This window comes from Vigna umbellata, chromosome 8 (assembly GCF_029865625.1).
Source record: "Vigna umbellata cultivar VRB3 chromosome 8, Vumbellata_1.0, whole genome shotgun sequence".
NCBI lineage: Eukaryota > Viridiplantae > Streptophyta > Magnoliopsida > Fabales > Fabaceae > Vigna > Vigna umbellata.
In genome coordinates this window covers 4,792,594-4,864,682 of record NC_142172.1, presented here as the reverse complement: position 1 = coordinate 4,864,682, position 72,089 = coordinate 4,792,594, and the positions used below count along the sequence as shown (strand labels likewise).

The window sequence follows — 72,089 nt, the reverse complement described above, 5'->3', positions numbered from 1 at the left end:
GTTTAGTGATTGTCCCTGCTCTTTGACATTTATCACAATTTCTAGCATGATTATGGGCATCTTTAAATAAAGTTGGCCAATAAAACCCTGATTGAAGGACTTTTGCTCCTGTTCTTTCTCCATTAAAATGTCCTCCATAAGGTGAATCATGACAATGCCAGAGAATTCCTTCTGCTTCTTCATTTGTAACACATCTCCTCAGAAGATTATCTGCTCCAATTTTAAGCATGAAAATAACAGTTTTTCAACTGTTATCAAATATCCACTCATGGCTTTTATGAAGCAACAATAGTCATTCCTTTCCTTGGAGGTCTTGGTTCACAAACCAAATTGATGCTAGATGCCTCAACTGGAGGTAATATCAAGTGTAAAAATCCAGAGGAAGCTTTTGAATTGATAGACAACATGGCTACTAATGATAACAAGATGCATAGTGAAAGAGGAGCTCCACCTCAACAGAAGGGAGTCCTACAATTGCAATCTCAAGATGCCTTGCTTGGACAAAATAAAATCATAACTCAACAGTTGGAGAATTTGACAAAGACACTTGCTCAGTTGCCAAAGGAGTTGAAGAACGTTTCACAGGTTCATCAACAACTCTATCAATTGTGTGGTGGTGACCATATCAATGGTCAGTGTGCTTTTCCAGTGGAGGCCCTAGAAGATGTCAATTTTATGGGCAATCAATTCTAATGCCGCCAAGGGAACTTTAACCAAGGGTGGAAACCTCACCCAAGCATGGGTCAAGGTCAAAATGGACAAGCTGGACAAGTAGGACAAGCTAATAGACCACATCAGCAACCATCACTATGGCAACAAGTATTTGCATTAAATGAGAGATCAACAAAGTTAGAAGACACTCTTCAACAATTTATGCAGGTGACTATCTCCAATCACGAGCATTGAAGCTGCTATAAGAAATTTGGAGATGCAGGTTGGCCAACTGGCCAAGAAGATGGAAGATAAGTCAGAAAAGCAATTTGGGGCTAACACTGAGGTTACCCTAAAGAAGAGTGTAAAGCTATTGTGAGCATGGATGATGAGAGGGTGGAAGAGAGCAAAGAAAAAGTTGAGTTAGAAAAGAAAGAAGAAGGAGAAGAGAGAATATGTGAGGGTGAGACGAGAGAAAAAGAAAAGAAGAGGGGAGAGAAAATTTGTGAGAAAAGATAAAAAGTTCTTCCTTATCCTAAGGAGAGAGAAAAATTTGATAAAGAGAGGCAATATGAGAGTTTTAAAGATATCTTCAAGCAATTGGAGGTTAAAACACCTTTGACCGAAGCACTACAGCAAATTCCTGCTTATGCTAAGCACATGAAGTGATTCCTCACAAAAAAGAGATATTTAGATGAGGAGACTATGGATGAACAGGGAGATTGTAGTGTTATTTTGGAGAAACCACTTCCTCCAAAAGTGAAAGATCAAGGAAGTTTTACTATTCCTTGCGTCATTGGGAAGGTGAAGATAAGGAAAGCCTTAATTGATTTAGGGTCAAGTATTAATTTGATGCCTTTATCCATGCTTGAAAGAATTGGTGATCTTGAAGTCAAGCCAACAAAGGTGACTTTGTTCATGGCGGATGGGTCATCCAAGAAACCCTATGGTGTAGCGGAAGATGTTGTGGTTTGTATGGAGAAACTTAAATTCCTGGTGGACTTTGTGGTGATGGAGATGGAGGAAGATGAGAAGATTCCAATTATTCTTGGAAGACCGTTTATGAAAACGACAAAGGTCATCATCAATGTGGATGATGGGATGATACTGCTTCAAGACCGAGGGAAAAAGGTTACCTTTAATGTCTTCAAAGCTAAGCAGCAGATTCAAGAGAAGAAGACTAATCATAAAACTGCATGTAAGGATGCACCAGTGATTAGCCCTAAAGTTGTCAAGCCAGTCATCAAAGGTAAAAATTGTTTCTTGTCATAGGTTAGGGAAGAAGAAAAAGATAATAAAGGAAGATGGTTCATGATGACTTGATGGATGCACAATTCAAACTTGGCACATGATGACAAATTTATGAACACCGAAAAACGGCGCCACAAACTTGTTTAACAATCGGCAAGTGTGACCGAATCGTATCAAGTAATAAAACTTGGTAAGACCAAGTATCGTTCTCCCAAAGGACTCATGGCCTAGTTTAGCTATGTGATTTGTTGATTATTTGAGACTTGTGAACAATTGATTGTAGGTTTAAATGCAAGAGACAGTAATTAAATATGTATGCATGAATGTTGATCAATGGAAAAGAACAAAACAAACACTTCAATGAATTATATGGATGAGTATGTTGTTGGGGTTATCAATTTCATCTTATCCACTCTCATATATTTCAGGAATTCATCATTCTTATCATCAATGCTAATGCCACTCTCTAAATTACCTTGCAAGAAGGCCTATCCCTAATTACAAGTTCATACAATTCCTAGCATTCCTAGTAATTAGTTCTTAAAGCTCAGGAGCTTAAAGGCAACCAATGTGCTATTGGGAGAAATTCCCCGGATCTAGACTTCCCCGTACGTTCCCGTATCGACAAAATCGATAATCATACCAATGAATGAGTTAAACAAAGCAAGCAATAAGCAAAGAGGAAAAACCCTAGCTAAAGATGAAAGAAAGCATATATCTTAATATAAGACATTAAATCAAATTCCATATATGAGAGTTTCACAAGACTACATTGATTCCCCAACAACAATACAAGGTTTAGTTCACCATATTCATGGTGAAACTAGATGAACAATAATGAAAGAATGAAAGATAAAACCCTAGAAAGAGGAGGAGGTAGCCTGAGCATCCAAGATCTTCCTTCAAGGGGTGGAAAAGAGAGTGTTTGCTTCGTCTCTGCCAAAAGATACAAACCCTAGGACGTCCTAAAGCTTATATACTATTCTAAAATTACAGAAAATTAGGCCCAAGCCCAAAATAGTGCCGCTCAGCGGTAAACTACTGCTCAGCGCTAAGTGTGTGAGTTGTTTTCTTCCCCTCAGCGGCCAAATCACCCCTCAGCGGATCTAACGTGACTGTCTAAGTGCCGCTCAGCAGTAAACTGCTGCTGAGCGGCAGTTGCGGCTTCTCCTTTTGCACTTTTTGATGTCTTTTCTGATTCCATCTCTATCCTTCTTCAGTTCTTTCACCAAATTCACCTTAAAACCTGCACAAAAACACTGAAATCAAGCTTAAACCTGTCTAGCTCTCTTATTTCTAAAAATATGACCAAAAGCATGATTTCAAGCTAGTTTCTAAGTGTTAAAGGTTGCTTTTAGTATCAATTTTAAGCATGAAAATAACAGTTTTTCAACTGTTATCACAACCCCAAACTTAGAACTTTGCTTGTCCTCAAGCAAACAAGATGTAACTCAATCTTCTACCAATCCTTATAATGGTTCACTCATTCAAAAATCCTCTTTTCAAGGTAAGTAAAACTTCAATCAAACTCATGACAAAGATTTCAATCAAGATGTACACATGCTTTGGTGTTCACAAAGTCACTTAATATCCAACAAATGCTATTTTTCATGAATGATCAATCAACTAAACATGGATGTTCATGTGCTCAATGAATATTTCCTCACTAGGTAAAGTGTTTCACTCAAACACAAGTGTATAAGAGGTAATCACTCATTCACTCTACTATCACAATGTCACATGAATTGTCTTTGCCTTTCATTTAACCACAATCAAATAAATTCACAAGCATGCATCATCACAAGGACTTTTTCAATGGCTTATAATGTGGCTGGGCTAACAAGAAAATTGGTTTTTCTGGATCACAAAACCCTTGAGTTAAGAGAATCATATCAACACAATCATTCTTATTTTTCCCAACTTTCCTTTGCATTGAGCTTTGCTTTTTCTTTTCTTTTCTTTCTCTTTTACATTCTTATTCTTAGCTCTCAGCTCAATGCTTTCAATTTCCCTTTCTATTTTCCAACAACCCCAAACTTGAACATTTATCAATACCACAAAATTTTTTCTACTTAACTCAAGGTAAAGCTTTTCAACAAGGGTTTCCAAATCATGTTCAAGGCTAAGGGTTCAAAGGATAGAACACACAGTGTTCTCTTTTAGTGGTTAATGAAATTGACTAATATAAGGGTTACCAACAAATGGCCTTGATCATATGATGCAAACAAGCAAGTAATTCAATCATAGAAAACCTGGGCAAAGTCATTCATGCTTTCACAGTAATAGTATTCAACACAAAAATTCTGAAGCTCAAAACCTCACATATAAGCTCATTCATATTTGACATAAACATCCTGCTTAATATCACAATCAAAATCATAATATCATGCATTTGTTCTCAAAGCTTGTGAATCACCTGTACAAGCATGTAATGTGCACAGCTCAATATCAATCCATATCAAAGTATCATCAAGCATCACTTATCAAACAATCACAATTATAAGCAAACCATCACACCAGACAAAGTTTCCAATTGAGTACATCAAACCCTATTCTAAAACAAAAGTAAATAAGTTCAGAACACAAAACCAAATAAAACATAAGTCCTGCTCTAATTATGATAGCATTCATCAGTAAATGCTATCTCAGCTCCTCATCAATCTAAGCTGTCATCTGTATCATTCTCTTCTTCCTCATCTTCCGCATCCTCAAATGCATCATCATCATCAGCTTCATCATCTTCTTCCATCTCCATAGCTGAAGCTTCAGCTGCTTCAGCTCTGCCTCCTTGTACCTGCTCTTCTGGCCAAGCTACCACATTATGAAATTCCTTCATAGTCCACTTGTGTGCTGGAGGTGTATCATACATTCCAACAATCATCTCTGCAGTAGCCACCTGCCCTCTATGGATAGACTGTAACTGTGCACCTAAAAGAGACATGTACATGTCCCTCATTTGGAATGGTTATGCTTCATGTGTCTCAGCAGATGCCCTACTCTGTGCTTGCCCTCTTTCTCTGCGAGTACGACGTGGTGGAACTGGTTGAGCTGCTTCATCGCCTCCACAATATTGTCTATAATAAGCCTCATCAATTGCTTTCCTTGGCCGGATGTCCTAAGGGTGCTTTGTTGTTTGTTGTGTTAGCACACACCCTTATCTCATCAGCTATTACCTGTCCAATATTGACATTCAAGTTCCTGATTGCACAATAAAGGAGGAGTGCCCTGCTAAGAGTAATGTCTAACACATGAGAACATGGTTGAATGTTGGCATGAGAAAATGCCATCCAATACTTTGCAAGAGGAGTCAAGTCAGTTCTCCTAATGTTTACCACATCGCCAGTTCTATTCCTTTGAAAATGTCCTCCAGGCACACATAAAACTCTCTCTACATCCTCAAAATCAGCTCCTTCTTCCATACAGAGAGCAAATTGGCACTGCTCACCAGCCTACACAGTATCCAAGAAGTTGTTGATGGAATCAGGATCATACCTGATAGCATGGCCTCTGACATGAACCAAGTAATTCTCAGCTGGATAATCATCAATCTTTCTTGCATTAGTGTAGAGTTCTTTTACCACAGCTATATTGGCAGGTGAAGGGTAGGTGGCTAGCTTTCCCCAATCATTCCCTAACAATTGCTCTCCAAATTGAGGAGCAAAGTTAGGTATCATTCCCACCTTTCTCTCCATCAGTAACCTCCTATCTTGGACCACCTTGAAGTGCTTCTCATGTTTACGAGATAGGAACCTACTAGAATGGGGTTGTTCTGGTTCCTTTTCTTTTCTTTTGGATGCCATGGTCTTAAATCTTTTGCCTGAAGAGGATGTCATTCCTACATCAAACACAGATACCAAACCACAAAACATGTTGTTAATCATTAGTAAAAACACAGAAAACACCTAATTTCGAGGCTAAACCACCACTGAGGGTCAAAATCACCCCTCGGCGTTACCGGTGCAACAATCCAGATCACAACTTAACAAAAACAACCTGTTTGTCAGAGTGCCGCTCAGCGGCAGTTTACCGCTGAGCGGTAACTTTGCAGATTTTTGAAAAATTCATTTTTATTTGCCCTAACTCCACCCATATGCAATTTTCAGTCTTTCAGATCAAAATCATTCAGTTTAATCGGTTCAAACTTCAATTAAATCATCAAATCATGCATAGAAATCAAAACCCCTAAAGATTCATGGTTTAACAATCAAATTCAAATTCAAGAACCCTAGAATGAAAAATGCTTGACTTACTTGGGTGGAGATGCTAGATGAACTGAGAATGCTTTCAAGCTATGATGCTCTCTCTTCCTACCCCAAACTTGAATGGAATTAGTGATAAAATGAGTGAAAGAGAGATTTTCTCAAGAAGGATGAAAGACAAGTTGTAGAGAACCTTTGAAAAAGTATGTAGGAGTGTGTGTGCAAAGAAAAATCTGAAAAGAGACACTAATGCGCAGCTTAGGGTATAAAAATACCCTAATGGGCTCGGGTCCCGCTTAGAGGCAACCTAAGCCCAGTCTGCGACACTACCGCTCAGCGGCACTTTCGGGAAGTGCTCTTCTTCTTCCTAGTTTAACCTAGGTGCCTCCTACCCATGCCTCTCACTTACTCCATGCAATAATATGCTCAGATTAATCATGCAAAATCCTATTATGCAACTACAGCAGAACAAACAAAAATATAGTCAATCAACTGGGTTGCCTCCCACGTAGCGCTTGTTTAACGTCACGAGCCTGACCCAACATCCACCAGCACCCATCAGTAGGTGCAAAATTTTCTTACCAACACCCATCAGTAGGTATACAAACCTAGTATCCTTCATTGGATACTTAACAAACCTAGCATCCTTCAGTAGATGCTATATCCCAACAAAATATTTATAGAAATAATGTCCAAAAATTCAAAATTACATCACCAAAACAAAAATTAAAAATCCTTAAATCACTGGGTTGCCTCCCAGCAAGCGCTCTTTTAACGTCATTAGCTTGACCCAATAAAGTTCAAGTTCCTTCTTCCTGGTTGATGTCCATATTCCACCAACTCCTCAACTGCTTCCGGTGTACTATTTTGACTCTTCTAGAATATGGAGACTCTATCTCTATCATCTCCTTTTCTTTATAGCCTTTCACAATCCACAATTTGTTTTTGACTCTCACAGGTGTACCCAGTTGGAGTTGTTCTTTCATCCAGCGATCAGGAACTTTCCTTCCTCTTCCAATCTTCTCTTTTTTCGTTACCTGAAACAATAAACAATGCTTACCTTTAACCTTTGGCTTTTCATCTTGAGAGCTAGTCATGAGTACATCTTGAAATGCAGCTTTATGACTAGCTTCTTCCTCCTGCATCTGCCTCTCATCCTTGAAGACATCTACAACAACTATCTCTTCTTTGTCTTGGAGCACTACTATACCTTCGTTCACATCAATGATGGCTTTGGCAGTTTTCATAAACGGTCTTCCAAGAATAATGGGTATCTTTTCAGTCTCCATCTTCATCACCACAAAGTCTACCAAGAACTGGAGTTTGCCCACACAAACTATAATATCTTCTGCTATTCCATAGGGTTCCTTTGAAGATCCATCTGCCATTACTAAATTAACCTTTATAGGTTTCAAATCAACATCACCGATCTGCTCCAGTAAAGAATAAGGTATCAAGTTAACACTTGATCCTAAGTCGAGTAAGGCTTTGTTTATCCTCTTCTTCCCTATTGTACATGGAATGGAGAAACCTCCTGGATCTTTTGCCTTTAGAGGGAATGACTCCTTTTTCACAGCTTTATACTTTTTGGTATCATCCTCTCTATGTCTTTTTCTTGTGGAGACTTCTTCTTCAGGTTTAGTATAAACTGCAATTTGTTGTAGTATATGATTCCAAGGTACATCATTGTCCACCATCTTGAATAATTCTGTAAAATCAAATTGCACCTTTTGATTCATTGGAAAAGGAAAAATATCATTACTCTCTATCTCTCTTCTCTCTCCTTTCTCTTTTCTCTCTTTTTCTTTTTCTCTCTCTTCTTTTTCTTTTTCTTTCTTTTCTCTCTTTTCTTTTAACTCAACTCTCTCATCATTTGTACTCTCCACCACTTTGCATTCCTCCCTGGGGTTAATGATGGACAAATTTATGAACACCAAATTATGATGTCACAAACTTGTTTTTCAATCGGCAAGTGTGACCGAATCGTTCAAGTAATAAACTTGGTAAGACCAAGTATCGTTCTTCCCAAAGGACTCACGGCCTAGTTTAGTTGTGTGGTTTCTTGATTAGTTAAGACTTAAAGACAAAATATTTGGATTTTTATATATGCAAAAGACGAAAATTAAATATGTATGCATGAAGTTTTTGATCAATGGCAAAAAGTAAAAGATAAACACTTTCAATGAAATAAATGTATGAATATGTTGTTGGGGGTCAATTTCATCTTATCCACTCTCATATATTTTAGGAATTCAACATTCAAATCATCATTGTTAATGCCACTCTCTAAAGTACCTTTCAAGAAGGCTTCTCCCTAATCACGAGTTCATACAATTCCTAGCATTCCTAATGATCAATTCATAAGTGCAGGAGCTTAACGATAACCAATATAATATTGGGAGAAATTCCCCGGATCTAGACTTCCCCGTACGCGCCCGTATCGACAAAACCAATAATCATGCATCGAATGAGTTAAACAATGCAAGCATTACGCAAAGAGGAAAAACCCTAACTAATGATGAAAGAAAGCATAGATCTTAAATAAAAGATGTAAAAACAGATTCCATATATGAGAGCTTCAAAAGATTACATTGATTCCCCAACAAACATACAGAGTTTAGTTCACCATATTCATGGTGAACCTAGATGAATTACAATGAAAGAATGAAAGATAAAACCCTAAAAAGGTGAAGAGGAAGCCTCAGCATCCAAGATCCTCCTTCAAAGGGGTGGAAGAGAGAGTGTTTACTTCGTTCCAGCCAAAGATACCTAACCCTAGGAAACCCTAAAGCTTATATAGTATTCGTAAATTACAGAAAATTAGGTCCAAGCCCATTAAAGTGCCGCTCAGCGGTTAAATACCGCTCAGCGGTAAGTGCGTGTCACGTTTCTTCCCCTCAGCGGCCATTTTGCCCCTCAGCGGTCCTCCCGTGAGCTCCTGAGTGCCGCTCAGCGGTAAACTGCCGTTGAGCGGTGACTTCAGCTTCTCCTTTTGCACTTTTTGATGTCTTTTCTGATTCCATATCTCTCCTTCTTCACTTATTTCACCAAATTCACCTTAAAACCTGCACAAAAACACTGAAATCAAGCATAAACCTGTCCAGCTCTCTTATTTCTGAAAATATGAAGAAAAGCATGATTTCAAGCTAGTTTCTAAGTATAAAGATTGCTTTTAATATCAATTTTAAGCATGAAAATAACAGTTTTTCAACTGTTATCAGTTAACCTCAGTATTAGCCCCAAAAATTTTTGTTTGGCCTCTCTTCCAATTGCTTGGTAATCTGACCCATTTGAGTCTACCAATACTTAATAGAAGCCTTAGTGCTCTTTTGAGTAGACTCCGTTTTCTGTATGAACTGATTAAGAGTCTCTTCCATCCTTATTGACCTTTCATTTAATATAGCCATCTGGTGCCATAACGTTGGTTGTTGTTGTTGCTTATTGAATTGCCCAGTTTGTCCAGCTTGCCCAGTTTGTCCGTGACCAATGCTTGGGTGTGGTTTCCACCCTTGATTAAAATTCCCCTGACGGTATTGATTGGCCATGAAATTTACATCTTCTAATGCTTCTACTGGAAAAGCGCATTGACCGTTGATATGGTCTCCTCCACATACTTCACACAACTGTGATTGAGCCTGTGCAACAGTCTTTAACTCTTTTGGTAGTTGTGCAAGAGTTTTCGTAAGAGTCTCTAGTTGTTGAGTTAGTATCTTATTTTGTGCTAGCAAGGCATCATGGGTTTGTAATTGTAGAACTCCTTTTTGTTGTATAAGGGCTCCTCTTTCACTGTTGAGCTCATTGTCACTAGTAGCCATATTATCAATGATTTCCGTAGCTTCCTCTGGAGTTTTCCATTTGATATTACCTCCAGCTGAGGCGTCAAGCATCATCTTGGTTTGTGGACCAAGACCTCCAAGGAAGGTTAGGACGACTTGCACATCATCAAAGCCATGCGTGGGTGTCTTTCTTAATAAGCTTTTATACATGTCCCATGCATGCCCCAGTGATTCTTCCATGCCTTGCCTGAATGATGAAATCTCTTGCTTCCCTTTATTAACTTTTGATTGTGGAAAGTATTTATTTAGGAATTTGGTCACCACTGTTTCCCACTCTGTAAAGCTTTCTTCTGGAAAAGAATTTAACCAAAGCTTAGCATTGCCTCCTAGTGAGAATGGAAACAAGTTAAGTTTGATTGCTTCATCCGGCACCCCATTTATTTTCACCGTGTTGCAGATCTCATTAAAAGTTGTGAGGTGCTCATATGGGCTTTCGTGAGACAACCCATTAAATTGATTACTCTTCACCAGTTGAATTAATGCTGGCTTAACCTCCATGTTGACTGCATTGACCCTTGGTCTTGCTATGCTGTTAAAGTGTTGAGGTCCAGCTATATTTGTGTAATCTGCAAGAGTTCTTCTGGCATTATTATTCTCCATATTTTTTGTGCTCTGGTTAGAACCTTGTGGTGATGGTTGTGACAGAGTTTCTGGAGGAGGAAAAAGTTCTCTAGATGTACAGATTCTTCTCCTCCGTCTACTCTCGTCTAAACCTTCAAGAAGAGGTTCTGCAGTTTTCTTGCTTCTAGTTCGGATTGCTTCCTGCATACACAAGAAAACAAAACCCTAGAAAAATTGGTTAGCACAAAAAGATATAAGAGAAGATATAAGATCAGAGATAAGGAGATAAAAACAGAAAACAGAAAATAAAATAAAATAAAATAAAAACAGAAAAAATAAAAACAGAAATTCAAAATTCAAAATTCAAAAACAAGTCAAAGATAATCAATAATCACACAAATGAACTAGTTAAACCACGAGTCCCCGGCAACGGCGCCAAAAACTTGATGACAAATTTATGAACACCGAAAAACGGCGCCACAAACTTGTTTAACAATCAACAAGTGTGACCGAATCGTATCAAGTAATAAAACTCGGTAAGACCAAGTATCGTTCTCCCAAAGGACTCATGGCCTAGTTTAGCTATGTGATTTGTTGATTATTTGAGACTTGTGAACAATTGATTGTAGGTTTAAATGCAAGAGACAGTAATTAAATATGTATGCATGAATGTTGATCAATGGAAAAGAACAAAACAAACACTTCAATGAATTATATGGATGAGTATGTTGTTGGGGTTATCAATTTCATCTTATCCACTCTCATATATTTTCAGGAATTCATCATTCTTATCATCAATGCTAATGCCACTCTCTAAATTACCTTGCAAGAAGGCCTATCCCTAATTACAAGTTCATACAATTCCTAGCATTCCTAGTAATTAGTTCTTAAAGTTCAGGAGCTTAAAGGCAACCAATGTGCTATTGGGAGAAATTCCCCGGATCTAGACTTCCCCGTACGTTCCCGTATCGACAAAATCAATAATCATACCAATGAATGAGTTAAACAAAGCAAGCAATAAGCAAAGAGGAAAAACCCTAGCTAAAGATGAAAGAAAGCATATATCTTAATATAAGACATTAAATCAAATTCCATATATGAGAGTTTCACAAGACTACATTGATTCCCCAACAACAATACAAGGTTTAGTTCACCATATTCATGGTGAAACTAGATGAACAATAATGAAAGAATGAAAGATAAAACCCTAGAAAGAGGAGGAGGTAGCCTGAGCATCCAAGATCTTCCTTCAAGGGGTGGAAAAGAGAGTGTTTGCTTCGTCTCTGCCAAAAGATACAAATCCTAGGACGTCCTAAAGCTTATATACTATTCTAAAATTACAGAAAATTAGGCCCAAGCCCAAAATAGTGTCGCTCAGTGGTAAGTGCGTGAGTTGTTTTCTTCCCCTCAACGGCCAAATCACCCCTCAGCGAATCCAACGTGACTTTCTGAGTGCCGCTGAGCGGCAGTTGCGGCTTCTCCTTTTGCACTTTTTGATGTCTTTTCTTATTCCATCTCTATCCTTCTTCACTTCTTTCACCAAATTCACCTTAAAACTTGCACAAAAACACTGAAATCAAGCATAAACTTGTCTAGCTCTCTTATTGGTTGGGACCCAAGTGATTTGAGAACATTAATTTCTTTGATTTTGTTTATTTTGGTGATGTAATTTGAAACTTTGGAACATTTTTTTATTTGGGTATAGCATCTACTGATGGATGCTAGGTGATTTAGTATCTACTGAAGGATACCATGTTTACACACACCTACTGATGGGTGTTGGTAAGAGAGATATGCATCTACTGAAGGATGTTGGAGAATTTTAGGTCAGGCTCGTGACGTTAAACAAGCGCTACCTGAGAGGCAACCCAGTTGTTTGAATTATTTTGTTTGTTTGAGTGTATTCTTGTTCTAGTTGCATTATAGGATGTTACTTGTTGAATTTTTGAGTGGTGTGAGAGATTAAATGCATTGATTCAGTGATAGTATGCGAAGTGAGTGGAAAAAGCATGAAATTGAAAAATTGAGAGTTGAAGTTGAGTGAATAGTGGTTGAACACTTAAGGGCACACAAGAAAAGGGGAGAATATAAGTCGCGTTTACCGCTCAGTACAAGCGCTGAGCGCGACTTCTGCAGATTGGGTTTTTAGGTTTCAAAAGTTGGGCTCATCGCAAGTTGGCCCATTAGACACTTTGCTTACCCTAGGTGTCGCCCTAGCCGCCCCTTTTAGTCTTCATTCTTTCTAGCCACTTCAAAACACTCTCCAAAGGTTTTCTCTCCACTTTCTCCTTCATCCTCCTTCACAAAACCCTTTCTTCACCCATTTTGCATCATTCTCCTAGCCAAGTTTAGGGTTTGCTTGAGAGCACTGCTGTTAGGGCTTGGTTTCTTCAATTTCACTTGATATTCTTCATACATTGAGCATCTCCAACCAAGTAAGTGCATGCATTTTACATTCTAGGTTATTTGAAGCATGATGTTGAATGAATGTTTTGGTCCAAGCATGATTTTTGAAGAAGTTTGATATTTATGCATGATTTGTTGAAAGAATCACTATTTGGACCGATTAAAATACTTGATTGATGATTGGAACTATGAAAAATGCACAAGGGTTGTGTTAAAGGCCAGCCAAGGCAATTTTTGAAAACTGCACTGAGTGGCGCTGAGGACCCACGCTCAGCACGATTCTTCAGAATTGGTTTTTTGGTTTCTAGGCTTTTGTGGTTGTCTGGTTGGATGTTTCTTGATGCAGGTGACGTTGAGGGCCCCTGTTTTGCCCTCAGTGGTGATGAGACGAGTGGTTTTGGATTGTTTTAATGGTTCATACTAATGCTTGATAATGCCTCTTGTGGTTTTGTCAATTGTTTTGATGTAGGAATGACTTCATCATCAAGAAAGAGAGTTAAAATTGTGAGAAACAAGAGAAAGGATCCGGAAAGGTTCTATTCAAATAAGTTCCTTTCTAATAAGCATGAGCGGCATTTTGTGATAGTTCAAGATCGAAGGCTCTTGATGGAGAGAAAAGTGGGGTGGATTCCATCTTTGGCACCACAATTTGGAGAAGAAGTAGAAAGAAGAGGATGGGAGAAACTAGCTGTTTATCCTAAACCAGCAAACATAGCAGTGGTCAAGGAATTCTACACAAATTCAAGACCATTTGGCAATACTCATACAGAGAATTACATGAGCTATGTGAGGGGAAAGATCATTTGGTATGACCCTGATACTATTAGCATGTTTATGTATGTTGAGTGGGATAGTGAACAATGTCAATTTGCATTGAGTACGGATGAGGGAGTAGAGTTTGATGATGTGGAGAGGACATAATGTGTACCTAGAGGAAGTTTCCAGAGGAACAGGAATGATGTGCCTATTCAAATTAGGAGATCACAGTTGACTGCCTTGTCAAAATACTAGATGGCATTCACTCATGCCAATATTCAGTCGTGTCCTCATGTGCTTTATATTACTGTTCACATGGCTATCTTCTTGTATTGTGTGATGAAAGGCCTAAATATTAATATTGGGCAGGTCATAGCAAATGAGATTCAGACTTGTGCCAGTTCTGTGAACTACAAAGAACCTCTAGGGCATCCATCTTTGATTACACATCTGTGTGAGATAGCGAAGGTGAATACTTCTACACCACCGATAGAGCAACCAAGAAAGGAGATTGATTCTTCCTACTACAACCAGTATTTCCTGGTGGATGAGGCGGCCGAGCAGGTGCCACCACTACGTCCTCCTAGAGTTCATAGGAGGGTACCACCACCAACACATGATCAGCCTCATGATTCACAGCCTTTTCAGATGAGGGATATGTATATGTCCCTGATGGAGTCTACAATGCAGGCATTGCATGGAGGATAGGTGGCCACTGTAGAGATGATTATAGGGTTGTATGATACACCCTTTAGTAGGCAGTGGACGATGGATGAATTCAACACTGTGGTGGGATGGCCAGAGGATCAGGCACAGGCTAGTGGAGCTGGAGCAACTGAAACTTCAGCTATGGAAGATGATTATGAAGATGGAGATCAAGAAGAGGAGGAGGCTAATGAGGAGGAGCACTCAGATTGATAATGATAGAATTTACTGTTGAATGTTATTTGCATTAGAACAGGATGTTTCTTATCTTTGTCTTATGAACATTATTTTGTTTCGATTTTTAGAATAGGTGTTGATGTACTCAATTTGAAACCTATAACTGATGTGGTGGTTTGATATTGATTTGTGTGTGATGAGTATTGCTTGATGATGCTTTGATATTGATTGATGTTGAGATGTTGCACGGGATGCTCGATATACAGGTGATTGTTCACAAACTTGTGAACAGATGCATGATGTTATGATTGTGGTTATGATGCTAAGCATGGTGTGTTTGATGTATGTGGAACATGAATTAACTTGTGTGAGGTTTTGAACTCCAGAGTATTTGTTTGAATGGACGTTATTCTTTTGAAAGCATGAATGATATTGCCCAGGTTTCCATGATTGAACTACTTGCTTACTTGTGTCACATGATCAAGGCCATTATTGATTACCCTTTTTCTTAGCCAATGCATGATTTTAGCCAAATGAAAAAGATCACGAAGTGTTCTACCCTTTTTGAACTTCAAGCCTTAAACAGATCCCTTGCGAAAATCTTTTCCTTGAGTTAACGAATCATTGTGTGGTATTGATAAAGGTTCAAGTTTGGGGTTGATTGGGGGAATTGAAAAGGAAATTAATGAAAAGCATTGAGATAAGTTTTGAGTAAGTATGAAAAAGAGAAAAGAAAATAGAATACAAAGAAAGAAAAGCTCAATGCAAAAAGGGGAAAGTTGAGAATGAGTGAGATTGGTTTGTCCAAAGAGAGATTGAACTTGAATGAAATTTTGAATGAATCTCTTAACCCAAGGATTTTGTGATCTTGAAAAACCAATTTTCTTCTTAGCCCAACCAAGTTACAAGCCATAGAAAGTCCTTGTGATGATACTTGTCTGTGAGTATGATTCATTGTGGTAAATGAAAGGCAATTTTGTTCTATGTGACATTGGGATAGTAGAGTGAAGGAGTCACCTCTATATACACCGGTGTGATTAAGTGAAACACTTTGTCTGGTGAGGAACAGTTCCATGAATACATGATTACATCTATGCTTAGTTAATTGATCATTCATGAGGATAACATCTGTTGGATATTATGTGATTATGTGAACATCATGATGAGTGATTATGAATCAAAGCATGTGCACATCTTGACTGAATTCTATTTGATAAGATGATTTGAGTAATTACTTGTCTTGGAAGAAAGAGTTTTTGAACGTGTTGAACCATTGCATTGATTGATGGAAGATTGACTTATATCTTGTTTGCTTGAGGACAACAAAGTTCTAAGTTTGAGGTTGTGATAACACTTTAAAAACCATTATTTTTATACTTAATTTTGATATTAAAAACACCCTTTATGACTTAGAAACTAGCTTGAAATCATGCTTTTGATTAAGTTATGAGAATAAGAGAGTTGAATGGGTTTTATGCTTATTTTTCCTTGTTTTGACAAGAATCAAGATGAATTGGATAAAGAAGTTGAAGTGGCAAGGAGCTGGAGTCATGAAAGGCTGGAAAAGTGGCACTGATAACAGTTGAAAAATTGTTATTTTTATACTTAAAGTTGACTTCAATTACAACCTTTATGACTTACAAATTAGCTTGAACTCATGATTTTGTTGAATTATTGGAAATAAAAGAGTTGGACAGGTTTTATGCTTGATTTCCTTGCTTTTGCAGGTTTTGAGATGAAATTGATGAAATAAGTGAAAAGGGATAGAGATGGAGACAGAAAAGGACACAAAAAGTGCAAAAGAAGAGAATCAGCAAGTACCGCTCAGCGCCAACTACCGCTGAGCGGCACTTTTCAATACCCGTTGGCACTGCTGAGGGGAAAACTGGCGCTGAGGGGAAGAAGTGAAATGCGCTACTACCGCTGAACGGTATTTACCGCTGAGCGGCACTTTATGGGCTTGGGCCTACTTTTCTGTATTTTTTAGAATAATATATAAGCTTTAGGACGTCCTAGGGTTTGTATCTTTTGTTGGAACGAAGCAGAAACACACTTTTCACCCCTTGGGGATAGAATTGGAGATGGTGACGGCTCTTCTCTTCTCTTTCTCGGGTTTTTTTATCTCTTCCATTCTTTCATTCCATTGTTCATCTAGTTTCACCATGAATATGGTGAACTAAACTTATTTTGTTGTTGGGAAATCAATGTAAATCCTTAGAAACTCTCTTGTATGGAATTTGTTCTTCAAGATCATTTTTATGATACATGCTTTCTTTCATTAATAGTTAGGGTTTTCCTCTTTGCTCAAAGCATGCATTGTTTAACTCATTCGATGTCATGATTATTGATTTTGTCGATATGGACACATACGGGGAAATCTAGATCTGGAGAATCTCTCCCATCAGTATATTACAAACCTAGACATAGGAGTATGATAGTTGGTTGCCTTTAAGCTTCTGTTCACTATAATGCATGATTAATTGCTAGGGAGACAAGACATTGTAAACTAGTGATTATGATTATGTTTCTTCGCCGAGACATCGGGTTTAAAGTAATTTAGAAAGTAGCATTAACATTAATGAAAAGAATGATGAATTCCTAAATACAAGAGAGTGGATAGGATGAAATTGATAAACCCCAACAAGATATTCATCCATATATTTCAATTCACGTGTTTTGTTTCTTCTTGCCCATTGATCATCACTTGCATACATATTTACTTTTCGGTCTATTGCATTTGAAACTTACAAAAATTTGTTTACAAGTCTTAATTAATTAATAAATCACATAACTGTTTAGGCTGTGAGTCCTTTGGGAGAACGATACCTGGTCTTACCAGGTTTATTACTTGGTACGATTCGGTTACACTTGCCGAGGGTTAACAAGTTCTTGACTCTGTTTTCGGGATCTAAGATTTGTTCATCAGGCACATAGAAGAACCACTGTTTCACGCCTGGACGCCACCGTTGAGCGCCAGTTAAGTTCTGAGAGCAGTGTTTCACACCTAGGCGCCACCGCTGAGCGCCAATTAAGTTCTGAGAGCAGTGTTTTATGCTTGGGCACCACCGCTGAACGCCAGTTTGATTTTGACAACACTGTTTCACGCTTGGGCACCACCGTTGAGGGTCAAAAGAGTGTCACAGCTATCGCTGAGCGCCATTTTGGGGCGCTAAGCGCTGACGACTTGGGCTTGGGAAATTTTTTTGTATTACTAAAAAACTATTTAAGGTATTGGACATTCTAGGGTTCATATCTTTGGACAGAAAGAGGCAAAATTACACTTCTTTCACCCCTTGGAGGCGGATTTTGGATGCGGAAGCTTCGATCTTAAAATTTTCGGGTTTTATCTTTCATTCTTTTCATTATTTTCATCTAGTTTCACCATGTCTATGGTGAACTAAACCTCCATTGGTGTTGGGGAAATGATGTAATCCTTTGAAACTCTCATGTATCGAATCGATTCTTATTATAAACTGCTTTACTTCATTAATTGTTAGGGTTTTTCCTCTTTACTCTATGCATGCTTTGTTTAACTCATTCAATTGCATGATTATTGATTTTGTCATGGACACATATGAGAAAATATAGAACTGGGGAAATTCTCCAAAAAGCAATATTACCTAAACATAGGAATAGTAGGGTTGGTTGCCTTTAAGCTTCTGTGCGAATGTAACGCATGATTAATTGCTAGGGAGACAAGACATTGTGAACTAGTAATTAGGAGTAGGCTTTCTTCACCGAGACATCGGGTTTAAGGTAAATTAGGAAGTGTGATGAGTGCATATTTATACCCCCGTTTATGGTTTAAAATTAAATTTTTGATGAAATTCATGTGCTTAAATGATTGATTTAAAGAGGATTTGTGATGATTGGAATTGTTGGGTTTGTGAATTAAAGAGACGTAAAAAGTGAGTTTTAGCGCATAAAATATTCTTGGATGTTCTTACGTTTATTGGTGCAGCTGAAATTATAAGTTCTATTGGTCCAAATGGCAATTAAAGACCCAAAATCAGGTTTTATTTGGAAAACAATGTACAGATGGGCCAAACAGACAACTTTTACCCTTGCACCTCCCAATTTCTCTACATACACCCCTCTTCTCTTAACCAGGCCCAATACTAAGCCAAACAGTAACCCTATTCTAAATACACCTCCTAAATTTCCCTACCCATACCCTTCCTAAGCCAGACTCCACCAGATCATGCCACGTGTCCAAATCCTCCCCACATAGATCTAGCCAACCACATGCCGCCACATCACCTCCCTTGTCACATCATCATCTTCTCTAACACAAAAACCCTAATTCCCAAACCTAGCCGTCAACTGCCGCCGCGCCGCTCCACCGCCAACCTCAGCGCCATCAAGCCGTCACACACAACCGGCGTCGTCACCATTTTGCCGCAACCATGCGCCACCAGCAGCACCACCATGACCACAACGAGAGCACTCTCTCCTTCACGCAAGAGTTTGAAGTCGCCGCAACATCCTCCTTTCTCGCTAGCGCATCAACGGACCATCACTGTCGTGCCACCAACCATGTCGTGAAACCGCGCCGCCGCCGTTACGCACCACGCTCATCATCATCCTTGCACGAGCTTCGTCACCGGACAGCCACCATCAAGGCGCGACTTTCTAGCCATCATCCGCGAGTTCTCCGCTTTGTCAAATCACGAAGCCTTCTCCTCCATCCTTGTCGCTGCGTCACTACAGGCTACCACAGAGTCTCGCCGTCCCACAGGAACTGCGCTGCCAGTGGCCACCATCAACCACGTTCTTCCACTACCTGCAAAGTAAACACAGAGAACCAGAGGCAGCCATTGACGCAACCGAGCTCCTCCTCCATTCACGAAACACCACCATCGAGAGAACCTCCTCGCATGGCCTTCATCTCCTTCACCAACGCTCGCCTTCAATTTCGAAACCTGCAAGAACCCTAACCAGATCCATCAGCCTCGCGTACACCCAAAGCCGCCGTAGGTAGACGACAAAGGGGGAAGCCCTTTCCCCAATCTGAGTAAGAAATAGGGCAGCAACGTGGCGAGCTCCCATTGGTGCGTCCTCCTCTGGTCAAAGCTGGTCAATAAGCCTTCTCTGGTCAAAATCTGGTAAACTGAGGGGCTTTCTTGCAATTTCAGAAATTCAGAAGGGGTTAAAGTGCAGATAGAGACAATTTCAGGTTATTTGTGCAATTTTGGAAAGTTAGAAAAAGCTAAAAGATAAAATTCAGTTGTTGAATTAATTTAATTTGGGAATATCAACAGAAAATATCTTCCAAATAATGTTATAATTATCTAAATCTTTTAGTTATTTGGAAGATATAAGATAAAAGATTTTGTCAACTGAATACTCAGAGTCCAAGCCCAATCAAGCCCTATATAAAGAGATCCAGGGGACTTCACTTAATTCATTCTCTCATACTCCTCTCACTTTTCTTTCATCTTGTATTCAACTTCATTCATGGAGAGCTAAGCATCTAGAGCTATTCTGTTGTAATTCCATTATGGATTCTAAGGTTAGATTGAATTAATGCAATTGTTTACTTTGGTTATATATTTAAGTTGCTCTCTTTATGTCTTTCATCTCTCTATCTTGTTAAAAGCAAATATTTTTGCATCATAATGTGTTTGAATCTACATCCATATTGATTATATGAGTTTTAGGGTTTCTAGGTTTAAAGTGAGAATCTACTTTGATTTAATTTAGGAACTTTCATATGATTAAATGGTTTTTACTATCAATTGAGAATGTACTTTGATTGATTAGTAATAATTTCAACTATAATCAATTGAGAATTTACTTTAATTGATTAGCTGTTAATTTGGTTAGGAGATTTAAGAATAGACATGATTAAACACTTTAGAATTTGATTGAGAATGTACTTTGGTTGAATTTATTGTGAATAATCTAGAAAGGTTTTGCATTTGATTGAGAATTTACTTTGGTTAAATCCATGATCGCCCTCAAATTAATTAAGAATGTACTTTAATTAATTTGAAACTTAAACAATAATCAATTGAACAATTATCCGTGAATAACCGATGACGAATCTAACTTGGAAAAGCAGTGGAATTAGCCTTTTTCATCGTAACTGTTTTTAAGTTTCTTATTTGTTCTTTAAACATTCTTCAAACATTACTTTTATCCATAAGCATTGCATAGCATTGGTAAGAGTCAGATATTCAAAAGCAATTTCGTGTTCGTTGGGAGACGACTCAGGGTTACTTTAGCCCTATCTACTTTCTTGAATACTACTTGGCAATACTGAAGTTGCCTTGAAAAGTAGTATTAATTTGATAGCTTCAACGACAGCGTATCAAAGTGGCATTAACATTATTGAAGAAGATGAATTCATAAATACATGAGAGTGGATAGGATAAGTCGGAAACCCCAACAACATAATCATTCATTATTTTATATCAATCACCTTTGCATCTTTCAATCCGATTGATCAAACTTGCATGCATATTTATTTACCGCAATACAAACACAATGATTTCGTTTACAAGTCCTAATTAATCAAGAAATCACATGAATGTTTAGGTCATGAGTTTCTAGGGAAACGATACTTGGTCTTACCAATAATTATTACTTGATACGATTCGGTACACTTGTCGGAGTGTTAACATGGTCACACACCTACTAGCATCTGTTAACACTTCGGCAAGTGTACCGAATCGTATTAAGTAATATTAAATGGTAAGACCAAGTATCGTTTCCCAAAGGACTCACGGCCTAGACAGTTATGTGATTTCTTGATTAAATTAGACTTGTAAACAAAATCATTATGGTTGAATTGCGAAAAATAACCATGAATGCAAGTTTTTATCAATTGAATTGAAAGATGCAAAAGTGATTGATGTAAAATATGGAATGATGATGTTGTTGGGGTTTCCGACTTATCCTATCCACTCTTATGTATTCATGAATTCATCTTTCTTCATTAATGTTAATGTCACTTTCTAATTTACCTTAAACCCGATGTCTCGGTGAAGAAAGCCTACTCCTACTCACTAGTTTACAATGTCTTGTCTCCCTAGCAATTATTCATGCATTACATTCGCACAGAAGCTTAAAGGTAACCGATCCTCACATTCCTATGTCTAGGTAATATTGCTTCTAGGTTAATTTCCCCAGTTCTAGATTTCCCCGTATGTGTCCATATCGACAAAATCAATGATCATGCAATTGAATGAGTTAAACAAAGCATGCATAGAGTGTAGAGGAAAAACCCTAACAATTACTGAAGTAAAGCATATATAATCAAGAATCAATTCAATACATAAGAGTTTCAAAGGTTTACATCGTTTCCCCAACAATACTGAAGGTTTAGTTCACCATAGACATGGTGAAACTAGATGAAAATAATGAAAAGAATGAAAGATAGAACCCTAAAAGTTGAAGATCGGAGCTTCCGCATCCAAAATCCGCCTCCAAGGGGTGAAAGGAGTGTAATTTCGCCTCTTTATGTCCAAAGATATGAACCCTAGAATGTCCAAAACCTTAAATAGTTTCTTAAAAATACAGAAAAATGGCCCAAGCCCAAGTCTTCATTGCTCAGCGCCCCAAAATGGCGCTCAGTGGTAGCTGCGACACTCTTTTGACCCTCAACGGTGGCGCCCAAGAGTAAAACAGTGCTCTCAGAACTAAGTTGGCCCTCGGCTGTGGCGCCCAGGCGTGAAATAGTGGTTGCACTTCCAGACTAGCGCTCAACGGTGACGCCCAGGCATGAAACAGTGGTTCTTCTATGTGCCACTTTTCCAACTTATCTTATCAACTCTCATGTATTCATGAGTCATCTTTCTTTATTAATGTTAATGCCACTTTCTAATTTACCTTAAACCCGATGTCTCGGTGAAGAAAGCCTACTCCTAATCACTAGTTTACAATGTCTTGTCTCCCTAGCAATTATTCATGCATTACATTCGCACAGAAGCTTAAAGGCAACCGATCTTCCTATTCCTATGTCTAGGTAATATTGCTTCCAGGAGAATTTTCCCAGTTCTAGATTTCCCCGTATGTGTCCATATCGACAAAATCAATGATCATGCAATTGAATGATTTAAACAAAGCATGCATAGAGTGTAGAGGAAAAACCCTAACAATTACTGAAGTAAAGCATATATAATCAAGAATCAATTCAATACATGAGAGTTTCAATGGATTACATCGTTTCCCCAACAACAATGAAGGTTTAGTTCACCATAGACATGGTGAAACTAGATGAAAATAATGAAAAGAATGAAAGATAGAACCCTAAAAGTTGAAGATCGGAGCTTTCGCATCCAAAATCCGCCTCCAAGGGGTGAAAGGACTGGAATTTCGCCTCTTTTTGTCCAAAGATATCAACCCTAGGTCGACTAAATCCTTATATAGTTTATTAAAAATACAGAAAATTGGCCCAAGCCCAATTAAACAGTGCTCAGCGGTAAGTGCGGCATTCAGAATGACCCTCAGCGTTGACGCTCAAGCGCGAAAGAATGTATTCAACAGCACAGTCTGGCGCTCAGCGGTAGGTGCGATACTTAAATTGGCCCTCAGCAATAGCACTTAAGCGTGAGACAGTGTACTCATCAGCCAAATTGGCGCTCAGCGGTGCAAATGGCGTTGAGCGGTGGCAACGGTTCTTCTTTTGTGCACTTTTCCTTCCTTTCCTGAGTCCAACTCCTTGCTTCTTCAACTTCTTTCATCCAATTCATCTTAATTCTTGTCAAAACAAGGAAAATCAAGCATAAAACCCATCCAACTCTTTTATTTCCAAAGCTTAAGCAAAAGCATGATTTCAAGCTAGTTTCTAAGTCATAAAGGTTGTTTTAAAGGTCAAAATTAAGGATAAAAATAACGGTTTTTCAACCGTTATCAGCATCCCAAATGCGCACAACCCCAAGACGACCCAGATCGAGTTCCTCCACTTGCCTAACCTCAACATCTGAATCAATCCAGCGTGGAGTTTGCCGAAAAAACCTCCATCTTCACCAAACCCTAATTTTGGGAGAAAATTGGCACATGGTAACCTTTTATTTGACAGTCAAAGAATCAAACATTTAAAAGTCAAAGATGCAAGAAAGAAGGATGACACGTTTCAGAAAAAGGAAAAAGTGACGTGGCTCGCCGTTTGCCACATCAAAGAAAAGTTAACTCCGTTTAATTTTAAGGACTAAACATAAGAGTTTCAAAACTAAGAGGACTAAAATGAACAAACCTTTCAAATAGGGACTAAACCCAAAATCGCTTTATAGTTTAGGGACTAAAAACATATTTAACCCTTAAATTTGTAATGTTTTATACGTATTAATGATTTGAAGTTTTATTTAATTTTGAATAAGTTCTTTTTTTATTTATTTAGTATTTAGTTTAGAATATTTTTTTTATTATGTATTTATTATATACATTTTTTTATATGTTAATTTTTTTAACTTTTGATTTAATTTATGAATTTTATATTTGGTAGTTTTTATTTAAATTTTAAAATATTTTATTATTTGTTATTTGTTATTTATTACTTAATTTGTAATATGTAACAATATTTTTAGAATTTAATTTAATTGATAATATGCTAAATTTTTGTAATTATAATATCATAGATATTATTTTTTGTTGTTTTTTTAATTTAATTGATAATTTATATCGTAATGGTTATAATATGTTTTTTATCTATTATATAAAGTTGAATATATCATGTTTTTTAGTAATTAAATATTAATATTTTAATGTTTATTATAGGTTGTATTTAATATTATAAGATGGATAACTATGCCTTTCTTGATTTTCAAATAAATTCTGGTTTTATGTTTGAATTTTCTTCTCTCCTAAATGAAGTGGTTGAGAGTGATTACACATATAAGTTTTTCACTAATCAAATATTTCCCTCACGCACTGATTTAATTGAATGGGTTCGAAAGATTACATTCGACCTCAGATTTGTTGTCGTGATTATATGATCGGACACAACAACTGATGAAGCTAGAAGAAATATATTCATTTTGTTAGGATGCGAAAGGAGTGGGAAGTATAGGAAGTATAAGCCAAATGAACACGAATGACCCATAGACATTGTTGTGTCTTCTGCTTTCGCACGAAAGACATTCATTTTGTTAGGATGTGAAAGAAGTGAGAAGTATAAGAAGTATAAGCCAGATGAACAAAAATGACCCATATACATTGTTGTGTCTTCTGCTTTCGCACTTCCCTCTTTCGAAACTTCAAGTGTTTTCCAATCTTTAAGAACAACTAACCCTAAATCCCTAAATTCTCATCTGCATATGCCACGTTTTAAAATCCATTAATGAAATATCACGTTTTAAAATCCATTAATGAAATGCCACGTATAAAGGTCTCATAATAGTTTTAAAAACTGGCCACCTCAACCTCGCACCTCATCAAAAACTTAATCTCGTTAAGTCAGGAGCTCAATTGACTCAAATTAGCATTTTTTAGGAGTAAATTGAGATTCTAATAAAACAGAGATCGAACTAGAAAACCCTATAAAAATAGGGACAGGGATTTAACCTATATTTAATGTATATAATTTAGTTTTAATGGCTAAAATTTCTTCCAGCATGTGACTGCAGAAGTACACCCTTCTAACAAACGATATTTCTAAACTAAAACAATCATAATCGAAATTATGCAACGCATAAAGTCGCAAGCAGCATGAACAAGCGTTTTGATCAGTGTTAAACGAGAAGGTTATCAAGGCTAGTAAAAATTTTCACTCTGCTGTTAATTAATTATCACCTGTTATCCCAATATGAACATTTTCATGGAATTGGAAAGATAGACAGAAAACAACACTAAAAAGACGATACAAACGAATCAATCGTAAGAAATACCTCGCGACAATTCATGGTAGAATGGATGATCAATCTGTCCCACATGCACAGCCTTTACAAGGAACAGCCTCTGACATAAAGGCTGTATATTATATTATGACAGTATCTAGAGAAAAGTTTGTGCACTGGAGTCCTCAAACTTCTAAAATATATACAATTTCATAATTTTGTTAACTTCGTCCACCAACTTATTTGATTACAAGGTATTTCATGACTAATTTAGTACCAAAATTATCTTTCAAGTGCATGTTTAACACATTATGCACTCACCTTTTTAGAGTCTGCGCAATACTTTAAAAAGTCTATAAAATTGCTTCTAGGATTTACTCTTATTTATTGTTGCTACAGAAGGATCTTTGCTTGTACATACGCCTACAGGTAACAAAATTCTTTAATCTACGCCCCTCCAGCATGGTGACTGGACGAGTATGACATTTTTTTGTTCTGAGGAATTTATACTTTCAGAGCGCGAGTATCAAGTTGCTGTATAAGGTGAACTTCCTATACCTCAAGACACATTTTACCTTGTTACAATCAAAACTACTATACAACAAAGGCTTACATAATTGTTGCAGCTCGACACATGAAGCATAGAGCCAAAACAAGGGAATCCATAACAAGAATGCCACTCTTGCCAAAGAAGAGTCTCTTTAAAACAACTCAAATTCCACTTGCTCTCCTGCTGCATTACACTCTACATACTGAATACCCTTGCACTGGGACTGTGGAGTCATCTCTGAAACTCCAAATTCACACAAGTCTGGAAGTTCTGGTGGGATAGCACAACGAATTAAGGCCCAATTAAGGCCTTCAAAGAATGGGTGCTGTTTTATCTCAGCAGCCCCTTTCTCTGTACCCAAACGATTTTCAGGCTCTTTAACCAACAACCCCCTAATGAGATCCCTCGCTTGGAAACTAACGAATGGGGTATCAGGGAACCTGAGACCTTGCAACACCACGTTGGCTAACGTTTCTTCATTATTACAACCTTTAAAGGGTGTTCTGCCATATAAAAGCTCATATAGAAAAACACCAAATGTCCACCAGTCAACTGCAGCTCCGTGTCCCTCTCCTTTGATTATCTCAGGCGCCAAATATTCATGTGTACCAACAAATGAATTTGATCTTGCGTCAGTGGGTTCAGCCACGAGCTGTGGCAATGATCTGAGATGGGCAGCAAGATCTGTTTTCAATTTCCTTGTTTTTGCGGCAGGAGGTAGGAGTCTGGGGCTGAAGCATGGAACTTGACAGGATGGTTCAATACAAAATGGCTCAATGCAATTAGATTGTGCACAAGGACCAGAATTCTTAGCAGGATCCACATCAGATGACTTAAGAAGCGTCGGGCTAACATCACACTTAAGTGAAAGGTCAAAATCTGTCAGCATAATGTGACCATCTTCTCGAACAAGAATGTTTTCTGGCTTCAAATCACGGTAAACCACTCCAAGCATGTGCAAGTACTCTAAAGCAAGAAGGACTTCAGCTACATAAAACCTGCATGTACAAAGTTTCTTGTGAATACAAAATCAAGCTCCAATATTTGTTCAATGTTGCCAACAAGGTTGAATAAAACCAACAAAATTGACGAACAGAAATCCCTTTCAATTATGGTAGCTATCAAAGTAATTTGCTCTTGAATAGTCAGTGCATGTATGGTATATAATTTGGTTCAAAATTGCATGCATGTACGATAGCAATTATCAATCAAGACTTTCTTGATAGATTTTGCTTGTTAAAACTATATTGCTAGATTCAATTCTTTACTAGCTTAATCCTGTTCATGAAAGACACAAACAACACTCATTAAACATTTATATAAGCAGGAAAATTAAATATATAGATTATCAAGAAATGAATTTATTCTTAACTCAATTTCATAAAACTAGCTCGTAAGATAAAGTTTGCATCTCACTTATATATTATGATTTGACCATATCTTTAATCAATGTGAAATCGAACCCATGCCTCATGCAAGGAATGAGCATCTCAGATATAGGATTAAATATGTGCGGGTGTGGTTCAACATGAGTCCGAAAGTGAGTGACACAACAACCCCAATAAACTTGACTAAATTAGGCTTTGAATGACTCTTATACTATATTAAGAAGTAATTTTATGTTTAACTCAACTTCACAAAACTAACTTATAAGTGAGATTTACATCCTTCTTATATATTATAATTTAGTCAGATATTTAGTTCATGTAGAATTTTCAACATATTTAACATAGACAATATGGTGAGAAGAAAAAAGAAATTCTTTATAGAGACTAGAACATTTAGAATAACAATTATTATTACAATAACAACAAGAATAATGATAGCAATATATTGAAAGTTCACACGGATTACATTTCATAAGACTTTATAAGGATGGTTAAAAAATATGCAAGCACTCCTAATTTCACATGGAAAGGTATTCATGAAGTTCTTGTCACACAAGATATTTCTAAATATGCCATCTCTTTTTAATTGTACTCTGCCAGTCACTGGGGTTAAAATAAGGAACTTCACTGTGTCAAATGACAAGCTATGCACTCTTTGCAAGAACAATGTCATCACCGGTGTTATGTTTTCATGGGCATTGCCCAATTCCACATATCCAAACATTTACAAGCTGAAAGCAAAAACTGAAACAAGAAAGCAGATGCATATTTACAAGTGCAGGAGGAAGTTAATACTACCAAATTTATTCAATAATTGAAAACCCACTTTTTCAACGTTAAACAAAGTGGCCTTCAAGAACAGAGACTGCACTAGCTAGCAGTGAACGCTGCAAAAATTAAAATATTCAGGACACATTCGGATACTGATTGTTTAGTAGGATAATAGAGGTATAGTTTTTGGCTGAGGCATGGCAAAAGAAAGATGCATCACACAAGTGATTTGCATGAAAGCATATCAAGGAGACACTGGGACAGAAGTAGTAACATGATATATTCCTTAAAAAGTATCCAAGTGAGTTAGAAAAGTATCCATCAATGAAATTGAGGTAGTTATTATTAGGAGTATGAGAAATAGAAAAGAACTTATCCAATATTAGCAGTACTGAATTAGAAATTGCACAATGGCTATTATTTATAGAAAATATTTCATGGCAGTTAGGCATTAGGAGTATATATATCTGATGGTAAGGTGTGTAATTAGACACATGTGCTGCTATTTGCACTTTTAATAGAAGACTTAGTTTCTGTGACAGCAAGTAAGTATATAGCAGTATCATGTGTAATTTTTATGTTCCGTATCATATTAGCTTTTCAATTGATGTTCTGTCACTTTTCTACTTAACCAGGTATCCTGAAGCACAATTACGCACTATTTCATAACTTCAGGAATTAAAAGGTGAAAAACACATTTCATTTTTCCAGTGATATAAGCTGCATTCGTATTTAAATTGTTAATGCATCATTTTAAAATTCATAAAACATATATACACAACACAGAAACTAAACATATAATATACTAAATAAACATATTAAATTTTTAAACCTTATTGCCTCCACTCGATACGCCATAAATGCAAGACAACTGATAATTTATGAAGAATGAGCTCAGGGAGAGTTCAGAAACAAGGAGAACAAAACAAACTAAACTGTACCAGAAAATACTCTACCAAATACAGCATTTGTTGAATATCTAAAAATGCAGTACCAGGGAGGTAGCTCATAATATAATCCTCACCAGAAAAGAAAATCATAATATATTACTAGACAGATTCTCTTAGCATGTACCTAGCTGCTGGCTCTGAAAAACTTCTACCAAGCTGTTTCTGCCGTAGAACATGAAGATCACCACCGGGACAATACTCCATGACCAGACATGATAAATTATCTGAGGTAAACTGCCCATACAGTGTCGGAAGAAAAGGATGATCCAGTATCCTTAATATTTCTCTTTCAGTTTGAGCCCTAGGCATCTTCTTCCTTCTTGCCAAAAATTCATTGTCCATCACCTTGATAGCAAACAAACAACTTTTGCCAATTAGCTCAGCAAGATATACAGTTCCAATGTCTCCACAACCTAACTTCCTCAAAAGATTGAAGTGTCTCAAGCCCAAGACTCCATGCTGCATTTGAGCATGTCGTATGGCCTCCCATCTAACATCCTTTGACATGTGAGGCCTATTGCCACAACTAGCCCCACTGAGATTACTCTCATCACTTGTACTTGTACTACTACTGTAGTCACCTTGACTACTCTTTGAACTTTGTGAAAATTCAAGTTGCTCTTTCAATACGGTATTCTTTTTCACTTTTGTAACTTCTCTGGCGCTATTACAGCCAGCTGGTGCTGAGCCTGAGTGCACATTAACAGAGTTTATTCCATCTCCAGAACTAGTAGAGTCCAATGATATAATACCTTTGTTGTTTTCTATAGCACACCAGCATCTCTCACAAACAAGTTGAGTTGTACTAGTAACTGACTGGTTATTTACTTCATTGGATGTAGGATCAAATACAGCAGAAAAGGAATCTTGCTTTAGTTTTTTCTTACCCAAACTTTTGTTCTTGATAATTGATTTGACCGTACGAGGGGCATGTCGTGACAATTTGCACACTCTGCTGCCATTTACTGAAGTAGATGAGGAACAGACTGTTTGTAACCTATCTTTGTGCCCATTCTTTGATACACATGCTTTATTTCCTAATTTGTTAGAGGAAGAAGCATTTTCAGACAAGTCTAACTTACTTCCATTAGTGTTACAACTAGATGGAGAAGATGCACATGTTTGTTTTTCTATTTGAGAAGGTTCCAAAGACTGCGATAGAACCCCAACTTTATTTGATGAACTAGCCAAGTCACCTATCAATGAAGCCCCAGTACCATTTTCAGTAGTTGCAACAGAAATTTTGGAAGATTGAACATTTTGCCTTAGTGATGTGCTTTTAACAGTTGGATGAGACTGGGAAGCTTTATCCAAGGCATGTGAGCTGCTCTCTTCTGGCACTAGAGATATTTCGCTTGTACTCCCTTTATTCTCAACATTAGAAGGCCCAGATTGTCTACCTTCAACTACAACTGAATTGTACAATGTCTGTATCTTCCCAACCTCAGATATTCTTGGAGAAGCAGTTGACTTTGATAATCTTTTCATGGAAGCCATTTCTGATGCCTTAGATATACATAGGTCTCTTAAAGCCTGCTTCAAAGTCAAAGGCTCAGAATATCCAACTCGTGGGGACCGAGAAGCACCCACTGTAATTGGCTTTTTCAATGAACTTTTCATCTTAGGGCTTGTACCATCCTGTAAAAGGCCAGAATCCCTTGATGAAGATTTAAGAGTAATTGATTCAAACAGCTTATTAATATCATCATCTAGATTATCCTTATATCCCTGTTTCAGCACAGGATGCTTCCGGTTTTTTTCATCCAAGCTATATCCAGAATTGGACTGATACATCCCGGCAGCTTTCTCTGTATTTAGGTCATCCCTTGCTTCTACAATTTCACAAGTGCCAGAGAATGAACCCATTGAGACAGATTTTACCACTAACTTCGGTGTGGTAGAGGTAACAGATACAGATTATCTCTCAGTGCAAAAGTCTATTCTACTTTATTTCTCATGTAGTGCATCAAACACCATAAACTCCCAACTCAAAGACAGTCAACCTGCAGTTCAACTTTCAGAATCAAAACCATTGGTGCGATCAAATCAAATTTGTAAGTCCAAACGATATATCCACCTCTTTACCAGCTACATGAGATTGAAACCCTGATGCAAATGCCAACATTTGAATGCATCAGCACACAAAGCGGAAATATAAAATAATAAATTGAGAAAAAAGAAAGGACACAAATTGACCCCAAAAAAATGAAAGAACGAAATCAAATGAAAACAAAGATGGACATAAAAAAATTTCAAAATGATAAGAGAAGCTACAAAATAAGCAATCTCGTACTCCCATTACTTGTAGGACAAGTGTCAACTGCGGGGAACACAAATCAAATTGCACATGGAATAAAAAGAAACCGCAAAAAATCTAATTTGTTTTCCTTTCCAACATTCTAACAGTTTGGCACTTCTTGTAATTAATGTGAAGATGAGTACAAGCCAATCCATCTCACAAAATATAAGAATTTTAAATATTCAGTCCTTTTATAACAAAAGATGATTAACTAGAGACAAACCAAGGACTAAATAACAGGGTTTTAAAAAATGAATTAAGCGTCCTAATTGACTTGCATTTAAGCGCAGGATCCAGTTTATACCGAGCAAAACAACCCCCTCGCTGCGCTGTATAGAAAACCAACATCAAGTAAAAACTCCATCCTTTGAAGAGAAGCTAACAATTTGTCTTATCAATTCAAAAACTTCACCAGTCGTTGTAATCAACAGATCAAATGAAAACGAAACCGCAGGCGTAAGCCAATCCAGTCCTTGTTCATATTTATTGCGACATTGTCAAATTAACAAAAAGCACGGACAGTAACGCAAATCAACTTAAGGATCGATAAACCTTCAAAAGAAATTAACTTCGAAAACACACACAAAAATGAAGGTGATTTAAAAAGGCATATTAAATCAAAATTTTAAACCAAATCATTCAGCTATATAAAAATAAAAAAAAAATCCAATAAATTTCATCCAAAGTGATTCAAATTTTCCCAAAAAAAAGCAATAATATATATAGATATATATATATATATATATATATATATATATATATATATATATATATATAATTTAAAAATGTAGTTTGTGTTTGTTTCGTCCAGAATGTAGAATCCAAGAGCGGCAGCTTCTTATTCTTCTTCCTCTTCTTATTTTTATTCTTATTTTTCAGAATGAAGTTCCGAAACAACAAGAGTAGAAGGTCGAAATCTCATTGAACAGACTAAGACAAAGCAACAGAGTGTACACAACAAACAGAGAGAACACAGTTCATCGGAGACTAACGGAACGAGATATCAGAAATCAAACTGTTCAGCACGAAGCGCAATCGGAAACATAGAAGCCGCACCTGCAAGCAAGAGAAGGCGTAGACACCGAGCACATTGACATCAAGGTGCTTCAGCAAATGGAATCCAACAACACAGAGAAAAATCAATCCAGATTAGGAACAGAGAGAGAAACCCTAGGCGAGCATGGAAGTGATGGAAAAAACTGAAAGGTGGAGAGAGAAAGAAAAAGAGAGAAGAAGAAGATGCACAATGTTTATTTTCTTCTGTTCCACTTTCAGCACTGGCACTGATTATTTCGTACAAACAGGACCCATTTTCACAGACAAAATATTCTGAAACTCCAAAAAAAAATATCATAGACATAATTTTTTAATATTTATTATGAATTAGTAATCAATTTTTAATATTAGAATAAAATTTATTAATTATAGAATTTTCCAATAATTAAAATTTAAATTGTATGACTTATAAAAAGTAAATATGTACTACCAATACATAATAGAATCAGTACAATGAGATTTAATCTGAAATATCAAATTGAAAATTAAAATATATAAGTATAGTAATCACGGCACATATGAAATGAAATTATGTTAAATATAAGAAAAGTTGCTAACAGAATATTTTAAATAATATTGTAAAAAGTTATAAAAAATGGTTGAAAAAACATTTTCCAGAAAATAAATTATATTCAAAATTACTTGAATGCTATTTGTCGTGTTTCACCCACCATGCGATCTCAGATTTGGCTTCGTATATTATTAAATAACAGTGTGATTTTAAATGTTTAAATACTTTATGAGTATCCGATGCCTTTTTTTTTTCTTTTTTGTTAGTATATCAAGGTGATGTGATGATATTTTATGCGATGTGATGTGTACAAGGAAGTGGTTTATGATTTTAAGTCCTATATTATCCCAACAAACATATGTTCATAGAAACTAATAAAAAATTAAGACAATTAACCTAACTTCCTCCGACTTGACATTTCAATTGCAACTATTTATAAGTAAAACCCAACAAATAGCTAAATGTCTGAAACAATGCACTCGTTTTCTTCATGCAAATTATATTAAAATTTCTGTTCGATTTAAGAATTAAGAATAAGATAATTTAAATATATTGTTTTCTAATATTTTTCTGAAACGTTTTAAAAAAAAATCACAACATGAGTTTCAGACAAATAAATAATATCTAAAATATAACAACAGTATTTTAACAATTTTAAATTTTGTTTAAATATACTCCAAAACCTAATTTTTTTAAAGATGAAAAGCAAAATCAAATAAACGACAAGAGAGAAGCAATGATAGAATGGTGAAGTCCTTTGAAGTTGGGAAGGATTGTGGTGATGATGAAGCTAGTTTGCTGCACTTTCCATTGCTATAATGGCCATGATCATTGATCAAAACAATGAATCCAAAAACGGAGACAACTTAAATGTTCACCAACCAATCAGCTTTCTATTAATTGCCAACTATTTCTTACCAAATCTTCAATAAACTTTAGTATATACATACACGGCATATTCAATTTCATAAAAAATAAGTATCATATAGTTTTAACTTTTCATGAACAAAATTAAACTATGACAACATTTTTTCTTATAAAATTTTCAAATTGGATAATGATCTCTTTTACTATATACATACATACATACATATATATATATATATAGTTTAGCGTAATAATAAAACAATCTTTTAAAATAGTTTGCAGACAAAAAAAATATCATATTTAACCATTTTATTTTAGTTTATGTTATTAATATTTGCTAATTACATTATTACTTAGTATGAAACTCTTAATGTAGATGATTAAAATTTTTAAAAAAAGTGTAATTAATAAGGAATTAATAGAAAAAAATTTAGAAAACTAGAATGCATATAACTCTATCTATGAGAGATTAAAAAGAAAAAAAAAGGAGGCTATTTTAGAAAAATCTAATGCATTCAAATGACTTTTACTAATTTTCAATTTATAATTAAAAGTCACAACATGTAGATATAGTCCTAAAAAGTTGTATGTACATAATTGAGTATTCAAATATGCAAAATTCATTACAAGTCAACACCTATATATTTCACCAAAGGAATTTATTAATATATTAAGAGACGTGTTATTTATACAATAAACTTATAAGTATATTGTATAAAAAGCCCATGACAACATATGTAAGAATATTTTTTGTCTTTAATTGAACAAATAATACTACTCATACGTGTGCATGTGAAGCCTTAAATTCCCGTTATAAAACCTAATTGGATGAGATGCATCACCATGTCCCTATATTACTCCAAACATTTATGTTGATGACAGACAATTGTTCTAGATATCTTTTCTAGGCTAATACTAAGTGGTGGCTCATAATTAATATGATCATGATTTTTATTTTTTTATGTTTTCTATTTTTATTAATATTTTTATTATTATCTTTTTAAATAATTAAAGATTTATTAAATAATTTTAGAAAAGGTGAGTAATTTATTTTTTATTGGTATTTTGATTATTATCTGTTTATATAATTAAGATTTATAGATAAATTTAGAAAAATAAGTAATTATCATTTATTAGTATTTTTCATTATTATTTTTTAGATAATCAAAGTTTTATCTAATAATTTAGAAAAGTATTTTGATTATTATGTTTTAAATAATTAAAATTTTATTTAAAATTTAGAAAGATAAATATTTGGTTTATAATTTTACAAACAACCGAAAATTATTGAAGATTAAAGAATATATAAATAAAATTAGTTATCATTAGAATTGGTTAATATATTCAACTATAAAATCAATTAAAAAATTTAGATTCAACCAACAAATTTTACACACTTAAAATAAATTCTTTTGAGAGAGAGACAACTTGATCTAAAAAGAAAATAACCGAGATTCATTTTGAAAGTTAGAGACTGTTATCATTATTTTTTTTAGTACTTAAAATTTATATATTTAATAATTTAGAGTTAGACATAATATTTTTTAACTTTCTTATCTATGTTATTTAATACATTTCTTTTTTTATTATTCTTGTGTTTTATTTTGGTTCTTAACTATATAATATTTGTAGATATCTTATTATTGAACACAATAAAAATCTAGATTAAGATAAAACAACTAATAAATGGAGATTAAATATTTCGTCATTTTATTCTAACACTAAATGTGAATATGTAAGGTATCTAAATAAGACAAACTTCAGATAAAGTTTTAAAGCTATACAATAGTTCCCAAAAGTTAATTTATATTTAAAGATGTTTCTTTCATCTTAATTAAATCAAGTAGGAGTTATCACATCACTATAATAATACATGTCAGTATTAACAAAAGAGAAATAAATTAAGAGCAACCATTTGAGTTAAAATTGAGAAGATAGTTACATCTCTTATTTCAACAGAGATCCACATTTAAAAAAAGTTAACCTAAATATGAACATTTCTCGCATATGCAAGTAAATAAAAACAAAAGGGTTCTTAAAAGAAACAAAAGCATAATTAACAAGCAGAAATGTCATCTCAAACGAAGATATTCATTCACCTTTATATTTGAATATTTATTCTTGAGAATAAGATAACCTATATGCTTACTCTTTTTCTCATGTAATCACGTATATATCTTCTTTATTTCAAGACACATGTTATAAGTTTTGATATCAAATTAATATTTTTCATAACTATTGAGTAATCTTTAATTAAAGAGCATTTTCCCTTTGTTTAACTTATATATATTATGCTCAAATTTATTTAATTAACATGCAGCATAATTCTATATTTGAGAATATACTAAAATAGTATTTTTTAATACTCAATTTAGTTTATAATATTTTTCAAAACTTAAGTTTACGTGTTTATACTTTTATACTTTTATACTTTAAACTTTAAGATTATTTTTTTTAATTTACACTTTTTATATTTATCTACATTAAAAAAATATATTTGCATAATGCATGTGATATTTGCTAGTCTCTTGATGAAAAAAAAAACTAAACAAATCTCAATGAATTATTGAAAATTAAACAGAGAAAAAGTTATTAATTAAAAAGACAATTTCCCTACTATTTTTCTAAAGAAAACCATAGAATGTGATAGGGAAAACGAATGCCAAAAGAAAGAGTAGAGAATAATCAAATATAGGTTAATCATAAAAAATGGTTCACTAATAAAAATAACAAAACTTGAAAAACGTGAACATATAACGAAAGTAACGAATAAAGTAGATTAATTAATTAAGTGGTAGTTACATATTTACTAAAATTAAATAGCAAGGTATCTTTTTAGGTAAGAGCAAAACCCTTTTGTCACAAAGGTTGGCAAAATGAAATAATCAAAGGACATAATAGCGTATGACCTACCCAAGACTTAAATCAGAAGTCAAGTTGGAATTAGTGAGTAATCTTAATTCTCACCTAATGATGTGTGAAGTTGACCTAACAATACGTGAAAACAACATGGCCTCAATTGAAGCAAGTATATAATAACTGGTCACACATTTTTGTTCTCTTCCTTGTAAGTCACAGTACATAGCAGGAGCCATATATTGCAAAAAATATTTAAATTCAATTAATCGTAGCTTTACTGTGATGAATAATTGGAGAGGACAATGAAAACGACATCTGGATGGTGTCGTTGAGCATCATCAAATAGGGAACGCTAATTCACTGATCCACTTCTGGCATTTCTCTGCAGGACTGTTCCTTAGGGTACCCCCACAAAGAGAGTCCCTTCCCTGGGCTGTCCCTATGATTTTTTTATATTATTTTTTTTTTCTCTAGTGTATGAATGAATTGTTGAGCTTTGAGAGAAAACGAAACATTTTGAAAAGGGAAGCACTTTTAACGTTGCGTGAAAGTGTCAGATATGTATACATTATGCAATATAAATAGCGACGGTTTAGTGGCCCACCTTTTGTGTACACTACTTCACCTTCGATAAATCTTTTTCACAGTATTCAATATATCGTACCCTTGTATGTAGATGTGGTCGCTAGATTTTCTCAAACAATACGAAACTCTATCCACTGTTTAAATACAAAGATTTAAACATGTTTATGATTTTAAAACTATTACTTTGGTTTCTGTTTTATTTTTTTAAATTTTGATCTATTTTTATTCCTTTCTTTTTAAAAATTTTCGAATTTAATCTTTCATGATTAATAATGTTATTTTCTTTTGACGTGACTAATGATGTGTCACATCTTCAAGACGCGTGAAATAATATTTTTATCTTATCATTTGATTTTTTTTACAAGTCATTGTATACGTGTTAATTATAATTTAGTTTATAGTGAGAATTAAAATTTAAAAAGAAAACATCAAGGGGCCAAAACTGAGAATTCTTCTTCTTCTTCATTCACGTAAGGAAACTTTTCCCTTCCTCTGTTCATGCCAAACAGAAGCATCTCACATTGTCGCTCACAATGACATTTTATAGCCATTTTCCTTCTCTATTCCTTGTTTTCTCATATCGAAAGTGGCACCGCTCCCCTACGACATCGTCCGGAGACGCAAGCATCAAACCATCATCCTACAACAATGGCCACCATTGGTGCCATCAACGAAATATGATATTGTGAGATATGAGAAAGTTGCGAATATGTAAACTGTAGATGAGATAGCCTTTGTTAAATCTAAGTTTAACAAATCTTATGTGTGGTTTTGATTGTGTTTAAATAATAAAATGTTAGTTTAGCCTAATAGACGCAAAGTTAAGTTGTTTAATATCAAATATGTTAGATCCAAGTGTTGTTTTTTTTTTTGTATTTCTTTTTAGAAATGTAAGTAATATTAGTGATGTGCATTATGTAATAAGTTTTTATTTGAACAGATAATGAGTATACTTATTCTGACAAGTCTCACACATTTCATAATACACATCAAACTTATAAATGCTTATTTATATATTTTTAGGGATTACAGGTTGTTCATTCTTTCAAGATAATCTTACAATGTTTTGTGAATAACAATATCTCTTAAAGAACATGTTGAAAGCTTTTCACACAAAACAAATATTTGGAAAAGGTATCATATTAGTGTTGCAGAGTAAGCTAGTAATATCATCCCTACTCTTTGCTTAAAAGATGGAAGGAAGTTATTTGCTTAGACCTATGAAGCATTGTTGTGTTACAAGTTGTCAAAGAAGCCAAACATTGATGGCGAATCCCCTAGCCATGGTCAAGCACTTTCAAGAGAGTAGAAGTCATCCATGAAGATGACATCAACTCTACCTTGTGGGCCACCTTTGGAGCCATCATGGAGCATTGATTGAGGAGTAGTGTAGGAATTTAGGTCATTGTATTCGACCATGTAGTATTGGTTTGTTTAAGGCTTGTATTAAGGCCTAAGTAACATAGGATTTTCCTTAAGTTAGACATCCAAACCAAGTGGAAAGTGTGTGCCATGTGTCATGCTTCCATTGGATAAAATTTTCTTTTTAGAAGTGGCCACATGGCACCCTATGAGTGGAGATGATTTCTTTTTTGTAGTGGCCACATGTCCCTCCACCATTGGAAATGATTTTCTTTTAGTAGTGGCCACATGACACTCTAGAAATGGAGAGGATTGTGTTTTGTGAGTGACCACATGTCCTTCTATCATTGGAGAGGATCTGTGGACACTTGTCCACTCCTTAGAAGGCCTCATTTTTTGCCAATGAGAACAAAGGTGGGAGATCATGCTTTTAAGGATAGAAGGAGACACCTTTGGCCTATAAATAGAGGTGTGTTCACCCTTGTATTTCATCTTGGATTAATGTAATGTTATGTTGCCAAATTTAGGACATACACTTCCTAGATTAAGACTAGAACAACCTTAGAGGCCCCTTTAGTCACCTTCCTCCTTGAATTGGCCTCACCTCTCTTGAAGCCACCAAAAACTACACCATGACCACCATATCTCCTAGAGGCCATGAGCTTCTACACCACCCACACCTTAGCTCATAATCCTTGGACCATTTACCATCACTTTTTCGCACCATCCATCTAAGGAAACACCCCTCTATGCATATATGCTAGTTTTGGCCCAACCTATCTAAGGTGGTTGCCATCACAACATTTATAAAAATCAAGATCTCTTGAAGAATGTGTTGAAAATCGTTTTACAAAAACCCATTTTGCTAAAAAGGAAAAATGTCAGTATTGATTTAGCCAACTGTATCAAACCCTACAATTTGATAATAAGGTGGAACGATGTCACTTATGACAGAAAGTATTCAATTAAAAAATACATTGCTAACAGGATAGAAGAAGATTAAACCTTAAAGAAGAAGACTCTACTACTTTGGTGAATAAAATACTAGAATTTTCTTCGCTCTTCTTACTTTTTTACAAAATGTATAAATATACATTTTTCTTCATAATAGTAGGCTTTTTCAGAGGCATAATTAGGCTAGTTTTGAGCCTTACTTAGGCCTAACTTTGAACTTGGAAAGCCAACAAAAAACCCTAATAAAAAACATGCAAGAATTGAACAAAACATGGAAGAAGATGTTGGAGCCTCAAGTCCCATATCACTTGGATATCCCAATTTTGGGTATTTTAGTACCACATTTTTTGTAGCGTATGTGCAAGGATACAACTCAAGTTGAATTGAATAAGAATTGAGTTGCTCTTATGAAAGTGTTCTTCTTGTTCTTTAAGGTGATTAAAGAAGTAATTGTCCTATTTTCTTATTAAATGATTCTTCTTGAAACGAGATTAAACAAAGTTTCTTCATAAACTTAGTGAGTTTAAAAGATTTCCAGTCTCTCTTTGGAATCTTACACTATAAGGATGGGAGAAGGGTAACATCATATGCAATAGGAGCTAGGGTTTCGTGATCTTTAAGAGATAATTTTCTTTTCTTCTTTCTTGACTATTTTTATTGTTTTTTTTGTCTTATTCTTCAATTTCTGAGTCTTTTAGTTTTAGTTTTTTCCCTTATATGTGTCATGTCTCTTTTTGCTCTTAACTATATTTTTTAGTTCTTAAATTTATGTAGGGATCTATCATTTTGTTTCTATTTTCTTCAATGAATTTCACATTTTTAGGAATTATATAACATATTTGTTTTGTGTTTTCTTTACCTAGTATTGGTTCAATCCTATATATGGCAACAAATTAGATTTTGGTCAAATATTTGGAGACTATTCGTACAATATTATTTAAATTTATTCATAATTGTACAATTACAAGTATATTATTATTAGATAGCTTAATTGTAGGATTAACATTTATAGCATATTAACTGTAGTGAAATTATGGAAATTTTATTATCATTATTTAAATGAGATTTGTCCAAACAAAAGAAAAACAATTTTCATCGTGTTTTCTTCTAAGCTTAACATGGTATTGGGATATGTTGCAATCCTATCAAAGTTATTGATTCTATAAATTGATCCTCAAGAATTTTTTATCTGTTGATGAAAAACCTAAAACGAAGATAAGAGGAAAATAGGAAGAGTCAAAACAAAAATAGAGAGAAAAAGAGATATAGACAATTTCTAAACCTAAAAAATAAAGTTGATTTGGATGATATACTTCCAAGGTTTAGTTGAACAACTCAATTGATGAGAAAATATCTAAGTTATATAACAGTTGAAAAACTGTTATTTTTATGATTAAAATTGACACTAAAAGCAACCTTTACACTTAGAAACTAGCTTGAAATCATGTTTTTCTTTATATTTTTGGAAATAAGAGAGCTGGACAGGTTTATGCTTGATTTCAGTGTTTTTGTGCAGGTTTTAAGGTGAATTTGGTGAAAGAAGTGAAGAAGGAGAGAGATGAAATCAGAAAAGACAACAAAAAGTGCAAAAAGGAGAAGCCGAAGTCACCGCTCAGCGGCAGTTTACCGCTGAGCGGCACTCAGGAGCTTGCGGGAGGTCCGCTGAGGGGCAAAATGGCCGCTGAGGGGAGAAAACAAGTCACGCACTCACCGCTGAGCGGTAGTTTACCGCTGAGCGGCACTCTGGAAGTCACGTGAGGTCCGCTGAGGGGCAAAATGGCCGCTGAGGGGAGAAAACAAGTCACGCACTCACCGCTGAGCGGTATTTTACCGCTGAGCGGCACTTTAATGGGCTTGGATTTGATTTTTTGTAATTTACGAATGATATATAAGCTTTAGGGTTTCCTAGGGTTAGGTATCTTTGGCAGAAACGAAGCAAACACTCTCTCTTCCACCCCTTGGGGTAGATTGGGAGATGGTGACAGCTCTCCTCTTCTCTTTCTCGGGTTTTTCTATCTCTTTCATTCTTTCATTATTGTTCATCTAGGTTCACCATGAATATGGTGAACTAAACCTTGTATGTTTGTTGGGGAATCAATGTAATCTTTTGAAGCTCTCATATATGGAATCTGTTTTTACATCTTTTAATTAAGACTTATGCTTTCTTTCATCATTAGTTAGGGTTTTTCCTCTTTGCTTAATGCTTGCATTATTTAACTCATTCGATGCATGATTATTGGTTTTGTCGATACGGGCACGTACGGGGAAGTCTAGATCCGGGGAATTTCTCCCAATATGATATTGGTTGTCGTTAAGCTCCTGCACTTATGAACTGATCATTAGGAATGCTAGGAATTGTATGAACTCGTGATTAGGGAGAAGCCTTCTAGAAAGGTACTTTAGAGAGTGGCATTAACAATGATGATTTGAATGTTGAATTCCTAAAATATATGAGAGTGGATAAGCTGAAATTGACCCCCAACAACATATTCATACATTAATATCATTGAAAGTGTTTATCTTTTGCTTTTTGCCATTGATCAAAACTTCATGCATACATGTTTATTTTCTGTCTTGCATATTAAACTCCAAATATTTTATCTGTAAGTCTTAGCTAATTAAGAAACCACATAACTAAACTAGGCCGTGAGTCCTTTGGGAAGAACGATACTTGGTCTTACCAAGTTTATTACTTGAACGATTCGGTCATACTTGCCGATTGAAAAACAAGTTTGTGACATCATATTTTGGTGTTCATAAATTTGTCCATCAAGTTTTTGGCGCCGTTGCCGGGGACTCGTGGTTTAACTGGTTAATTTGTGTGATTATTGATTATCTTTGACTTATTTTTTTTATTTTATTTTTAAATTTCGAATTTTTTTTATTTTATTTTATTTTTCTGTTTTCTATTTTTCTGTTTTCTGTTTTTATTCTTTTTTCTGTTTTTATTTTATTTTATTTTTATTTGATTTGATTTTATTTGATTTGATTTTATTTTGATTTTATTTGATTTTATTTGATTTTATTTTATTTTATTTTCTGTTTTTATTTTTTGGTTATTATTTATTTATTTTTTCTATTTTTTTATTTTCTGTTTTTTTTTGTTTTTATTTTTATTTTTTTTTGTTTTGTTATATTTTTTTCGTTTTCTGTTTTTAATTTTTTCGTTTTCTGTTTTTATTTATTTATTTTTTTTTCTGTTTTCTGTTTTCATTTTTCTATTTTATGTTTTTATCTTCTATCTTGCTATCTTTTATCTTCTTATCATTTATTCTTTGTATCTTCTCTATCTTTTTGTGCTAACAAATATTTTCTAGAGTTTTGTGCCTAATGCTTGCAGGATGCAATTCAGACAAGAATTTAACTATATGGGCACTCAATTCTTCAAGGTCAACAAAGGAAAGCAAGATATTTCTTCATTCAGGCAGGGCATGGAAGAATCACTGGGTCATGCATGGGATAGATACAAAAGCTTGCTACGAAAAACACCCACGCATGGATTCGATGAAGTGGAAGTAGTCCTTACCTTCCTTGGAGGTCTTGGTTCACAAACCAAGATGATGCTTGATGCCTCAGCAGGAGGAAACATTAAATGGAAAACTCCAGAGGAAGCAACAGAAATTATTGAAAATATGGCTACTAGTGATAATGAGCTCAACAGTGAAAGAGGAGCTCCTATGCAACAGAAAGGAGTTCTACAGTTACAAACCAATGATGCCTTGCTTGCACAGAACAAGATACTAACTCAACAATTGGAGAATCTCACAAAGATACTTGCACAACTGCCAAAAGAGTTAAAGACTGCTGCACAGGTACAAACCCAGTTGTGCGAATTATGTGGAGGTGATCATATCAATGGTCAATGTGCTTTTCCAGTGGAAGCTTTGGAGGATGTTAATTTCATGGCTAATCAATTTCCATACCGTCAAGGGAATTACAATCAAGGGTGGAAACCACATCCAAGCATTGGTCAAGGACAAACTGGGCAAGCAAATCAATATAATAAGCAGCAGCAGCAACCAACCTTTTGGCAACAGTTATCTATGCTTAATGAAAAATCAACAAGGTTGGAAGAAACTCTTTAGCAATTCATACAGAAAACCGAATCTTCTCAAAAGAGCACTGAAGCTGCTATAAAGAATTTGGAGATTCAAATGGGTCAGATTACCAAGCAATTGGAAGAAAGGCCAAATAGAAATTTTGGGGCTAATACTGAGGTTAACCCTAGAGAAGAGTGCAAAGTGGTAAAGAGTGTGAATGAAGAGATAATTGAGTTAGAAGAAGGAGAAACAGAAGAAAGAAGAGAAATAGAGAGCAAAAACAATTTTCCTTTTCCAATAAATCAAGAGAAACAAATGGACTTCACAGAATTATTCAGAATGGTGGATAATAAAGCACCTTGGGAACAGATTTTACAGAAAATTGCAGTTTACACAAAATCTGATGAAGAAATCTCTACAAAGAAGAGACGTAGAGATGAGGAGGTAAAAAAGTGTTTAACTGTTAAAAAAGAGTCATTCCCTCCTAAAGCATCAGATCCAGGCAGTTTTTCTTTAGGGGAAGGAATTACCGGGACGAAGCCAATCACACATTTATACTTTCGACCAGGTTTTTATATCCACATCTGAGGAAGAGCAGGGATAATCGTAGACTAAGAAGAGAGGACGTAAACACATTCATTGAATTGGACAGCTTTGTTAGCAAGATAGTCACTCCGCTCCATAGATAGTGAACACAGATTCTTGTTTCATTTTCAATTCCTTTCGGGTCGAAAACGCGGGCGTGGGGCTGTGCCCATTCTTTCTCCCTCTTCTTCCGCTTACTTAACAACCGGAATAAGGAACCTTAGAATTCACCCTACCTGTTGATGAAAAAATAGATCCCTTGTACTATAGGGAAGAAAAAGGTAAAGAAAGCTCTTCTTGATTTAGGTTCAAGTGTTAACTTGATACCTTATTCTTTACTGGAGCAAATCGGCAATGTTAAAATGAAACATGCAAAGATTAAAATAGTAATGGCCGATGGATCTTCAAAGGAGCCATGTGGGATTGTAGAGGACATTATAGTTTGTGTTGGCAAACTTCAGTTCTTGGCAGACTTTGTGGTGATGAAGATGGAGACTGAGAAGATACCTATCATACTTGGAAGACCGTTTATGAAAACGGCCAGGGCTATCATAGATGTAAATGAAGGTATAGTGGTGCTCCAGGACAGAGAAGAGAGAGTGGTGGTAGATGTCTTCAAAGATGAGATGCAAGCAAAGGAGGAAGAAGCTAGTTATAAAGCTGCATTTCGAGATGCACCCATGACTAGCCGTAAAGATGAAAATCTTGAGGTTTCAGGTAACCATTGTTTGTTGTTTCAGGTACCCAAGGAAGAAGAGATTGGAAGAGGAGAAGAAATTCCTAGAGACTGGAAGAAAAGAAGACTCCAACTTGGCACACCTGTTAGAATCAAGAACAAGTTGTGGGTTGTGAAGGGCTTTAAAGAGAAGGAGATGATAGAGATAGAGTCTCCATATTCTAGAAGAACCAAAACAGTTCAAAGGAAACAGCTGAGGAGTTGGTGGAATGACAACATCAACTACAAAGAAGATGGAACTTGAACTTTATTGGGTCAAGCTAATGACATTAAAAGAGCGCTTGCTGGGAGGCAACCCAGTGAATTTAAAAACTTTTGATTTGGTTTTGTAATTTTTAATTTGTGAACATTATTTTTGTAATTATTTTGTTGGACATAGCATCTACTGAAGGATGCTAGGTGGTTAAGTATCTACTGAAGGATACAATGGCTGTAACACCTACTGATGGGTGTTGGTGGATTTTGGGTCAGGCTCGTGACGTTAAACAAGCGCTACCTGGGAGGCAACCCAGTTGATTGAATATTTCTGTTTGTTTGTTTTAGTTAGGGTTTGCATAAGCATTTTGAACATTGAATTGCAGGGAGCCAGTGAGGGGCATGTCTAGGAGGCACGTAGGTTAAGAAAAGAAGGAGAAGAACACATCACGAAAGTGCCGCTGAGCGGTACTTTACCGCTGAGCGGTACTCTCGCAGAATAGGGTTTTAGTTCCCCTTAGCGGGACCCGAGCCCGTTAGGGTATTTTTAAACCCTAAGCTGCGCATTCTTTCACACTTTCAGACTTTTCTTTGCACAAACACTCCCACATACCTTCTCCAAGGTTTTCCACATCTTTTCACTCTTCCCTCTTAAGAAAATTTCTCTTCCACTCACTTTTTCACTAGTGTGCCATCAAAGTTTGGGGTTGGAAGAGAGCATTCTAGCTTGGAAGCATTCTCATTGCATCTAGTATCTCCACCTAAGTAAGTAAAATGCATTTTGTTCATTCTAGGGTTTTTGATTTTGAATATGATTGTCAAAGCATGAAGATTTAGGGGTTTTGATTTCTTTGCATGATTTGATGATATATTTGATGTTTGAACCGATTAAACTGCATGATTATGAACTGGAAAACTGAAAATTGCATTTGGGTGGAGTTAGGAAAGCTTTAAAAACAGGTTTTTCAAAAATCTGCAGAGTTACCGCTGAGGGGTAAACTGCCGCTGAGCGGCACTCTGCCAGATTTGATTTTTCTGGTTTTGTGTGATCTGGAATGTGGTACTGGTGGCGCTGAGGGGGAATTCTGGCCCTCAGCGGTGGTTTAGCTTCGAAAGGAGTTGGGTTCTGTGTTTTACTAATGATTAACATCATGTTCTGTGGTTTTGTTTGTGTTTTGAATGTAGGAATGGCATCCTCATCAGGAAAAAGATTGAAAACCATGGCAACCAAGAGAAAGGAAAAGGAACCAAAGCAACCCCAATCTAGCAGGTTCCTCTCTAGGAAACATGAGAAGCACTTTAAAGTGGTTCAGGACAGGAGACTTCTGATGGAGAGAAAGGTTGGAATGATACCTAACCTTGCTCCTCAATTTGGAGAGCAAGTGTTAGGGAATGATTGGGGAAAGCTAGCAACCTATCCTGCACCTGCCAACATAGCTGTGGTTAAGGAATTTTACACCAATGCAAAGAAGATTGGTGATTATCCAGCTGAGAATTATTTGGGCTATGTTAGAGGCCATGCTATCAGGTATGATCCTGATTCAATTAATAACTTTCTGGACACTGTATGGGCTGGTGAGCAGTGCCAGTTTGCTCTTTGCATGGAGGAAGGTGTTGATTATGAGGATGTGGAGAGAGTACTGTGTATACCTGGAGGACACTTCCAAAGGAATCGATCTGGCTCAGTGGTTAACATTAGGAGGACAGATTTGACTCCTCTTGCAAAGTATTGGATGGCGTTTTCTCATGCCAACATTCAGCCATGTTCACATGTGTCAGATATTACTCTCAGCAGGGCATTCTTCATCTACTGTGCTATCAGAAACTTGAATGTTAATATTGGGCAGGTGATAGCTGATGAGATTAGTGTGTGCGCCAATACTTCAAACAACAAAGCACCACTAGGACATCCTTCTTTGATCACGCACCTTTGCAAGATAGCTGGGGTGGACACTTCTGCTCCACCTTTTGAGAGGCCAAGAAAAGCTATTGATGAGGCCTACTATAGACAGTACTGTGGAGGTGATGATGCAGCTCAGCCAGTTCCACCACGCCGTGCTCGTAGAGAGAGAGGGCCAGCACAGAGCCAGACATCTGCTGAGACACATGAAGCAGAGCCATTCCAGATGAGGGACATGTATATGTCTCTTATAGGGGCTCAGTTGCAGTCCATTCACAGAGGGCAGGTGGCCACTGCTGAGATGATTGTGGGGATGTATGATACACCTCCAGCCCACAGGTGGACTATGGATGAATTCCATAATGTGGTAGCATGGCCAGAGGAACCAGTGCATGGAGGAGGAGCTGAAGCAGCTGAAGCTTCAGCTAGAGATATGGAAGAAGATGAAGCTGATGAGGATGATGCATTTGAAGATGATGAAGATGAGGAGGAAGAGGAAGATACAGAGAACAACTCAGATTGATGAGGAGCTGAGATAGCATTTACTGATGAATGCTATCATGTGCTTATGCTTTGTGGTTTAAGTTTTCTGAACTTATTTGTTTTTGTTTTTAGATTAGGGTTTGATGTACTCTATTTGAAACCTGGTTTCTTGTGATGGTTTGCTATTAACTGTGATTGTATGATAAGTAATGCTGAATGATGCTTATGATTGATTGATGTTGAGATAGATGTGCACATTAAATGCTTATACAGGTGATTCACAAGCTTTGTGAACAAATGCAGGATATTATGATTGTGATTGTGAAATTAAGCAGGATGTGTATGTCAAATGTGAATGAGCTTATGTGTGAGATTTTGAGCTCCAGAGTTGTTATTGTTGAATGCTATTACTTTGAAAGCATGAATGATTTTGCCCAGGTTTTCTATGAGTGAATCAATTACTTGTTTTGCATCATATGATCAAGGCCGTTTGTTGAAACCCTTTTTATTGGCCAAATTTGTAAAAATTAGCCCACTAAAAGAGAACACTTTGTGTTCAATCCTTTTGAACCCTTAGCCTTGAACATACACTGAAACCTTTGATTGAAAAATCTTTACCTTGAGTTAAGTAGAAGATCTTGTGTGGTATTGTTAAATGTTCAAGTTTGGGGTTGTTGGGAAAACATGAAAAGCATTGAGCTAAGAGCTAAAAAGTAAGAATATGCAAAGAAAAAGAAAAGAAAAGAAAAAGAAGTAAAGCTCAATGCAAAGGCAAAAGAAAGTTGGGAATGAATAAGATGATTGTGTTGTTATGATTCTCTTAACTCAAGGATTTTGTGATCCAGAAAAACCAATTTTCTTGTTAGCCCAGCCACATTATAAGCCATAGAAAAGTCCTTGTGATGATGCATGCTTGTGAATGTTTTTGATTGTGGTAAAATGAAAGGCAAAGTTGATTCATGTGACATTGTGATAGTAGAGTGAATGAGTGATCATCTCTTATACACTTGAGTGTGAGTGAAACACTTGACTTAGTGAGGAAATATCACATGAACACATGAACATCCATGCTTAATTGATTGATCATTCATGAAAATAGCATTTGTTGGAATTTAAATGACTTTGTGAACACTAAAGCATGTGCACATCTTGAATAAACTTTTGGTCATAAGTTTGAGTGAAGTTGTTACTTCTTTTGAAAAAGAGGATGTTTGAATGAGTGAACCATCATATGAATTGGTTGAAGATTGAGTTACATCTTATTTGCTTGAGGACAAGCAAAGTTTTAAGTTTGGGGTTGTGATAACAGTTGAAAAACTGTTATTTTTATGATTAAAATTGACACTAAAAGCAACCTTTACACTTAGAAACTAGCTTGAAATCATGTTTTTCTTTATATTTTTGGAAATAAGAGAGCTGGACAGGTTTATGCTTGATTTCAGTGTTTTTGTGCAGGTTTTAAGGTGAATTTGGTGAAAGAAGTGAAGAAGGAGAGAGATGAAATCAGAAAAGACAACAAAAAGTGCAAAAAGGAGAAGCCGAAGTCACCGCTCAGCGGCAGTTTACCGCTGAGCGGCACTCAGGAGCTTGCGGGAGGTCCGCTGAGGGGCAAAATGGCCGCTGAGGGGAGAAAACAAGTCACGCACTCACCGCTGAGCGGTATTTTACCGCTGAGCGACACTTTAATGGGCTTGGATTTGATTTTTTGTAATTTACGAATGATATATAAGCTTTAGGGTTTCCTAGGGTTAGGTATCTTTGGCAGAAACGAAGCAAACACTCTCTCTTCCACCCCTTGGGGTAGATTGGGAGATGGTGACAGCTCTCCTCTTCTCTTTCTCGGGTTTTTCTATCTCTTTCATTCTTTCATTATTGTTCATCTAGGTTCACCATGAATATGGTGAACTAAACCTTGTATGTTTGTTGGGGAATCAATGTAATCTTTTGAAGCTCTCATATATGGAATCTGTTTTTACATCTTTTAATTAAGACTTATGCTTTCTTTCATCATTAGTTAGGGTTTTTCCTCTTTGCTTAATGCTTGCATTGTTTAACTCATTTGATGCATGATTATTGGTTTTGTCGATACGGGCACGTACGGGGAAGTCTAGATCCGGGGAATTTCTCCCAATATGATATTGGTTGTCGTTAAGCTCCTGCACTTATGAACTGATCATTAGGAATGCTAGGAATTGTATGAACTCGTGATTAGGGAGAAGCCTTCTAGAAAGGTACTTTAGAGAGTGGCATTAACAATGATGATTTGAATGTTGAATTCCTAAAATATATGAGAGTGGATAAGATGAAATTGACCCCCAACAACATATTCATACATTAATATCATTGAAAGTGTTTATCTTTTGCTTTTTGCCATTAATCAAAACTTCATGCATACATGTTTATTTTCTGTCTTGCATATTAAACTCCAAATATTTTATCTGTAAGTCTTAGCTAATTAAGAAACCACATAACTAAACTAGGCCGTGAGTCCTTTGGGAAGAACGATACTTGGTCTTACCAAGTTTATTACTTGAACGATTCGGTCATACTTGCCGATTGAAAAACAAGTTTGTGACATCATATTTTGGTGTTCATAAATTTGTCCATCAGTTATCTAGAAAGTTAAAGTAAAATGGTTAAACAAAAGGATCAAGACACTAAGAGATATATCCTTTAAAGAAATAAAGATTGTTAAATGGTCATATGCTATGAATGCATATGACTGGGGACATAAAGACGGGGTGCCTCAAGTTCAAGGGAAAATCTAGTTTGAATAAGAAAATATAAATGAATACATGTGATGACTCAAACTCAAGCTCTAATTTTGGGTCAAATGTAGAGAAACAAATCTATATCTCACGGTAGATAGAAAATAATGTATTCTCCCACCTTAACTCTTCTTCTTTCATCATATTCATGATTTGATGAATGATAAACTTTTGTTTCCAAAAAATAAAAAAATTAATTTAGATCTAGCTATATCAATTGAGAAGATGACATGCCTCAAATAGACTCATGCATATGACTTTTTAAGAGTTAAAAACATGGAGGAAAAAGTAACATGTTGTAAGCATGACTATGAAAATTTTGCTTAGAGCTTAAAAGCTTTAGACCTTGTGGATCATGCTTAAACGATGGAAAGGATAAAGTTTAAAGTTGTTGAAAATTCTAAAGCTTGATGTAATGAAAAAAGATGAGAATCTTAAGCTAAGGGGAGACTAAATAATGATTCCACAGAGATCAAGATACGATGTTTGTTTGAGAAGAAGTTTCTTAGAAGAAGACAAATGAAAATCATAAAATCTTTTGTTTTTTCTACTCCATACTTCATCTTCCTTATTTTGAAAATATTTTATGAAAACTTGATTTGATGAAAAATCTTCTAGAAAAATATATGTTTAAACTTTATTGGTTTAAGCACAATAAAAATAAAAAAGGGGAAGATTGTAAAATACAAATTTAATAGACCTCTTATTTTGTTTTGATTATGTTCTTAAAGGAAAAAAATGTTAAAACATAATCCTTTTTTAGTATCATATCATATTAGACACAATGTGTCTACCCATTAAAAAAAGGGTTAAATATGTTTTTGGTTCCTTAACTTTCAGCGAAAATTGGAATTAGTCCCTCTTCAAAACTTTGGACTAATTTAGTCCCCAAACTTTAAAAATGTGTGAATTTAGTCCTTTTAACCAAATTTTGTTAACTTTATTTGATTTTTCAAGTGCGTTTCATGATAGCATTTGAGTTGTTTACACTGTTTGACACATTTTTGCTTCAACGTTCACTGATAAATGCGTTTGAAACATCAAATAAAGTTAACAAAATTTGGTTAAAAGGACTAAATTCACACATTTTTAAAGTTTGGGGACTAAATTAGTCCAAAGTTTTGAAGAGGGACTAATTCCAATTTTCGCTGAAAGTTAAGGGACCAAAAACATATTTAACCCTTAAAAAAATGCTATGTGGCGAAACAAATGCAAGTGTTGCTTGTTATGTGCTTCATTTGACAAAAGCAAGTGTTGTGTGTAGGCTTTACCTAATAAGTTTTTGCTTCAACACACATCGAGCACACTTTGTCCTACAAATTATAACCTTGAGGCATTTCATGGTATACATCAAACTAATAAATGTGCACTTTATATCGGAAAAGATTATATGTTGTTTCATTGTTTTAAGAGAATATTACAACATACCCAAGTTTTAGTCTATTGTTTTCTTTCTCTAGGTTGTCCTATTCTTGCTTTTGTGCTTTCTTCCTAGCATTTTATTCTTAGTCTCATATCTATTGAAAAGTATGATGTTTTTTTTTATTTGTTCTACTAGCCAAACCTATCCAATTTGAGCTTTTTTGTTTTACATCTTTTTCAAAGGTAAATATATTTTTCAAGAAAGCCTCTTGAATTTTGAATATTATTCTCATTTCATGAATCTTTGGGCTGAATATACTAACATTGTCTACAAGGATTTGTTCACTAAAAATGAAATTATAGAACAAAAAGTTCATTAAGTTATGCAAAGAGATCAATTTTGTATGAAATTGAGATATGATTTGGAGGCTCTCTAATACAATCTCATGAATAAGGCTATGGTCCTCACCTTGAACGTGTGCATTTCAGAGCTTTTTGTGAAGAACGTCTCCTAAGTCAAGCACATATGGACCAACAAAAAATTGTCTCACTTCCAATTTCATATGTTACCCAAGGCAAACCTAAATCAAGACTTGAGTGTTATCCAATATTCTTTTTGTAAAGGTTTTAGAAATTTTGTTTTATAGTGTGCTAAAAGGTTTTGTAATTACGATAAAAAAATATGGTCCATCATTAAAGGATGTCATATACTACCACTTAAGAAAAATTCAACAACTTTTACAACCTTTATTGGTTCTTGTACTCCTTTAAGCTTTGTCGTTCAAAATGCTCATGCTCCTATAAAACCCTTCACCCTTGAAATGGTCCAACAAATAGTAACTTCAACTTTTTATGGTCTAGGACTTTCTAAGTAAACCTTATAATTAATTTTTTCCTTGGTATTTTGGCTCTAGGGGACCAATCACATAACCAACACCACTAGTATTCTTATAAACCTCATAAAATGCTTTGCTATTTTACAAATTTATATTGGAAATGAAAATAATTTACCTACTACATCCATTGATGATATTTCTTTGTCCTTAACCAAAGTGTTTGCTTCTCATGGTCTTATTTCTAACCTTATTTTTATTGGTCAATTAGTTGCTAATCATTGTTGGGTTGAATTCTCAAAATCTGGCTATCAAGGGCAAGATCAATAATACATGAAGATAATCGTAAGGACTGTAAACTTGGACATCTTTTTCCTTTGTATCCATGCTCTTTCCTACCTCTTGTCTCTTGTAATTATACTATAGTTAATTTCCAAAAATGCCACAAGTGTTTTGGTCAGCCAAACTCATATGAACTTTATGGGTTACTACAATGTTATGTTCTTTGTAATAACATTTTACCATCTTTTAGTGTTGTTCAATTTGATTATGCCTCATGTAAACTTGGTAAAAGCAAAATTCTATCATTTTTTATTCATTAATGAGATGAAAACAAACTTTTGATATGATTTATAGTGATTTATGAAAGTTATAACCTATTATATCTGACTTTAATTACAAAACTTTTATCACTTTTATTCATGATTATAGTCGATTCACATGGTTTATTTTTTAATATATAAAGATGAAACATTCCCTTTAAAATTTTATAGGCTTATGTTCACACCCTTATAGGCTTATGTTCACACCCAGTTTTTCTCAAAATTAAAATTTTCATTATGATAATGGGGAGAATGCACTTCCAATTTATTCTAGATGTTCTTATAGGAAAATGATATTTTATCTCAAAGATTTTATCCTTCTACACCTCAACAAAATGGAGTAGTGAAAAAAAATTGTCATCTTCTGGATGATTTAAGAATCTTTCTATTGGAATCATTTGTACCACATTGTTTTTGGTATGAAGCATTGTCCACATTTGTCCACCTTATTAATCATTTTTCATCTCCAACATTAAACAATTATTCTCCTTTCTCCTTATTATTTGACTACAAGCCCACTTATTCCAATCTTTGAAGTTTTGGTTGTGCCTATCCATCTCTTTCCACATGAACATACCAAGTTCATTGCTCAATTTGTTAAATGTTCTTTTCTTAGTTATTCATCCAATCAAAATGGTTATTTGTATTAAGATCCTACTCTATAAAAGGTACGAGTTTATAGAAATTTAATGTTTTAAGAAGATACATATTATTTGTGGAACTAACTAAGAAGATATCTCTTCTTAAATTTCTATTTTTTCCATTATTTTCAAACACTTTTATGGGAAAATCAACACCAAAACCTACATTGGTGTCTAAAATACGTCTAATTATTCCAATACCTTATTGGCATCCATTTTATCCATCTTTGGTCAATGATTCAACCATATCCTATGCACCATTGTACTCACATTTATAAACCTCCACAAAAAGTATGGTTTTTCTTCTCCTTTATCTTTGACAACAACTTTAACACTTGTCTCTATTCCTTCTTCTCATAACCAATCCATGAAGCATAAGGGTTGGTAGGAAACTATTAATGCTAAAAGAAAGGAAAACATGGGATGTTGTTCCTTGATATGGTAAACTTGTTTGGCAACCAATTTGTCTTCATAATGAAGGGAAACCAGATGGCCTCACTAGTGCATTTTGTAATGCCTTAATTTTCAAGGTGTCACGGGTTATACAAAAACTAGTAAATTTCAAACTTTAACATAGCACGAAAACATATTTTAAAAAATCTTGACATTTAAACATGCATAAATTTATTCAAAAACATACTAAATCCAAAACACTTGTCCAATTGCATTATTTAAATTAATCGAAATAACGAAGGAAATCAAACAATGTTAAGTACATTGTCTTAAAACTCAAATGCAATAGCTTTAAATAAAATTTCCAAGTCTGTTGCCCGTCACCTCTCGAATCTATCATGCCTCAACATCATCTACAACATCATTTGCTCACGTATAACACATTATACAATCATCACCGATAGTATCATTCACAACACACAAACACAAACATGTATGTGATAAGCTACCGATAAAACAATCATAATAATAAGATATAAACACATTGAATATCTCAACGATAAACCAACCATACCAACAGTAATAAAATCAAGATTCCTAATCCTCTAACACAACAAATTAATTAGAATTGTTGAGATTGTTGATAAGGGGAGCACTGGTTTAGCCAAACCTTACAATCTCAAAGAACTTCTGGTTTTTTATGATGACAACATAATTAATAACAACACGTGTTGTTATGTGTTGTTAAATGTGTTACATGTTCATAGATTTCATGTTTATGATTATTTGAGAACATGTTTGTGTTGATTCGGTAATTGATGCAATTCACTGTGTTTTACATGAGATCTTATCTGTGAATGCATGACATATGTTTTAGAAAAGGAAAATCACATGCACTTTTGTTGAACTTATAATATGTGGCAAAATAGCAGTTTTAACTCGACTTCATTATGAAGTAAGTCGATTAAAACTCGTGGCTTTGCACAAACTTTTTCAAAGTGTGCTGTGAGTATTTTTGGAAAGAAAGTTTTTCAAAACTGCATTGAAGTGTTACAAATTCGACTGTATGCGCAAGCTACTCGACTTAGTTAGTTATGTTTTGAAATTCTGTTAATGTTTGTATTAAATGTTACAACGACTATATTTTATATCTTTGACCAAACATTAATTGTGAGTCAACTGTATTAAATGTGAAATCAATTAAGTTGGTTTGACTGCTACTAACTGTTATAACTGTCTGAGTATAATCGACTCTATTAGTAGCATAGTCGACTTAGGAGCGTCAATTTTATCGAAAACTATATATAGACACGAATTTGATTTCTGCAGAGACTTTTGTGAATCTAACATTTTGATTGGATTGTTTCAGATTTTTGATCTCTGGTAGAATGTGCTAAAGCTCCAAGAATCCATCAAGAAAGACCGAGGTGTTCATTCTTTGGTGATTGCTTGACGAGTAAGAATCTGTGCGCATTGACTGAATGATCAACCTGCACTTGAGGTGTCTGATACGTGATCAACTTCTTCTCTCAATCTTGTGAAGATTGTGGTTGCATTGTTGTGACTACAGGAAGAGAACATGTGGTGTTCTGGACTATGAGGATTGTTCAAAGTGATTAAAGACTGCAGGAGAGGGGACATCTTGTTGTTGTTCTTTGTTTGTACATGCCTATATTTTGATTAGAGGGTTAGAGAGGTGTTTTATATTTTTGACGTGGAGGTTGCTATAAAAGCCTTGTTGTAAAAACCTTGATTATTATAGTGCATTTGCTTCCTGGGATTGGAAGGACACTGGTTGTAGGCAGTTTGGCCGAACCAGTATAAAAACCTACGTTTGAATTCTCTATCCCTACACTTTTAATTTTCTAAGTCGAATTTACTTTTCACGTAGTCAACTATTTCCGCTGCACTTAAAAAATCTTATTCCTTGCGATTCAAGAAACTTTTGAAATATCATCCTTTTGTGAAAAAGATTTTTAAAAGACTATGATTTTTGTGTTTCACCAATTCACCCCCCCTCTTGGTATTGAAACTAAGCCATTCTATTTTCAACAAGAATTATTACTCAATTCTTTATCCTTGATATTTAATTCTCGATCCTTGATCCTTGAACCTTTATGTCATCACTAACGTCTCACACATAGACCGTCGTTTATCCACTCATTAGAACTTTTTCTAACTACTTACAATAACCATTATAATAACACCGCTATCACCTTAACATCACTGATAACAATTGAAAAACTGTTATTTTTATACTTAAATTTGACATAAAAAACAACATTTATGACTTAGAAACTAGCTTGGAATCATGCTTTTGCTTATGTTTTTGAAATAAGAGAGTTGGATGGGTTTTATGCTTGGTTTTTCTTGTTTTTGCAGGTTTTAAGATGAATTGAATGAAAGAAGTGAAGAAGCAAGGAGTTGGATTCAGAAAAGGAAGAAAAAGTGCACAAAAGAAGAGCCGCAAGTACCGCTCAGCGCCACTTTTACCGCTGAGCAACACTTTGAAGACCCGCAGTCACCGTTGAGGGGCAAAACTATAGCTAAGCGTCAAACTGAAGAATCGCACTTACCGTTGAGCGATAATTACTGCTGAACACCATTTTTATGGGCCTTGGGCCACTTTTATGTAATCTTTAGGAAGCTATATAAGGCTTTAGTCTAATTAGGGTTAGTATCTTCTGGAGAACGAAGTAAAATCACACTTTCTTCACCCCTTGGAGGAGGATTTTGGATGCTCAAGCTCCACTCTTCAAATTCCAGGGTTCTATATTTCATTCTTTCATTATTTTTCATCTAGTTTCACCATATTTATGGTGAACTAAACCTTCATTGTTGTTGGGGAATCAATGTAATCCTTTGAAACTCTCATGTATTGAACTGGTTCTTTAATTCATATGCTTTCTTTCATTAATTGTTAGGGTTTTTCTTCTATACTCTATGCATGCTTTGTTTAACTCATTCAATTGCATGATCATTGATTTTATTTGTATGGACACATATAGATAAATCTAGACATGAAGGAATTCTCCCAATAGTAACATTGCCTAGACATAGGGATAGGAGGATTGGTTGCCTTTAAGCTTCTGTGCGAATGTAATGCATGAATAATTGCTAGGGAGAGAAGACATTGTAAACTAGTGATTAGGAGTAGGCTTTCTTATCCAAGACATTGGGTTTAAGGTAAATTAGAAAGTGACATTAATATTAATGAAGAAGATGAATTCTTGAATACATGAGAGTGGATAGGATGAATTGAAAACCCCCAACAACATCATCATTCCAAATATTTCAATCACGCTTTGCTTCTTTTGTTCAATTGATCAATACATGCATTCATATTTACTTTTTAGTATTTGCATTTAAATCTATAAGAATTTGTTCACAAGTCTAATTTAATCAACAAATCACGTAACTGTTTAGGTCGTGAGTCCTTTGGAAAACGATACTTGGTCTTACCATTTATTATTACTTGATACGATTCGGTTACACTTGCCGAGGGTTAACAAATTTTTGGCGCCGTTGTCGGGGACTCGTGGTTTAACTATTCTATTTGTGTGATTATTGATTAACTTTGACTTGATTTTTATTTTTTTTATCTTTTTGTTCTTTTTATCTTTTTGTTTATTTTTTTATCTTTTTAGTTTATCTTTTCTATCATTTTGTGTTAACAATTTTTTCTAGGGTTTTGTGTTCTTGTGTATGCAGGATACAATTAGGACTAGGAGCAAGAAAACTTCGGAACCTCTTCTTGAAGGCTTGGACGAAAGTAGAAGGAGGAGGAGAATTCGAACTTCTAGAGAACTATTTCCTTCTCCGGAAACATTTCTACAACCCTCACCACAAAGGTCCAACCAAAGCATTGAGGATATGGTCGGAGAGAACAATGGTAGACGTACTTTGGGGGATTATACCACAGTTGTTGGCCCTCATCACTTTAATAACATTGTTAGGCCGAGGGTCAATGCATCAAACATGGAGGTGAAACCGGCGTTGAAAATTGGTGAAGAGCAATCAATTTAATGGGCTATCACATGAAAGTCCATATGAGCATCTCACCACATTCAACGAGATTTGCAACACTGTAAAGATCTATGGTGTGCCGAATGAAGCAATAAAGCTTAGATTGTTTCCTTTCTCATTGGGAGGAAATGCTAAGTTATGGTTGAATTCTTTTCTAGAGGAAAGCTTTATTGAATGGGAAGCCGTGGTTTCAAAGTTTCTAAACAAATACTTCTCACAATAAAAAATCAACAAAGGGAAGCATGAGATTTCTTCTTTTAGACAAGGCATGGAGGAGACGCTAGGTCAAGCATGGGATAGATACAAGAGCTTGTTGAGAAAGACGCCCACTGATGGCTTTGACGAGGCAATCATAGTCATTCTTTTCCTTGGAGGTCTTGGTTCAGAAACCAAGTTGATGCTAGATGCCTCAGCTGGAGGCAATATCAAATGCAAAACCCTAGAGGAAGCCACTGAATTGATTGATAACATGGCTACTAATGACAACGAGATGCATAATGAGAGATGAGCCCCAATTCAACAGAAGGGAGTTCTACAATTGCAATCAAATGATGCCTTGCTTGCATAGAACAAAATCATAACTCAACAGTTGGAGAATTTGACAAAGACACTTGCTTAGTTGCCAAAGGAGCTAAAGAATGTTGCACAGGTTCAACAACTACTTTGTGAACTGTGTGGTGGTGACCATATCAATGGTCAATGCGCTTTTCCAGTGGAGACTTTAGAAGATGTCAATTTCATGGCTAATTAATTTCCATACCGTCAAGGAACTACAACCAAGGGTGGAAATCATACCCAAGCATGGGTAAAGGTCAGAATGGACAAGTTGGACAAGCAGGATAATTCAATAAACCACAGCCGCAACCATCAATTTGGCAACAAATATCTGCATTAAATGAGAAATCAACAAAGCTTGAAGAAACTCTTCAACACTTTATTTAGGTGACCATCTCCAACCATAACAGTACTGAAGCTGCAATTATAAATATGGAGATCCAGATTGGCCAAATGGCTAAGGATTTAAAGGAGAAGCCTGAGAAGAATTTTGGGGTTAATACTGAGGTTAACCCTAAGGAAGATTGCAAAGTTATTGTAAGTGCAGATGATGAGAGGGTGGATGAAGAAAAAAAGAGAGTTGAGTTAGTAATAGAAGAAAAAGAAGAGAAAAAAGAGAGATTTGAGAGAAAAGAAGAGATAATAGGTGAGGATGAGAGAAAAGAGAAAGACAAGAAGAGGGGAGAGAAAAAGATAGAGAAAAGTGATAAAATTCTTCCTTACCCTAAGGGGAGTGAAAAGATTGAAAAAGAGAGACAATATGAGCGCTTTAAAGATATCTTCAGGAAATTGGAGATTTCAATACCTGTGAATGAAGCATTGCAGCAAATTCTAGCTTATGCAAAACACATGAAGCAAGTCTCCATAAAGAAGAAATTTCTAGATGAAAAGGGAGATTATAGTGTTATTGAGAAGAAGCCAGTTCCTCCAAAAGTGAAGGATCCAGGAAGCTTTACTATTCCTTGCGTCATAGGGAAGGAGAAAATAAGGAAAGCCTTAATTGATTTAGGGTCAAGTATTAATTTGATGCCTTTATCTATGCTTGAAAGAATTGGTGATCTTGAAGTCAAGCCAACAAAGGTGACTTTGCTAATGGCAGATGGATCTTTAAAGAAGCCCTATGGTATGGTGGAAGATGTTGTGGTGTGCATTGACACATTAAAATTCTTGTTGGACTTTGTGGTAATGGAGATGAAGGAGGATGAGAAGGTCCCAATCATTCTTGGAAGACTGTTTATGAAAACGGCAAAGGTCATCATCAATGTGGATGAAGGGATGATAGTGCTTCAAGACCGAGGAGAGAAGGTGATCTTTAATGTCTTCAAAGGGGAGCAGTATATTCAAGAGAAGGAGGCTAGTCATAAAGCTGCATGTAAATATGCACCCTTGATTAGTTCAAAAGCTGCAAAGCCGGGCTTCAAAGGTAAAAATTGTTTCTTGTCACAGGTTAGGGAAGAAGAAAAAGATGACAAAGGAAGGAAGGTTCATAATGACTTGATGGAGGAACAACTCAAACTTGGTACACCTGTAAGATTCAAAAATAAGTTGTGGGTTGTGAAAGACTATAAAGATGATGGAATGATAGAGATTGAAGCTCCATATTCAGACCGGAAATAGCTGATGAGTTGGTGTGATGACAGAAAGATGAACACCAACATTGAAGATGGAACTTGAACTTTATTGGGTCAAGCTAATGATGTTAAAAGAGCGCTTACTAGGAGGCACCCCAGTGATTTCTTAACATTAATTTTGATTTTGGTTATGTAATTTTATAAACTGTGGACATTGATTTATGTTGTTTGAGATTTTATGGTATAGCATCTACTGATGGATGCTAGGTGGTTGAGTATCTACTGCAGGATAGTATGTTCGGTTGCACCTACTGATGGGTGCTGGAGGATTTTGGGTCAGGCTCGTGACGTTAAACAAGCGCTTACTGGGAGGCAATCCAGTGTTCTAAATTCTTTAACTTATTTGCTTCTGTTTTTAGAATAGGGTTGTGATGTACTCAGTTTGAAACTTTATCTGTTATGATGGTTTGCTTGTGACTTATGCATGATGATGAGTATTGCTTGATGATGCTTGGATATTGATTGATGTTGAGATTGTGCACTATATGCTTATATACAGGTGGTGGTTCACTAGCTTTGTGAACAAATGCATGATGTTGTGATTGTGATTATGATGTTAAGCAGGATGTGTATGTGGAATGGTTAAATGAACCTATATGTGAGGTTTTTGAGATTTAGAGTTTTTGATTGAATGCTATTACATTGAAAACATGAATGACTTTGCCCAGGTTTTCTATGATTGAATCACTTGCTTGTATGTGTCATATGATCAAGGCCATTTGTTGTTAACCCTTTTTAGCCAAAATGCATGATTTTATCCCACTAAAAGAGAGCACTATGTGTTCTATCCTTTGAACCTTTAGCTTGGGACATGATTTGAAAACCCTTTGTCAAAATCTTTACCTTGAGTTGAGTTGAGAATATTTTGTGGTATTGATAAAGGTTCAAGTTTGGGGTTGTTGGGAAGTCTAGAAAGGGAAAATAACAAGCATTAAGCTAAGAGGTAAGCACGTGAATAGCAAAAGAAAAAGGAAAGAAAAGAAAGAAAAAGAGAAAGGCTCAATGCAAAGGAAAGTTGGGAAGAAGGAAGAATGGTTGTGTTTAGATGATTCACTTAACTTAAGGATTTTGTGATCCAGAAAAAACAATTTTCTTGTTAGCCCAGCCACATTATAAGCCATAGAAAAGTACTTGTGATGATACTTACTTGTGATTGTGTTTGATTATGGTTAAATGAAAGGCAAAGTTAATTCATGTGACATTGTGATAGTAGAGTGAATGAGTGACCTCTTATACACTTGTGTGTTTGAGTGAAACACTTTTTCTGGTGAGGAAAAATTCCATGAGCACATAATTACATCTATGCTTAGTTGATTGATCATTCATGAGAATAACATTTGGTTGATATTATGTGATTATGTGAACACTGAAGCATGTGTGCATCTTGATTGAAGTCTTTGTGTTGAGCTGATTTGAGTAATTACTTGTCTTGAGAGAAGGAGTTTTGAATGTGGTGAACCATTGTATGGATTGGTGGAAGATTGAGTTACATCTTGTTTGCTTGAGGACAAGCAAAGTTCTAAGTTTGGGATTGTGATAACAATTGAAAAAATGTTATTTTTATACTTAAATTTGACATCAAAAACAACCTTTATGACTTAGAAACTAGCTTGGAATCATGCTTTTGCTTATGTTTTTGAAATAAGAGAGTTGGATGGGTTTTATGCTTGGTTTTTCTTGTTTTTGCAGGTTTTAAGATGAATTGAATGAAAGAAGTGAAGTAGCAAGGAGTTGGATTCAGAAAAGGAAGAAAAAGTGCACAAAAGAAGAGCCAAAAGTATCGCTCAGAGCCACTTTTACCGCTGAGCGGCACTTTGAAGACCCGCAGTCACCGCTGAGGGGCAAAACTGCAGCTGAGCGTCAAACTAAAGAATCGCGCTTACCGTTGAGCGCCATTTTTATGGGCCTTGGGCCACTTTTCTGTTATCTTTAAGAAGCTATATAAGGCTTTAGTCTAATTAGGGTTAGTATCTTTTGGAGAACGAAGCAAAATCACACTTTCTTCACCTCTTAGAGGAGGATTTTGATTGCTCAAGCTCTACTCTTCAAATTCTAGGGTTCTATCTTTCATTCTTTCATTATTTTTCATCTAGTTTCACCATGATTATGGTGAACTAAACCTTCATTGTTGTTGGGGAATCAATGTAATCCTTTGAAACTCTCATGTATTGAACTGGTTCTTTAATTCATATGCTTTCTTTCATTAATTGTTAGGGTTTTTCTTCTATACTCTATGCATGCTTTGTTTAACTCATTCAATTGCATGATCATTGATTTTATTTGTATGGACACATATAGATAAATCTAGACATGAAGGAATTCTCCCAATAGTAATATTGCCTAGACATAGGGATAGTAGGATTGGTTGCCTCTAAGCTTCTGTGCGATTGTAATGCATGAATACTTGCTAGGGAGAGAAGATATTGTAAACTAGTGATTAAGAGTAGGCTTTCTTCACCAAGGCATTGGGTTTAAGGTAAATTAGAAAGTGGCATTAACATTAATGAAGAAGATGAATTCTTGAATACATGAGACTGGATAGGATGATGAGAGGGTGGATGAAAGTAAACCTATCCTTCACTTTCATGCTCATCAATCACATACTCAAGTACATCTCAACACTCACTCATGCTCCAATCTCAACGACAAGTCAAACCTGTCCCTAAAAGCATATCCACTAATCTAATTCTCTGATTATCATCATGTTTCACAGCTCCTCAGGCTTGGTCCACGTCCATTCTTCATTAAAATGCATTGTTTCCAGTAAAAATACTCTAAAATGATTGATTATCATAAGTGATAATCAATTATTCCCGAAACACACATAGGCATCTGGGAAGCAATTTAAAATGGTCCTTATTCCTATGAGAACTATTGATGGTGTTGAACAAGAAAAACAATACTTTTCATGGACTGTTGAGGAAAATAGAAGAGCTCAATTTGATATCAAAGATCACAATATTATATCTTCTACTGTTGTACTTGATGAATTTTATAGAATTTCAGTATGTAAGACAACACAAGAAATGTGGGAAGTACTCAAAGTCACTCACGAAGGTATTGACGACGTGAAACCTGTAAGAAATAACACACTAATCCAGGAATATGAGATGTTCAGAATGCAGCCTGGTGAAACAATAGTAGATGTTCAAAAACGATTCACTCACATAGTGAACCATCTAACAAGTTTAGGTAAGACTTTTGATGTTGATGAACTTAATGTAAAAATTTTGAAGTCTTTGCACAGGTCTTGGTAACCAAAGTTGACTACCATCTCAGAATCCCAAAATATATCCCAAATGTAGATTTCAATCCTTTTTGGAAAGCTCCGCAAACACGAACTTGAGCTTAATAATTTAACTTTTGAGGAAGATCAAGGTAAGAAGAAGACACTTGCCTTCAAAATCGAAATCTCCATTCTGACTTTCCATAAGGCATAGTTATCACCAATAAAAAGTGGTGGTCTGTTATGGAAGCACCCTCAGCATAAACTTAGTTATGACCTATTATTTTCAAAAATTTTGAAAGACCATCAAAGCAAGCTCTGATACCAATTGTTGAAACTGATATCGCACAGCAGAAAGGATTTTATAGCATGCTACGGTCAATAACCAAGAGGAGAGGGGTGAATTGGTTCTTTTAAAAATTATGATTTTTTTTAGAACTTTTATCAAATAATTGGTAGACTAAAAGTGTAGAGCTAGAGAAAATCACACAAAGTATTGTATTCTGGTTCGAATCAAAATATTTTATGTCCAGTCGTTAATCACTATAAACATTGATTAACCTTTTTCACTAAAATATTGTTTTCAGATTTGAATAAGAATATATAAAGATTAAAGATAGAGAACACTTTCCTTTGAAAAACGATGGAAGAACTTCAGCTCAATCAACTTTGTTAAAAAAGGAGTGCATCGTTTCTCACACCAAGAGTAGGGGTGAATTGGTGTTGCGTAAAATATGATTACTTTCAAAAACTTTTTCGCAAAATAGGATGTCTTTAGACTTTTCTTGAATCGCAAGTAAAATGGTATGTAATGCAGCAGTTCACTTAATCGAATACAAAAACAGATTAATTGACTGTAATAAAGAGTGTAGGGATCAAAGAAATCAAACGCTTGTTTCTATACTGGTTCGACCAACCTGCCTACATCCAGTGTCCTTCCAACCATAGGAAGCAAATGCACTATAAAGATCTCGGTTTTTACACCAAGGTTTTTACAGTGACCTCACGTCAAAATGTAAAACACCTCTGTAACCCACTAATCTAATATAGGTAACACAACAAACAAGACACGCAGCAAGAACACCCTCTTCTGCTATCAAACCCTTTGAGATACTCTCAAAGTCAAGAACATAGTTCTTCTTCCTGTAATCACCATAGGGAATACTAGCCAATCTTCACGATTGTAGAGTTCCTGATCAAGTAGAATACACCTCGTTGTGCAGAAAGATCAAACCTTCAAACACAGTAAACCTTGCTGCACAAGAAACCTTCAAGACTCTAAATCACCACGGTAGATCTTTGGTTCTTGGAGCTTTTCTTTCCTCTGTAAGATATCACAGCGTTTTTTGAAAGATATGAAAGTGTAAAGATAAAAACTTTTTTTTATAGAAATTGAATCATGCGTCAATATATAGTATTTCACAAAACAGACGCGTTATAATCGATTAAGCTATTAATGTAGTTGTTAACTCATTGGCAAGTGTACCAAATTGATTAAGTAATATAAAATGGTAAGACCAAGTATTGTTTCCCAAGAGACTCGTGACACCAAACAATCGTATAATACCTTAACTAATTAAGACTAAAGAATAATTCCATTGAATGAAATTTGAATGCAATAAAAGTAAACATAATAACTTGAATGTAAAATTGATATTTTGAAGCTAAAACAAGAATGAATGAATGGTATTGAGATGATATGACATGATGATGTTGTTGGGGTTAGATTTCACCTACTTCACTTTCATGCATATTAGAACTCATCTTCGTCATTAGAATGCTAATGTCACTTTCAAAATTACTTAGAACTCAATCCCTTGGAGTAAAAAGCCTAGCCTTGATTATTAGACAACAATCCCTTGAAATCCCTAATAACAAAGAAATCCAATCATCAAGCTATGAACGGCCAAAACATAACAAGCATTAAGAATAGGAGAAAATCACTAACATTCAATGAAAGAAGCATAAAATATTTAAAACATGTTCAAATACATGAAATTCAAAGGTTACATATTTCCCCAAAAATAATTGAATTTAGCTATCCATTGTCATGGAGAACCTTAGGTTACAATGGAAGAATGTAAATGAGATGGAAACCCTAGAAAGAGAATAGAAAAGCTCCCGCATGCCCAATCTTCCTCCAAAGGGTCGAAAATAGTGTTCTGTACTTTAGCCATCAAAAGATACCAACCCTAATGTGTAGAGGCCTTTAAATAGATCCAAAATTCCATATGGGCCAACGTCGCCAATGCTCAACGTCCTAACTAAGGGCAAGCAGGCGAAACTGCGCGAAGAGTGGCGCTCAACGCCCTAGCTGAGGGCAACCAGACATCCTGCGGTGTAGCTGACTGGCGCTCAGCGCCCCTAGAAGGGCGCCTAGGCATGGCTGTGACTGGCGCTCAGCGCCCCTACAAGGGGTGCCTAGGCGTGCTTGCGAGATCCTTAGCCCTCAACGCCCCTGAAGAGGGCGCCCAGGCGTCCATGCGTGACCACCAGCGCTGAGAGCCCCAAAAAAGGGAAACCAGGCGTCCTTGAGCCTTCTACAACCTTCTATTCTGGTGCTTTTATTGTCCTTCTTGGGTCCAACTCCTTGATACTTTACTCCTCTTCCAAAACATATCAATAACCTACAAAATTGAGGGAATCAATGATAAAAATCACTAAGTATAACCTCTATTCACTTATTCACCAAATTCAACTAAAACAAGAGTTTAAACAAGTTTCAAAGTCAAAGAGAGTTGATTTAGTATCAAAACTGCATTACAGATAATGGTAAATTCAACAAGTATTAGTAGTCGAATACAATTGTCAGTTATAACAGAATAATAGTAGTCTAATGCATTAATTGAATGCGTATTTAATGTAACCGATTCATAATAAATGCTTGGTCAACATATTTAAAAATATGACCGTTGTGACAGTTATGTGAAGAATTTAAACAGTTTTCAAATCAATAACAAACTTAGTCGAATACACGTTTCATGCAATCGATTAAGTAGAAACACTTAGCTAATTTTTGAAAACTTTTCTTCACAAAATTCATCGTAGCACATTTGAAGAGTATTTGTGCAAACATACGAGTTTTAATCGATTTCACCAATAATATAATCGACTTAAAACTGTTGTTTTGCCACACTTTAAAGTTTAACCATAGTGCTTGTGGTTTTTCATTTCCGAAAACATATGTTATGCAGATAAAATCACATATTAAACACAGTGGTATGCTATAATCAACACAATAATGTTCACATATATGCTTTTACATATATAACAAAGTCAGCATAAGCATATGACATGCATAACACAGTACATACATGTGTTATTATTAGTTATATGTTGTCATCATAAAAAACACAATTATCAACAAGATTGTGGGTTCAGCTAAACCAGTGCTCCCCTATCAACAATCTCAACAATTTCCCCCTTTTTAGATGATGCACAACCATGATTAATAAAACCAAGTTGTACAATCACAATCGTATATTATCCACAATAACAATTCTTCAATTTCATCAAATTCTCCCCCTTTGGGCATTATCAAAAAAGGTATACAATGTATATTGTAAATGAAACACAAATAATCAACCAAATAGAGATGCATCAGTGAAGATAACATAATTAATTTAATGCTTCCCTTATCAATGATATTCACATTAACTTAATATTTTCTCTTAATGGAAACATGTGAACAACTTAGCAATATGCAATGCTCCCCTTGTCATTATGCATGTTTCAACTTCAAATCGCAGATGCACAATGTAGTAATATCAGAGTATGTATCAGAGCATATAAGAGCATATTCAAGCAATGTATCAGAACAAGATTACATCAGTAATTTCAGAGCATAATTGATACATTTTGAATCACCAAAATAGTTTAAAACACTTAATATCTCAAAACATATTCACAGCGGATAAACACAAAGATATAAGATGCATAAGCATTTAACAGATAATAAGTCAAGGTTAGAACATATCAGGTAATAGAAGTTTGGAATCTTCAAATCTAGTTACAAAGACCAATTGATTAGAGTTCTATCGTAATCGATTTCTTTGCTGCAAAGTATTGTAGATTTTTCATTCTAGCTCAGTCAACAAGCATTGTTCCTGCATAACCTTTCAGGCTAAACTAGTTCAAGCAATTTAGTAACAATGCAGTACAGTAATCAATCATAGTTAATGTATGAACATGCAATGTTGTGGATATTTCAGTGAAATTGTCAAATTGCATTCATACACACAGGTTAATTGATTTTTCTACTTTATGCTACTATTACCTAGAATACCAAAAACTTTTTAGGCGATTTCGGCAAGCGTACCGAATCGTTCAAGTAATAAAACCATGGTAAGACCAGGTGTCATTTTCCTAAGAGACTCGTAATACTAGAGAATTGTGCGATTAACAACTCATTTAGACTCAAGAACGTAACAACCCTAGCAGCCCTCCAAGCTCTCCTCTGAGTGAGATGCACCTCCAAAGAACCAAAGACCCCAAATGCTTCGAGACAACTTGAATAAATAGGCATTTTGACACATCAGCAGCGTCACTGCTCAGCTGCACCCCAGCTGCACCCCAGCGGCAGCATTCCAAAGAGGTGGCGCTCAACTGCACGCCAGCTGCACCCCAGCCACAACATTCCAAAATTCTCTCTTTATGTTTTACTTGCTTTTGTGGCTGGTTAAGCTCTATACATTGGTGGAGGTTCTTCTAAGCATAATATTAGCTACAAAATAAGGGGATTAGTGATGATAATACATCAATGTAGCCTAAAAACACATTTATTTAGAAAACAAGACAAAAGAAGAGGATTAAACAAGTTACAAGTTAGAAAGGAGTTGATTTTGCTACTAAAATGATGCTTAGATAATGGTAAGAATTAGCATTATCAAACTCCCCCAAACTTACAACTTTGCTTGTCCTCAAACAAAAGTACTTCACCTAGCAAACAATTCAATCACAATGGTCTAGCAATCCAAGAAACAATTTAAATCAAATAAACAAAATTAATCATGCTTGCTCAACTTGGAAATTACATTCAAGAGATAATATGACCTTAGCAAGCTAAACTTCAACCATGGTGCTCACAAATTAAAACTCAGAAGATAGATGCAAATGATAGATCAACAAACATGGCAAGTTGTTTTCATTGAGTGCATGGAACCAATCCTCACCAAAGAAAGTGTTTCACTCAAGCACAATGGTGTATAAGGATGTGTGTCTTACTCTCAACTATTACAGTGTTACACAAATCAACTTTGCCTTTCGTTTCAACAATATTAAACACATTCACAAGCAAGTTAACATCACAAGGACTTTTTGAAGCTTATATTGTGGCTGAGCTAAGAAAAAAAAATTGTTTTTCTAGACAACAAAGTACCTTGAGATAAGAGACCAAACAATTTAATTCATGATATAACATAGTATCTCTTTTGCTCCAAAATTGAATAAACCACTCTCAACTTATTTCCCAACTCTTTTTCATTGAACTCATTTTTTGGTTTTGCTTCTTCTCCTTTCTTCTTTTTCTGTCTTTTTAACTCAACTTATTGTTTTCTCAATGCTCCCTTTTGATAATAAGAACTCCCCCAAACTTAAACCATGCTCCTCATCCTAACATATATGTTCATCTCAACTCAAGGTAAGGAGGTTAAGGATTTTTCAATAAGCGTAAGGTTTTAGGAATGAGAAAGTTTTCTTTTTAAGGTTCATAGGTTTAGCATTGGATTTTTGGCTCAAAAATGTAGAAGAGGTTGAAAAACAAGATGGCCTTGATCATTTGTAAAATGCAAGTAACTAGTTCAAATAGAGAAACTCAGGCAAAATCGATTGTTATTCCAAAGTAATAACATTCAACAATAAACTCTAAAGCACAACATCTCACAGGTTTACTCAGGGTTCCAAAATTTGATAAACATCATGCCAAGAATATTGATCACAATTAAAACCAAGCATTTATCTAAACAGATACAAGCAACCACAATCTCTGTTCAACAAGCTCAACCACATAATCTCAATCAGATTTTCAAAACAATTCTCATGGATAAAGAGCAAGCACAAGAGATTTGCATTCAATTTAAGCATAACATATGATTCACTCAAATCACCAAACCAATTGCACAAGAACTATCCACTAGGCAAGTAAAAAAGAAATCCAAATTTAAAAACTGAAAACAAATAAAACTTGAAATAAAAACTGAAAAATCGATCAAGTTGGACACTTTGCAGCTTCACAACTATAGAACACTAGCTTCACTTTCATTTGAAACATCTTCCTCCTCCCAGTAGCTTATGCTCCGCAACTACTCCACCTCCCCCAATCAGTAGGGGTCTGGCCCCCAGGCCATGCTACACGAGCAACAAAATCTTCAAGTCATATGGTTGCTCAACTCACGCATGCCTCAAAGGTTCACCAATGGTGGTTTTGAACTCTTTAATTCCTAAGGAATATCTTATCCTGTAACAAGAAAGCTCAAAGTAAAATTAGTATCTCATAGTCAGCAACTGGATAGAAAGATCCAAAAACACACTAAAAGGAATGTGTGAAAGAGTGCAAAGAAAAGAAAAACTTAGAACATACAACAACAAAAACGTGCCAAGGCCAAAATGTCTCTGCAGTGTTGTTGCCCGGCTACCGCCAGGCTACCGCCCAGCGACGTATCAGAAAAACAGCTCAAAACCAGATTTACTGGTGTGGCGCTCAACTACCGCCCAGCGGTAGCTCAACCGCAACTCAGTTGCAACCGAGCCATTCTGTGAAAATTTGTCTTTCACTCTATGATTTTGGGCAATTGACACTCTTTCAAAGCACTTACACACAAACCAAGATATAACTAACATAAAACACACATAACAACCATAAACAAAACATTTCAACTCAAAAATCACAAGCCTGCAAAACAACACAAACATGCAAAACATAAGTTATTAATTCACATGACACAAAAACCATACAAACACAAGTAAAAAGGGTAATAAAACTGGGTTGCCTCCCAAAAGCGCTTGTTTAACGACATTAGCATGACGAATTACTCAATGAAGTGTGGATGTTGTTGTTGGTGTGCTCCTTTCACCAACTCTTCTTGAACCACTTTGTAGCCACCAAATCAACTCTCTTAGTATAATTCTCTTCATCTTAGCCCTTCCACTACCTTGACATCTTTAAATACTCACTCCTCTTGATCAGCTTTGGCTTGCAAGGCTTGAGTTCTTTGTCTCTCATCAAAGGGTGGTGGTGACTAGTATTTCTCTTTTCCTTCTCCCTTTCTTCTTCATCTTTCATTTAGCACTTGGAGCATCTTCAAGGAAGGGAGATTTGGGACTCATTGTTGTGCTCAAGCTTATTGTCCCCTTTTGGCATCATGATTCCTTCAATCTTAGAGAAAACATGGAGAATTTGAGGCTGTAGTCCTCTTTGTGTGAAATTGCCCTGCATTAACTTAGAGACAACTAGACTAGAGACACAAATTAGCCGAAGTAAAAGTAAAAATCTATTTACAAAAAAAGAGTTAGTTCTATATACAAATCAAATTTAAACAAGTTAGAAACCTCACAAAAGTCTAGTATTAACAAGAGTCCCCGGCAACGGCGCCAAAAACTTGTTAGGCGATTTCGGCCAGCGTACCGAATCGTTCAAGTAATAAAACCATGGTAAGACCAAGTGTCGTATTCCCAAGAGACTCGTAATACTAGAGAATTTTGCGATTAACAACTCATTTAGACTCAAGAACGTAACATTCATTTACAAGCATGTGCAAGAAAGATAAATTTACACATAATTACATGGTTGGGCTTTGGTGTTTGAAGGCACTTAGAAATGGAATAGACTAGGAATGGTATGAAATGACATTGCTAAGGTTAGGTTTCATCTATTTCACTCTTGTGCATACACAATCTCATCTCCCTCCATCAATTTACTAAAGTCAATCCACAAAAACACACTAGCCCTAATCCCTTAGGTGAAAGAGCCTATGTTTTCCCTATTAAACTCCAATCCCTTGGAAAATCCAACAAGCAAACCCGCATTAAAGAGCTAGGATCTTAAGACAACATGTGAGTCATCTTTCATCCCTAGAATCAGTGACCACAAGGACTCTTGTTTCAGTTCAAGGTTTCAACTTATGTCCCCATAATCCATGGAACCCCAAAATCAAGTCATGAACATTCCTATTACATGCAAGCTTTAAGATCAGAAACAAGAATACTAGCAATTGATAAAAAAAGGCATATATATAATCAAATCATTCAACAAATACACAAGAATTCAGAGGCTACATTTATCCCCAACAAGATGGGTTTGGCTCTCCATTTCCATGGAGAGCCTTTAAGCTTACAAAATGGTCATGGAAGCAGATGAAGAACCCAAGAGGAAGAAGGGAGTGTTCCCACGAGCCCTAACAGCCCTCCAAGCTCTCCTTTGAGTGAGATGCACCTCCAAAGAACCAAAGACCCCAAATGCTTCGAGACAACTTGAATAAATAGGCGTTTTCATCCACCTTGTTCCTGAATACCCACTTGGTGCCTCTCACCTGCTGAATTCCTGTTCTCATAACTAATTCCCATACATCATTTCTCTTGAAATGATTCAGCTCTTCTTGCATTGCCATCATCCAATTTTCACCAGTAAGTGCAACCTCAATGTTTT

General features: G+C 35.5%; 1 protein-coding gene across 1 annotated transcript; it reads right to left on the bottom strand.

The window, feature by feature from the left end:
• Positions 1 to 25,663: 25,663 nt before the first annotated feature.
• Positions 25,664 to 32,548, bottom strand: LOC148193887 (serine/threonine-protein kinase KIPK2-like). Its single transcript, XM_088096272.1, has 3 exons — positions 32,335 to 32,548; positions 29,104 to 31,085; positions 25,664 to 26,868 (listed from the first exon to the last, which is right to left on the bottom strand). Exons 2-3 carry the CDS (start codon positions 30,843 to 30,845, stop codon positions 26,022 to 26,024), a joined length of 2,589 nt encoding a protein of 862 aa, XP_087952398.1. The 5' UTR covers positions 30,846 to 31,085; positions 32,335 to 32,548; the 3' UTR covers positions 25,664 to 26,021.
• Positions 32,549 to 72,089: the final 39,541 nt, after the last annotated feature.

Coding starts and splice junctions, on each gene's coding strand:
- LOC148193887 (XM_088096272.1), bottom strand. CDS start 30,845: ATGGGTTCATTCTCTGGCACTTGTGAAATTGTAGAAGCAAGGGATGAC. Junction 26,869..29,103: donor TTTTCAGAGCCAGCAGCTAG/GTACATGCTAAG, acceptor TTGTACATGCAG/GTTTTATGTAGCTGAAGTCC.